Source organism: Rattus norvegicus, chromosome 17 (genome assembly GCF_036323735.1).
Source record: "Rattus norvegicus strain BN/NHsdMcwi chromosome 17, GRCr8, whole genome shotgun sequence".
Classification (NCBI taxonomy): domain Eukaryota; kingdom Metazoa; phylum Chordata; class Mammalia; order Rodentia; family Muridae; genus Rattus; species Rattus norvegicus.
In genome coordinates this window covers 47,469,245-47,541,333 of record NC_086035.1, presented here as the reverse complement: position 1 = coordinate 47,541,333, position 72,089 = coordinate 47,469,245, and the positions used below count along the sequence as shown (strand labels likewise).

Sequence of the window (72,089 nt, the reverse complement as noted above, 5' to 3'; positions counted from 1 at the left end):
TGTGTTTGACCACATGGATATACAGGTGTGTCACCAAGTGTGACCAATAATAAGTTCTATTAGAAATATGAGAACTCATTCCATGTTCTCTAAAATGCCGTCTGGAATAATGCTGTCATACCTTTGATTTCCATATCAGGAAAAAGACCTCTTTTTAACTTATCATTTAAAATTGTTTATTAACTTGTCTATGACATATCTCATATAAGAAAACTTTTGAAATATATACCTATATCCAATATATCTAGAATATCTTTTCTTTTATAGGTTTATTATCTCTAGATGAAATTATTTTTACCACTATTTTGTTTATAATTTATCTGCAAGACAGTATTTAGTTCAACCAGAATACAATGCATTTGTATTTTCATTTTTATGATGTTCAGGTTCATTTCAATTTATTTTTTAGACAGATAGATTTTAGAAGACATGTTTAAAATTATAAAAAAATATAATAAATAAAACCCTGCAACTTTAACAGATTTGGAGAGAAAAAATCCAATACATTACCACATTTAAAAGAAATATCAAACTGATGTAGAGTAGCCAGGTTTGCAAGTCCAAATAGTATAACAAAACTGATCCAAGATTGAATGAACGGCCATTCAGAGCCTGCCCCACATGTGGCCCATATATATACAGACACCAAAACTAGATAAGAATGGTGAATCTAAGAAGTACATGCTGACAGGAACCGGATATAGATCTCTCCTGAGAGACATAGCTAGAACATGTCAAATACAGAGGCTAATGCCAGCAGCAAACCACTGAACTGAGAACGGGACCCCCATTGCAGGAATTAGAGAAAAGACTAAAGAGCTGAAGGGGCTTGCAACCCCACAAGAACAACGCCAACCTACCAGAGCTCCCAGGGACTGAACCACTACCCAAAGACTATATATGGACTGACCCATGGCTTCGACTGTATGTGTAGCAGAGGATGGCCTTGTTGGGCACCAATGGAAGGAGAAGCCTTTGGTCCTGCCCAAGTTGGGCTCCCAGTGTAAGGGAATGCTGGTGGGGGTGGGGGGGGGTGGATGGGAGAGGGGAACACCCTTATAGAAGAAGGGGAGGGGGAGGTGATGGGGGCTTATGAACAAGAAACCGGGAGAAGTAATAACATTTGAAATGTAAATAAAGAAATATCCAATAAAAAATCAATTAAAAAAGAAAACTGATCCAATTATCAAGGAAATATATATTAAAATTGATAAAACTCTGTATTTTTATCAGTTTTTGAAAGGAGAAATTAGTTTTAAAGGTTCTTTCTAAAGAGACATAAGAAAATATTTCTTTTTGTTTTTCTCATTTTTATTAGTTCTTTGAGACTTTCATACAATGCATTTTGATCATATTTACCCTCTCCCCAACTCCCAGATCCATTTCCCCTTTCTATTTCACTCAACTCTGTCCTTTTATTTTATTTAAATCTATCAACTCCAATGTGTGCTTTCTATATTCTCTTGGATATGTGTCCTCCACTGGAGGATGGCCAACTAACAAGGGGCTGACTCTTCAAGAAAGCTGACTCACCTTCTTCAGACATTAGCAGTTTCCAATAGATCTTTAGATAGGGATGGGACTTAGTGCTCATCTTCCTTCCCTGTATTGGAATTTTGTTTATGTCTGCTGTCTCAAATGTCATGAATTCATATGTAAAACTCTTCAGCTCTGTGCACAAAACATCATTTCTCCTGGTTCTAATGATATTTCAACCCTCTCTTCATCAGTGATTCCTGAACCTTGAGCAGATGAAGTGTAATATAAATATTCCATTTAGGGCTGAGTGCCAAATTGGATTTCAACTCGTGAAACAGACCTGAAATCCAGTCAGTAAGTGGTTGGTTACTCACATGCTTGATTTCTCAGTGTTCTATGTGTCTTCATAAATTGGGTTTTAGTGTCAAATTTGAGTAACCGAGAGCATTGGCAATAGCCTATAATATTGAGGTATTTATAGGATCTTTGAGCTGTCCAACAAGTCAAAAAGAGGAAACCCACTATTGCCACTGTCCTGTCTAATAGGGACCTTGTTACCTTGTTATGGGCAACTCTATTTAAACTCCTTACACATGTGTATTTGTATATTTTAGAACGTTTCTTCGGGTTTCCATATGACTTTTTCAAAATGTCTTTAGTGTTAATTCTGCATATTCTATCCTCTATCTTGCCCTTTCACCTTGTTCTTAACCCTACCTGTGCCATTATTAGCCTCTAATCCCCTATGCCATTGCTTTCTCTCTCCCTTGAAATCCACCATCCCATGATTCCTTACTAATTTCATGACCTTTATGGATATTCCCAACTGTGCACACGTACCTGCAGATTGAAAGCTAACATTCATAAATGAAAGGACACTTCATTTATGTGTGTGTGTGTGTTTATCTTATTCAGACTGATTATTTCCAGCTGTATCATTTACCTGTGAAATTCATAATTTCCTAAGAGCTTAAGAATATTTTTTTTGTCTTTTTTTTTGTTGTTGTTCTTTTTTTTTTTCGGAGCTGGGGAAGAATATTTTTAAATATACCATTTTTCATTATTCCTTCATCATTGCTAGGTGTCTAGGCTGTTTCCATTTCCTAGCTCTTGTGACTAAAGCAGGATTGAACACAGGTGGGTAGGTATCTGTATAATAGTATGTCTCTGCCTATGGATCTTGTGGTTGATTTGTTTCTCAATTTTTGAGGAACCTCTGTCTTGAATGTCAGAGTGCTGCACCAGTTTGTACTACCACCAACAGGAAATTCATATTTTTCTCTTCCTATATCCAGTCATTAGGGAGGAAGGGGGTGGTCCTAGCTGTTCAATTGGATGAATTCTCAAAGCAGTTTTAATTTGCATTTCCTTGACAGCTAGGAATGTTGGACATTCAAAGCAAATGTTTCTTGTCCATTTGTATTCCATCTTTTGAAAACCCTCTGTTCCATAGCCAATTTTAAATTTGGCTTATATTCTTGACATTTAGTATGATCCTTTTGTAACTGTTATTCTTTGCATGTTATAAATACTAACCCTCTGTAAGATATTGGGAAAGTTATTATTCCATTCTGTAGGTTTCACCTTCACTTGAGTGATAGTGTCTCTTGCTGTATAGAAGCTTTTAGTTCAATGAGGTCTTATTTATTAATTTTTGGTCTTAACACCTATGTTAACAAGGTCCCATTCAGAAAGTCCTTTCCTATTTAATGACGTTCAAGCATATTCCCTACTGTCTCCTCTATCAGATTCAGGTTATCAGGTCTTATGCTGAAGTAAAGACCTAGTTTCATTCTTCTACATGTAGCTATCCAGTTAGATCAGCATCACTGTTGAAGTTTTTTTCTCCAATGTGTATTGTGAGCTTCTTTGTCAAAAATCATGTGACTATAGGACTATGGGTTTATGTGAGTCCTCAATTTTATTCTACTGATCAACATGTATGTTTTTATGATAGTTCTATGTTTTTCTTATTACCATAACTCTGTAATATAACTTGAAATCTGGGATGATATTCCTCTCAATAGCTCTTCTTGTAAAGGATTGTTTTTAGTGTCTTTTGGTTTTTCATGCAAAATTTAAGATTTTTAAAAAAATTTCTGTGAAAACTTGAATTGGAATTCTGATGGTGATTGCATCAAAATTGCTTTTGGTAGGATGGCCATTTTCTCATTGTTATCTCTATAAATCCATGAGCATGGGAGGCCTTTCCTTTCTAGTATCTTCTTCAGATTCCTTTGTAAAAGTCTTGAAGTTTTCATTTTACAAGTCTCTCATGTCCTCAGTTGTATTTATTTCATGTATTTTCATTTACTTTTATGTTATTGTGAATGGACTTGTTTTCCTGATGTCTTTCTCAGCATGCTTGCCATTTTTGATTAGTAACTACTGATTTGTGTGTTAATTTTGTATTCTACTACATTGCTATAGATTTGTGGTGATATATGGCATCATATCATCTGAAAATAAGGATGTTTTGAAGATTTTCCATAGAGACTTGAGTAGAGAGAATCTCTTGTGCACTGTAAAAAGATGATTAGCAAATGGCAGGAAGTAATAGGTGGGAGTTTCAGTAGAGAGAATAGAATCCTGGGAGAGAGTCAGAAGATGGAGGATTTACACTAGACTCTGAGGAAGACAGACACATGAAACTGAAGAAAGGTAACTAGCTTTATGGCAGACTTAGACTAGTTTAACAGAGATAATTGAGTTATGTGCTAGTGGGGATGAGCCAAAGCTTATGGCCTAAGCATCTGTTCATAACTAATTAAGCCACAGAGTTGTTATTTTGGAGACAGGGTATAGATAAAAAACCCTGAGCCTACAAGTTGGGTCTTACACAGATTTAATTTTTTAAATGGTGTTATTGCATCTCAGCTTAGATATGGTAGATGGAAGAAATACCTAGGGAGTTTGAAGATCTTAAGAACTTCCTATCTGAGATAATGAGTCCAAGTTATCATAGGGCAGACACTCAATAAAAGTTAAGGAAAGTTAGCCAGGGAAGAAAATTCAGCATACTTTTTTTTCCATTTTTATTCCAACCTATCTTTTTGTTCACACTTGGTGCATCCTCACCCATAAATCACTTCAAATACATTCAAGTTTAAAAGTTATAAAAGTATCATGGGTGTATAGCTCTCTTTTGAGTGGAATGATGTAATAGAACCCAAGTTCCTCAGTATTTCATGTTACAATATGACCTAATGCAGTATTAGTTTGACACCATACACTATCTCAGAAGAATAATAGTCATCATTTCCACAAATTTAAGAACACTGAAACACATTCTCTTCTACTACAATGTAGTCTAATTGTTTTCCTGGAGCTTTGGTAGAAGGGAAGAAGATATTGTCCATACTACTTTGGTCAAATGTATTCAGAGCATTTACAAGCACCCATTAATTCTGTGAACTTCATTTTCCCAAATGGCTCTGCATGGTTTTAGCCTCTGCAGTTTGTGAAGACAACACCATTTAAAGTAGCACATGTCTCTGGCATCATTTTCCCCCTCCTATTTATATTCACTAAGTTGCTAAATCTACCATGAATTTCAAAGCTCTGACAACTTCTTCTTTTCTGCTTTGTTTGTCCTAGACTACTACCCACCCCATTGGTATAAAGACATCTTCATCAAGAAACTAATTTTTCTTTAGTAAGCTTTAGGGACCGAGTCTACAGTCCATGCTTTCCTGTAACCCATGGCAATCCTGCCTCTGCAACTTAAGTGGTGGAATAATAATACAGAGATCATTAGAGAAAACCACAACCAACCAGAATGCAGAGTTATGGAGCCCAGTCCCAATGGACACATCTACAAAACATTCCTATACCTAACATTTAGGGATTACTGTGAAACAGAGGAAAGATAGATTGCAGGAGTCACAGGGACAGGGCGTTTGATGTGAGTGTGTATCTTCTAGTAATATCAGAAGCTACAGCCATAAAGTTTCACCAGCATGAGAGCCTAAACAATAGCTGAATAAGGATGGTAACAACACACTTGCTAATGTGGACAGGGAAAAGCCCAAGAGGCCTCAACCCTACACAAAGAATTACAGCCAACTAAGGAATTCTGAGAGTAGGAGAAATAATCTCCCCAGGGAAGAGCACAGTTGATTATCCAGTAGCACACTTTCAGTCCTCAAAACCCATGTATAAATAACATTATACTGACAGAGCAGGTAGTCCTTATGCATTTAGAAATATATATATTTATGTGTCTGTATGTGTATAACAACAATTAATGAAAAAAAGAGGTATGAAGTTGAAAGAATAAGGGAGGTATATGGGAGGGTTTGGAGGAAGTAAATTGACCTGGGGAATGATGTAATTATATTATAATTTCAAAATGAATTTTGCAAAACTGCTCTACATGGTATCATAATTTGGCAACACAGTCCATTATACACAGGGAGAAGAGAAGAAAAAATTTTGACAAACTTAACAAAATGAAAGAACCAAATGCTCATTGTGGTTGTTAAGTGAAGGAATGTGGGTGTAAGGATAGAGGATGTGGCAGAAAGAAAAGATTTGCCCTCAGAAGAACACATTTTGTGTGATGACATCATTTAAGGCCCATACAATCTGTTATTCAAACCCTTCTATGTAATAAAAGAAAACTACAATATGATAAGAAATCCAAAGTGCATATAATCAATAATCAAGATTTCTTTCAAAGATGCCCTATATAGAAACTATTGAACACTTAAGATGTGGTAAATAGTGAGAAAATGGTTGGTTGTAAATATTAACTTGTGAAAGGTATTTAGCAACGAAAGTAATGAGGTTGTGACAATTTTATTTGATACATTGAAATACTGAAAATGAAAGAGACTTCTAAAAATGAAAAGTAAAATAAAAAATTAAGAACTCTATCTGACTTATAAAAATAAAGACTGGGAGACCAATGAATAGAAATATGTTGGCAAGAAGAAAAATAAACACAGAGCACAGTGGTGGCACATACCTATAATGTCTACATGTGGGAGGCTCAGAAATTTGAGGTCACTCACCACTGTACATTGAGTTGGAGGTCAGCCTTAACTATATAAGACCATGACTCAACAACTTCCAAATTGAAAAAAAATATGAACATGCAAAATTTGCATAAAAACCGTGATGGTTAGCCTTCATTGTCAATTTCATTGAACTTTAAATTATCATAGGAATACATTCCAGAAACAGCCAAGAAGAACCACTGTAATATGAGCAATGCTATTGCATGGGCTGAGGTCAACTGACCTAAAATCAGTAAGTGAACTTAGCACCTGTCTCTCTGTCCCACCCTCCTCAGCACCTTCTGTGGATACAACATATCTTCAAACCCTGACTCGAAGTAAATCCTCCCTTCCCTAAGTTACTCTGGTCAGTTACCTGGTGACTGTAGCAAGCAAAGTAACTAATACAGAGACAAAGAACTGGTTACAGAAGGAGATTGGAGAATTTTGGCTGCTGTACATTCAATAGAGACTTTATAACCAGAGTGCATGAAGAACTCAAAAAGCAAACACAGAAAAAACAAGGAAATAAATGATCCAATTAAAAATGGGCTATATATCTAAAGAGAATTCTCTAAAGAAGAAATAAAAATGATCAAGAAGTACTTTTTAAATGTTCAACATCCTTAGCCATCAGAGAACTGTAAATTAAAACTGCTTTGAGATGTCACCATTCCCAAGTTAAGATCAAGAAAAAAGCCAACAGAAACGGGGACTTTAGAAAGGCAAACTAGTGTATTCGCAATAGAATCAGTGTGGAGAGTTCTCAAAGAGCTAAAAGTAGATCTAGCACATATAACCCATCCTTGGCATACACCCAAAGGACTCAGTTTCCTACTCCACAGGGCCTGGCCATGCTCTGTGCTGCTCTATTCATAATACCTAGGAGGTGGAAACAATCTTAATGTTCCTTATCTGGTGACTAGGTAATGAAAATGTAGCACATTTTGAATGTGGTACACTATGGATGTCTATTTAGTTTACAGAAAAATAAAGTTTTCAGGCAAATAGATGCAACTGAAAGGACTATATTATGCTGGTTAATTTTGTTTTTGTTTTGTCAAATTGACACAAACTAGATCCAGCTGGGAGAAGGAACTTCAATTGAGAAAATTCTTCCATTGGATTGTCCTATAGGCAAGTCTTTAGGACATTTTCTTAATTAGTGACTAATGTGAGAAGGTCCAGACAACTGTAAACAGTGCTACCCCTAAGCAGGTGATTCTTTCTGCCTTGTATTTAAAAAATGCTCAAGCTGTGAGGAATAAGCCAATTAGCAGCATTCCTCAAATATCTATGCTTCAGCTACCACTTCTAGATCTTGAGATCATGCACTGGAGTGCCTTGATAATGGACTCTAACCTAACTGGCAAGATATACTAACTCCTCTCCTCCCAATTTTGCCTTTGGTGATAGTGTTTATCACAGCAATAGAAAACAAACTAGGACATTTACTAACTAAGGTAACTAGATCCAGAAAGACAAATGCTGCATATTTGCTCATATTTGAGAATTCGAGCTCCAAATTTTTATATTTGAGTACATAGTCTGACATAACCACAGAACCTAGGAAAGTAAAACAGGATCATGTTGAACAGGGAAAAATAGGAGTACTAGAGAAGCAGAGAATGAATCACAAGTGCTGTGAAAAGGGAAAGGGGGGATATGGGAGGAGGGTACTTTAACTGGGAGCAGGGAGGAAGAATACACACACACACACACACACACACACACACACACACACACAAGCAGGAAAGGGAGTGTGGATAAATTATACTAAGTAAATTGAAAAGCTATGAGTGTGAGGGGGAGTTGGAAAGATGGCTCAGCAGTTAAGAACACTGACTGCTGTTCCAGAGGTTCTGAGTTCAATTCCCAGCAACGACATGGTGGCTCACAACCATCTGTAATGGAGATCTGATGCCCTCTTCTGGTGTGTCTGAAGACAGCTCAGTGTATTCATATACATAAAATAAATAAATGTTAAAAAAGAAAAGAAAAACTAAATTCTGTGGGGAAGCTGAACACCCAGGAGTGCAGACATCCTGAGACCACACAACAGACTGCCACTTCTGCACACCTCTGCCCACATCTCTGGTCCAAGAGGAAACTGCACAATGCCTCTGGACATGGGAATATAGGAACAGTCAGTCACTGGTACCCACGGTTCTGGTCTGTGCCCAGGACTGAACTGAACTGGCCAAGCAGCTCCTTGCACCCAAATCCTGTGGGGGAGAGAGCTGGACCCTCAGAAGTGTGGACAATCCTGAGAAGTCAGAGGAAACTATCCTTTGTCCACAGTCGAGACCCAAGAGAGAATAGCCCAGTGCCAACTGTGTCCCCTGGGTGTGGGGACCTGGGAGCAATCAGGAGCAGGACCTTTTGATTCCTGCCCATGCCTAGAGCTGGAAGACAGTCTCCAGGAGTGCCTCCACACCTGAGAGCAGAGGTAAGATCCACTTTTCTGCTATCAAGTGACCTGCCTGGTGGATTCAGGACACACAGAGGTAGAAATCCTCTGGGTCAGGGCACTTCCTGTTTCTGGCTCTGCCATTCCACTGACACTATTCAACAGTTACCTGCACCCAAATCCCATGGGGAAGAGAGCTGAACATCCAGGAGTGCAGACACCCTGAGACCACACGACAGACTGCCACTTCTGCACACCTCTGCCCACATCTCTGGTCCAAGGGGAAACGGAACAGTGCCTCTGGACACAGGAATGTAGTAACAGTCAGACTGTCCTGAAGACAGTCTCCAGGAGCACCTCCATACCTGAAATCAGAGCCCCTTTTCTCAGGAAAGGCTGAAAGAAAACAGGAAAATAGTTCTACAGGAGTGCTGACACAGAGGCGTGCAGCAGGGTCAAGTCACTCTCAGAAACAGCAAGACAAGCAAACACCAGAGACAACCCAATGGCTAGAGGAAAGCTCAGGAACCTAAGCAACAGAAACCAAGACTAGTTGGCAACATCAGAGCCCCATTCTCCCACCAAAGAAAATACTGTATATCCCAACACATCAGAAAATCAAATTTAGATTTAAAATCACATTTTTTGATGATGGAGGACTTTAAGAAGGACATAAAGAACTCCCTTAAAGAAATGCAGGAAAACGCAACTAAACAAGTAGAAGCCCTTAGAGAGGAAACACAAAAATCCCTGAAAGAATTACAGAAAAACACAACCAAACAGGTGAAGGAATTGAACAAAACCATTCAGGATTTAAAAATGGAAATATAAACAATAAAGAAAGCACAAAGGGAGACAACCCTGGATATAGAAAACCTAAAGAAGAAACAAGGAGTTCTAGATACAAGCATTACAAACAGAATACAAGAGACAGAAGAGAGAATCTCAGGGGCAGAAGATACCATAGAAAACACTGACACAATTGTCAAAGATAATGTAAAACTCAAAAAGCTCCTAGCCCCAAACATCCAGGAAATCCAGGACACAATGAGAAGATCAAACCTAAGGATAATAGGTATAGAAAAAAGTGAAGACTCCCAACTTAAGGGCCAGTAAATATATTCAACAAAATCATAGAAGAAAACTTCCCTAACCTAAAGAAAGAGATGCCCATAAACATACAAGAAGCCTACAGAAATCCAAATAGATTGTACCAGAAGAGAAATTCCTCCAGTCACATAATAGTCAAAACACCAAATGCAAAAAACAGAGAAAGAATATTAAAAGCAGTAAGGGAAAAATGTCAAGTAACATGTAAAGGGAGACCTATCAGAATCACACCAGACTTCTCACCAGCGACTATGAAAGCCAGAAGATCCTGGACAGATGTCATACAGACCCTAAGAGAACACAAATGCCAGCCCAGGTTACTGTATCCAGCAAAACTCTCAATTAACATAGATGGAGAAAATAAGATATTCCATGACAAAACCAAATTTACACAATGTCTTTCTACAAATCCAGCCCTACAAAGGATAATAGATGGAAAACTCCAACACAAGGAGAGAAATTACACTGTACAGAAAGCAAGAATGTAATTTCCTTGCAATGAAACCAAAAGAGAGACACACAAACATAATTCCACCTCTAACAACGAAAATAACAGGAAGCGACAATCACTATTACTTAATAGCTCCCTACATCAATGGACTCAATTCCCCAATAAAAAGACATAGACTAACACACTGGATATGTAAAGAGAACTCAGCATTTTGCTGCACGTAGGAAACACACCTCAGAGACAAAGACAGACACTACCTCAGATTAAGTGGTTGGAAAGCAACTTTCCAAGCAAATGACCCAAAGAAACAAGCTGGAGTTGCCATTCTAATATCAAATAAAATTGACTTTCAACCAAAAGTCATTAAAAAAGATAAGGAAGGACACTTCATATTCATCAAAGGAAAAATCCACCAAGATGAACTCTCAATCCTAAATATCTATGCTCCAAATGCAAGGGTACCTACATTCATAAAAGAAACCTTATTAAAGTTCAAAGCACACATTACACCTTACACAATAATAGTAGGAGATTTCAACACCCCCACCTCTCATCAATGGATGGATCATGGAAACAGAAATTAAACAGAGACACAAAGAAACTAACAGAAGTTATGAACCAAATGGATTTAACAGATATTTATAGAACATTCCATCCTAAAACAAAAGGATATACCTTCTTCTCAGCACCTCATGGTACCATCTCCAAAGTTGATCATATAATCTGTCACAAAACAGGCCTCAACAGATACAGGAAAATAGAAATAATCCCATGCATCCTACCAGATCACCATGGACTAAGTCTGGTCTTCAATAAAAACAATAATGACAAAAAGTCCACATATACATGGAAGTTGAACAATGCTCTACTCAATGACAACTTGGACAAGGAAAGAAATAAAGAAAGAAATTAAAGACTTCTTAGAATTTAATGAAAATGAAAACACAACATTCCCAAACATATGGGACACAATGAAAGCAGTGCTAAGAGGAAAGCTCATAGCTCTGAGTGCCTGCAAAAAGAAACAGGAAAGAGCATATGTCAGCAGCTTGACAGCACACCTAAAAGCTCTAGAACAAAAAGAAATAAATAAACCCAAGAGGAGTAGAAGGCAGGAAATAATCAAACTCAGGGTTGAAATCAACCAAGTAGAAACAAAAAAGACTATACAAAGAATCAACAAAAATCAGGATCTGGTTCTTTGAGAAAATCAACAAGACAGATAAACCCTTAGCCAGACTAACTAGAGGTCACGGAGAGTGTATCCAAATTAACAAAATCAGAAATGAAAAGAGGGACATAATAACAGAATCTGAAGAAAAAAATCATCAGATCTTACTACAAAAGCCTATATTCAACAAAACTAGAAAATCTGGAGGAAATGGACAATTTTCTAGACAGATACCAGGTATCAAAGTTAAATCAGGAACAAATAAACCATCTAAATGACCTTATAACTCCTAAAGAAATAGAAGCAGTTACTAAAAGTCTCCGAAACAAAAAGAGCCCAGGACCACATGGGTTTAGTGAAGAATTCTATCAGACCTTCATAGAAGTGCTCACAACAATACTGTCCAACACTTTGCTGAAGTTGTTTATCAGGTTAAGTAGTTCTCTGGTGAAACTTTTGGGGTCACTTAAGTATACTATCATATCATCTGCAAATAGTGATATTTTGATTTCTTCCCTTCCAATTTGTATCCCTTTGACTTCCTTTCATTGTCTGATTGCTCTGGCTAGGACTTTGAGTATTATATTGAATAAGTAGAGAGAGAGTGGGCAGCCTTGTCTAGTCCCTGATTTTAGTGGGATTGCTTCAAGTTTCTCTCCATTTAGTTTGATGTCAGCTACTGGTTTGCTATATATTGCTTTTACTATGTTTAAATATGGGCCTTGAATTCCTGATCTTTCCAGGACTTTTATCATGAGACTGTGTTGAATTTTGTCAAATGCTTTCTCAGCATCTAATGAAATGACCATGTAGTTCTTATACCTCTCCTGGGCATATACCCAAAAGATGCTCCAACATACAACAAAGACACATGCTCCACTATGTTCATAGTTGCCTTATTTATAATAGCCAGAAGCTAAAAAGAACCCAGATGTCCTTCAACAAAGGAATTAATTCAGAAAATGTGGTACATCTACACAATGGAGTACTACTCAGCTATCAGAAACAATGACTTCATGAAATTCATAGGCAAATGGAATGAACTAGAAAATATCATCCTGAGTGAAGTGACCCAATCACAGAAAAACACACTTGGTATGCACTCATTGATAAGTTGATATTAGCCCAAAAGCTCGAATTACCCAAGATGCAATCCACAGGAAGCTCAAGAAGAAGGAAGACCAAAATGTAGATGTTCCTAGTCCTTCCTAAAAGGGGGGAAAATATCCATAGGAGGGGATATGGAAGTAAAGTTTAGAACAGTGACTGAAGGAACAACCATTCAGAGCCTGCCCCACATGTGACCCATATATATACAGCCACAAAAACTAGCTAAGATTGATGAAAAAATTCATGCTGAAAGGGACCAGATGTAGAGCTTTCCTGGGAGACACATCCAGAGCATGTCCAATACAGAGGTCAATGCTAGCAGCAAACCACTGAACTGAGAACAGGACCCCCTTGGGGGGAATTAGAGGAAGGATTGAAAGAGTTGAAGGAGCTTGCAACCCCATAAGAACAACAATGCCAGCCAACCAGAGCTTCCAGGGACTAAACCACTAACGATAGACTATACATGGACTAACCCAGGGCTCCAACTGCATATGTAGCAGAGAATAGCCTTGTTGGGGCACCAGTGGAAGGGCAAGCCCTTGGTCCTGCCAAGTTTCGACCCCCAGTGCAGGGGAATATGGGGAGCAGTAAGGGGGATGGACAGAGGGAATACCCATATGGGGGAGGGGAAAGGGATGTGGGCTTATGGACAGGAAACCAGGAAAGGGAATAACATTTGAAATGTAAGTAAAGAAATATATCTAATTAAAAAATTAAAAAGAAAACGAAAAGCTATAGGGAAATGTAGCATGTTATACAGATGAAGGCAGGTACAAGATAGAATGAGGCCTGTCATTGGACAAGAAGGAAGGATAGACAGGAGAAAAGTTTGAGTGAAGAGGAGGAGACTGGAATGCAAGGAGACTGGAGAAGAAGCCACAGAGAGAACATGGAGGCTGATGTTAAGATTATACTCTGTGTATTTACAGGTTGTTATGAATATTCTTAAGGAATGAATGTGTACAAGGCTTTGTATGTTTACATGGGCAATTACATTTTATCAATGAATCAGAGGTTGTTATGTTGTGTGTTCTTTCTTGAGGTGAGTTAAGTTTAAGAAAGTATGTGGCAGCAGAGACACTAAGCTACCATAGAATTGGGATGTGTTTCTGGCAAGATATCTACCAGATATCTTGGAGTACTATGGTGCCAGACCTACAGGGGGAAAAAGACAGCCATTTTTTATTATTTTACAACAACAGGGAAACATTTTATAGGCTTACTTAAGAATACATATTTATATACATATATTTTAATGGAGTTATTGTAAAGGACGTGATAATGCTCTACCCAAGATTAACAGACGATCTGACAAAAGTCCTGGTGGGAAACCTCCCTTACAGTCATTAGTCTGGGGAGTCCACAAGACCCTGTAAACAAAAGAGACTACTGCATTTGCTTTGGTCACCTCCCAGAACTTGAAAGTATGACCCCACTCTTGAAGACAACACACAATTTGGACACAAGATTTGGAGGGATCAAGCTGGAACTAACTCCCACAGTATGGGAAGATGCTATGTAAGCTCCCAAGAAAGAGAAGCAAACACTAGTCCTACCCCATTGAAAACCCATGGACAGCAACAACTAGTCCAGTAATGTGTCCCCAACAGTGCAACAGTGGTACTTTTATCTTGGAGTTCAACCAACAACTGTCTAATTGGACTTAAGGCCCAATCAATAGGAGGTAATTTATGCCTGGTAAACCTCATCAACTATCAGTGCTGCTGGAATGTCATAGATCCTACAGTATAACCTACTACTGCCACTTTCCTAAACAGTACAATTTCTAAGTGCACCCCCAAATGCTTATCCTTATTCCTATAGATAAGCATAGCTCTTGTCCCTCATCAAAGAACCTATTTCTTCAGTAGACAGAAACACCTACAGAGGTCCATAATTGGTCAACTGAAGATAAGCGACTGGGGTGGGGGCATCCAACTACAATGGATATATCTACAATGTAACTCCATACCTAAGGCTTGGGGAACATCATAGCGTCAGGAGACCTGGATGCCAACTCTGAGATAAGGCATGGTTTAAGTTTCATGGGAAACCGCACCCATGAAATTTCAACAATAGGTGTGTTTTCATTTCAACTTGTTACAAATTAGAATCACCCAGATAGGAGCCTGACCCAAAGAATTGTCCTGATTGCCTTGACTGGAATGGGAAAACCGCCCCAGATGTGGATGGCATGCTCTGGCAGCAGCCCAGTAAAAAGCCAGGGTTAGCAGCAAGACTATTTGCCCTTGTTCAGTTGGCTTTCCCTCTTGCTACAGAGTGAATTCACTCTGTCACTGCTGCTGTTTTGTTTGCTGAGATTAGAAACACCACTTCCAGGTTTCCATCATTGGTTAAAGATCATTGTTATCAAGGAAACTTCCAGATTTTTGGTGCCAGATTGGCACTGCTGACGTATCTAGTCTCAAGGACAAAGAAAACGCTGGCTTCTTAGCCTCTCAAGCACAAGACAACTGTTCAATTTTGATTTAATAAATTTTTTACACTCACACAACTCACAAGCTTATTGGTTCTGTCCTTCTAGAGAACTATCTATCATCATCAGTACAATATGCTTTCCTAAGTAAGACTTCTGTCTTAGGGTTTCAATTGCAGTGAACAGACACCATGTCCAAGGCAACTCTTTTAAAGGACAACATTTAGTTGGGGTTGGCTTATAGGTTCTGGCATTCAGTCCATTTTCATCATGGCAGGAAGCATGACATCACGCAGGCTGGCATGGTGATAAAGAATCTGAGAGTTCTATATCTTTATCCAAAGAAAGCCGGGAGCAGACAGAGGAAGACTGGTTTCTAGGCAGCTAGGACAAGGGTCTTGAAGCCCACGCCTACAATGGCACTTTTTCTCCAACCAGGCCACACCTACTCTAACAAGCTCACACCTGCTACTAGTGCCACTCTGTGGGCCAAGTCTATCTAAACCAACACAACTAGATAATGACAAGAGCAGTCAACATGCCAACATGGATGAGGAATGGGATTTCACAAAATCCCATCTCTACAAGGGGAACTGCTATCTGCTCCAGGCTGGGCTACACTGTAATACTCTATTTTAAAACAAAACGAATCAAAACCACTCTACTCCTAGACCTCCTAGGCTCCCCCCAAAACCCAGCTGTAGAATATGAGGACAGGCTTGCAGACTATGTACCTCACTCTAAATTCTACCTGAATGTATAATGACATCTTAAAATATACAGGCTGGGGATATATCTCAGCCTAGAATGTGGAAAACTCTGGATTCCATCCCTAACAATACAAAAGGAAAAAGGAAAAATGGGTCAAAATACTATACAAAACATCAACTATTAACAGATTGAAGTGTTTAGAATTGGGAAATCTTGGCTCACACTTTCAATCTTAGCACTCGTGAGGCTAAGGAAGGAGGAGTAGCCATAGACTTGCAGCTAGTCTGTACTACATAGCTAGACCCTGTCTCAAGAACAGAAGAGTATTTATTTACCATATACCCATAATCCCAATAAACGGTCTTAATTTTTACCTCAACAAAATGAACACTGTCTCACACAAAACTCTACATACCTTTATTGTAGTTTTGCATGTGGTATTCAAATATAAAAATTACTTCAATGTTCTTCAGTAAACAAGAGGCTAAAAAGAAGTGCTGCTGCATTCATTGTATGAAATATAACCTGGTCATTTAAAATATTGACAGCAGCTACAGGAAGAATGCTGAGGGAATAAAACAGAGTAGGAAAGTTGACCTTAAGGTTACAGACTGCATGATTCTATATATAGCCATTCCCAAAATGGCACCCATAAGTGATGGCCAGGAGTCAGGGTCAGGGCGGTAAGAGGAAAGAACTGTGTTGGAGCTACAAGGGTGGAGCTTGGGAATAGCATGGTAATAGAACAATTGTGGATCTGGGTTGCAGTGGTGGGAGCACAAGTTTGCATAACACTAATACACATGTTTGTGAACCTAGGGTTCTAAGGTTGTCCATGTCTTAGTTAGGGTTACTACTAGTCTGATAAAACACCATTGCCTAAAGTAACTTGGGGAGGAAAGGGTTTATTTGGCTTATATTTCCATGTCACTGTTCATCACTGAAGGAAATCAGACAGGGCAGGAATCTGGAGTCAGGAGCTGATAGAAAGGCCATGGACAGGTGCTTTTACTGGCTTGTTCCACATGTTGACACTGGTTAGGGATCAGACATGCCTTTTACAACATTTATTTCCAGAGAACAAACTGTTGTTCCATGAGACATCAATTCCTTTGGCAGTTTGGTCATCTTGTAGCAGGCTTCACTTCTTTCATATCAAACACACATCAATAGTGCCAAACTTGGTGACACATTCCTTTAATTCCAGGACTTGGGAGGCAGAGGCAGATAGATCTCTGTGAGTTTGAGTCCAGCCCATGTGGTAGTTTTGCATGTGGAATTCCAGGACAGCCAGAAATTCATCGCAAGAGCCTGACTCAAACAAAACAAAACAAACCAAAACAAAACACAACAATCATCAGTATGGACACACGAGGAACCAGGCTTCCAACATAGGACTCTTTGAAGGAGACAAATCACACTTGAACCAAAGCAGTAATTATATGCATTAAAAAGCTGTTGGTACAGAAACAAGAAGCATAATATATACTAAGGGACATGTTTAATGCCTAAATCTTTTTTTCATCTTTATTAACAGGTATTTCTTATTTACATTTTGATTGTTATTCCCTTTCCCTGTTTCCAGGCCAACATCCCCCTATCTGGTTCCTGTCGGCCTGCATTTCTTTGCTTCATCCATCTTATCTAGTTTGGTGACTGTATATGTATGGACCACATGTGGGGCAGGCATGGAATGGGTGTTCCTTCTGCCTCTGCTCTAAACTTTGCCTCCCTATTCCCTGCCAAGGGTATTCTTGTTTCCCTTTTAAAGAAGGAATGAAGCATTCACATTTTGGTCATCCTTCTTGAATTTCATGTGTTCTGTTCATCTAGGGTAATTCGAACATTTGGGCTAATATCCACTTATCAATGAGTGCATACCATGTGTGTTTTTCTGTGATTGGGTTACCTCACTCAGGATGATGTTTTTCAGATCCACCCATTTGCCTATGAATTTCATAAAGTCATTGTTTTTGATAGCTGAGTAATATTCCATTGTGTAGATATACCACATTTTCTGTATCCATTCCTCTGTTGAAGGGCATCTGAGTTCTTTCCAGCTTCTGGCTATTATAAATAAGGCTGCTATGAACATAAGGAGCATGTGTCTTTGTTATATGTTGGGGCATCTTTTGGGTATACGCCCAAGAGAAATATAGCTGGGTCCTCAGGTAGTTCAATGTCCAATTTTCTGAGGAACCTCCAGACTGATTTCCAGAATGCTTGTACCAGTCTGCAATCCCACCAACAATGAAGGAGTGTTCCTCTTTTTCCACATCCTGGCCAGCATCTGCTGTCACCTGAGTTTTTGATCTTAGCCATTCTGTCTGGTGTGAAGTGAAATCTCAGGGTTGTTTTGATTTGCATTTCCCTTATGACTAAAGATAGTGAACACTTCTGTAGGTGTTTCTCAGTCATTTGGGATTCAGCTGTGAATTCTTTGTTTAGCTCTGAACCCCATTTTTTAATATTAAGGGTTATTTGTCTCCCTGCAGTCTACCTTCCTGAGTTCTTTGTATATTTCAGATATGAGCCCTCTATCAGTTGTAGGATTGGTAAAGATCTTTTCCCAATCTGTTGGTGGCCATTTTGTCCTAACTACAGTGTCCTTTGCCTTTCAGAAGCGTTGCAGTTTTATGAGATCCCATTTGTCGATTCTTGATCTTAGAGCATAAGCCATTGGTGTTTTGTCCAGGAAATTTTCTCCAGTGCCCATGTGTTCCAGATTCTTCACCACTATTTCTTCTATTAGTTTGAGTGTATCTGGTCTGATGTGGAGGTCCTTGATCCACTTGGACTTAAGCTTTGTACAGGGTGATAAGCATGGATCGATCTGCATTCTTCTACATGCTGACCTCCAGTTGAACCAGCACCATTTGCTGAAAATGCTATCTTTTTTCCATTGGATGGTTTTGGCTCCTTTGTCAAAAATCAAGTGACCATAGGTATGTGGGTTCATTTCTGGGTCTTCTATTCTATTCCACTGGTCTTTCTGTCTGTCTCTGTACCAATATCATGCAGTTTTTATCACTATTGCTCTGTAATACTGCTTGAGTTCAGGGATAGTGATTCCCCCAGACATACTTTTATTGTTGAGGATAGTTTTAGCTATCCTGGGATTTGTTATTCAAGATGAATTTGCAAATTGTTCTGTCTACCTCTCTGAAGAATTGGATTGGTATTTTGATGGGGATTGCATTGAATCTGTAGATTGCTTTTGGTAAAGTGGCCATTTTTACTATATTAATCCTGCCAATCCATGAGCTTGGATCTTTTCCATCTTCTGAGATTTTCTTCAATTTCTTTGTTCAGAGGCTTGAAGTTCTTATTGTACAGATCTTTCACTTGCTTGGTTAAAGTCACACCAAGGTATTTTATATTATTTGGGACTATTATGAAGGTCATCGTTTCCCTAATTTCTTTCTCAGCTTGTTTCCCTTTTGTGTAGAGGAAGGCTACTGATTTATTTGAGTTAATTTTGAACCCAGACACTTTGCAGAAGGTGTTTATCGGGTTTAGTAGTTCTCTGGTGGAACTTTTGGGATCACATAAATATACTATCATATCATCTGCAAAGAGTGATATTTTGACTTCTTCTTTTCCAATCTGTATCCCTTTGATCTCCTTTTGTTTTCTGATTGCTCTAGCTAGGACTTCAAGAATTATATTGAATAAGTAGGGAGAGAGTGGGCAGCCTTGTCTAGTCCCTGATTTTAGTGTGATTGCTTCAAGGTTCTCTTCATTTAGTTTAATGTTAGCTACTGGTTTGCTGTATATGGCTTTTACTATGTTTAGGTATGGGCCTTGAATTCCTATTCTTTCCAGGACTTTTATCATGAAGGGGTGTTGAATATTTCCAATGCTTTCTCAGCACCTAATGAAATGATCATGTTGTTTTATCTTTCAGTTTGTTGATATAGTGGATTACATTGATGGTTTTCCATATATTAAACCATCCCTGCATGCCTGGGATGAAGCCTACTTGATCATGATGGGTGATTGTTTTGATGTGTTCTTGGATTCGGTTTGCAAACATTTTATTGAGTATTTTTGTGTCACTATTCATAAGGGAAATTGGTCTGAAGTTCTCTTTCTTTGTTGGGTCTTTGTGTGTTTTAGGTATAAGAGTAATTGTGGCTTCATAGAAGGAATCCGGTAGCACTCCATCTGTTTCAATTTTCTGGAATAGTTTGGATAGTATTGGTAAGAGGTCTTCTATGAAGGTCTGATAGAATTCTGCACTGAACCTATCTGAACCTGGGCTCTTTTTAGTTGGGAGACAGTTAGTGACTGCTTCTATTTCTTTAGGAGTTATGGGGTTGTTTAAATGGTTTGTCTGTTCCTGCTTTAACTTTGGTACCTGGTATCTGTCTAGGAAACTGTTCATTTCCTGCAGATTTTCAAGTTTTGTTGAATATAGGCCTTTGTAGTAGGATCTGATGATTTTTTGAATTTCCTCTGATTCTGTAGTTATATCTCCCTTTTCATTTCTGATTTGTTAATTTGGACACACTCTCTGTGTCTTCTCGTTAGTCTGGCTAAGGGTTTATCTACCCTGTTGATTTTCTCAAAGAACCAACTTTTGGTTCTGTTCTTTCTTTGTATGGTCCTTTTTGTTTGTACTTGGTTGATTTCAGCTCTGAGTTTGATTATTTCCTGCCTTCTACTCCTCCTGGGTGTACTTGCTTCTTTTGGTTCTAGAGCCTTTAGGTGTGGTGTCAAGCTGTTGATATATGTTCTCTCCTGTTTCTTTCTGCAGGCACTTAGAGCTTTGAGTTTTCCTCTTAGCTCAGCTTTCATTGTGTCCCTTATGTTTGGGTATGTTGTACCTTCATTTTCATTAAATTCTAAAAAGTCTTTAATTTCTTTCTTTATTTCTTCCTTGACCAGGTTATCGTTGAGTAGAGCATTGTTCAACTTCCATGTATATGTGGGCATTCTTCCCTTATTGTTGTTGAAGACCATCTTTAGCCCATGGTGGTCTGGTAGGACACGTGGGGTTATTTCTATATTTCTGTATCTGTTGAGGCCTGTTTTATGATCAATTATATGGTCAATTTTGAAGAAAGTATGATGAGGTGGTGAGAAGAAGGTATATCCTTTTGTTTTAGGATTGAATTTTCTATAAATATCTGTTAAGTCCATTTGGTTTATGACTTCTCTTGAACTTCTCATGAGTCTGTCTCTGTCTCTGTTTAATTTCTGTTTCCATGATCTGTCCATTGATGAGAGTGGGGTGTTGAAATCTCCTATTATTATTGTGTGAGGTGCAATGTGTGCTTTGAGCTTTAGTAAGGTTTCTTTTATGTATGTAGGTGCTCTTGTATTCGGAGCATAGATATTTAGGATTAAGAGTTCATCTTGGTGGATATTTTCTTTAGTGAATATGAAGTGTCCTTACTTATCTTTTTTGATGACTTTTGGTTGAAAATCGATTTTATTTGATATGAGAACTCCAGCTTGCTTCTTCAGACCATTTGCTTGGAAAGTTGTTTTCCAGCCTTTCACTCTGAGGTAGTGTCTGTCTTTGTCTCTGAGACGTGTTTCCTGTAGGCAGCAGAATGCAGGGTCCTCCTTGCGTATCCAGTTTGTTAATCTATGTCTTTTTATTGGGGAGTTGAGTCCATTGATGTTAATATCCAGAGATATTAAGGAATAGTGATTGTTGCTTCCTGTTATATTCGTATTTGGATGTGAGATTATGTTTGTGTGCTTTTTTTCTCTTTGTTTTGTTACCAAGACAATTAGTTTCTTGCTTTTTCTAGGGTGTAGCTTGCCTCTTTATGTTGGGCTTTACCATTTATTACCCTTTGTAGTGCTGGATTTGTAGAAAGTTATTGTTCAAATTTGGTTTTGTCATAGAATATCTTGGTTTCTCCATCTATGTTAATTGAGAGTTTTGCTGGATACAGTAACCTGGGCTGGCATTTGTGTTCTTTTAGGGTCTGTATGACATCTGTCCAGGATCTTCTGGCTTTCATAGTCTCTGGTGAGAAGTCTGGTGTGATTCTGATAGGTCTCCCTTTACATGTTACTTGACATTTTTCCCTTACTGCTTTTAATATTCTTTCTCTGTTTTTTGCATTTGGTGTTTTGACTATTATGTGACTGGAGGAATTTCTCTTCTGGTACAATCTATTTGGATTTCTGTAGGCTTCTTGTATATTTATGGGCATCCCTTTCTTTATGTTAGGGAAGTTTTCTTCTATGATTTTGTTGAAGATATTTACTGGTCCTTTGAGCTGGGAGTGTTTGTTCTCTTCTATACCTATTATCCTTAGGTTTGATCTTCTCATTGTGTCCTGGATATCCTTTATGTTTTGGACCAATAGCTTTTTCCGTTTTACATTATCTTTGACAGTTGTGTCGATGATTTCTGTGGAATCTTCTGCTCCTGGGATTCTCTCTTCTATCTCTTGTATTCTGTTGGTGATGCTTGTATCTATGGCTCCTTGTCTCTTCCTTTGGTTTTCTATTACTCCAGGGTTGTCTCCTTTTGTGCTTTCTTTATTGCTTCTATTTCCATTTTTAATTCCTTCACCTGTTTGATTGTGTTTTCCTGTAATTCTTTCAGGATTTTTGTGATTCCTCTCTACAGGCTTCTACTTGTTTGTTTATGTTTTCCTGCATTTCTCTAAGGGAGTTCTTTTTGTCTTTCTTGAAGTCCTCCATCATGTTGATCAAATGTGATTTAAAATCAAGATTTTGCTTTTCTGGTGTTTGGATATTCAGTGTTTGCTTTGGTGGGAGAATTGGGCTCCGATGATACCATGTAGTCTTGGTTTCTGTTAGTTGGGTTCCTGCACTTGCCTCTCACCTTCAGCTTGTCTCTGGTGTTACCTTTTCCTGCTATTTCTGACAGTGGCTAGACCGACCTATAGGCCTGTGTGTCAGGAGTGCTGTAGACCTGTTTTTCTGTTTTCTTTCAGCCAGTTATGGGAACAGAGTGTTCTGCTTTCAGGCGTGTAGTCTTTCCTGTCTACTGCTCTTCAGCTGTTCCTGTGGGCCTGTGTCCTGAGTCCACCAGGCAGGTTGCTTGTTGCAGAAAAGTTGGTCTTACCTGTGGTTCCCAGGCTGAAGTTGCTCTTGCAGTGCTGCTTTTGAGCTCTCTGTGAGGGCGGCAACCAGGAGGGCCTGCGCTGCCTTTTCCCAGGGCCCCTGTGGACCTTGGTCCCAGATGGCTTAGGCTTTAGGTGTTTTCCTCTGGAGTCAGAAATATGGGCTGAGTGTAGTCTCTTCTGGCTTCCCAGGCATGTTTGCTCCTCTGAAGGTTTAGCTCTCCCTCCCACTGGATTTGGGTGCAGGGAGCTGTTGACTGGGTCACTTCAGGTCCGGGTGGTGTCTGGACCGCAGGGGACCTGCTGCTTGAGTGCCCCTATCTTCCATTTCCTAGAGGCCCTATACAGTTTCCTCTTGGGCCAGGGATGTGGGCAGGGGTGGGCAGTATTGGTGGTCTCTCCTGCTCTGCAGTCTTAGGATTGCCCACCTGTCCGGGCGGTGAGCTCTCTCTCCCAAGGGGTTTGGGAGCAGGGAGCTGTGGGCCAGGATCAGTGAGGTTCGGGATCAGTGAGGTTCGGGCTCCAGCTAAAAACGGGAAGTGTCGGGTCACAGAGGAGTTTTGCCTCTGTGTTACTGCCTAGATCTTAATTTCCAAATTTATTCTCCAGTAAACGGAGCCAAGAACCCAGAGAGAAACAGTGTATCGCAAGGCTGACTTGCAAAGGTTCCCTGGACAATGGCGATAGAACTTAGACATGCTCAAATAGTGAGCATCATACAAGGTCATGGGAACTGTCAGAGGCCAAACGAGAACAATCTTATATTAGTTAATTACAAATCAAGATAAGACAGGGGACAAACCTGGGCTGTGTTGTGGCCTCATGAATGTGTCCTTGAAGAGATGAGGACACTGTGAAAGGACAAAAGAGTAATGTTGAAAGAGCTTTCAAAGGACAAGTAGAGGACAGTTGCAGTGACAAACAGAATCAATAACCTGCAGTTTTTTGATACACTTTGTTCCTGTTAATTCCCTGAATGCAAAGTGTCTGAACTATCTTTGCAAATATTTAATTTAAATGTAACAAATGCCGATATATGTAACTATAATTTATACATAAGAAAATTGAGACTGTGAACCATAGTTTAAGGTGCATTCTTAATCTCTTTTTCAGTTGACCATTCTTTGACAAGGCATGGGTCTGTTACAGAACTCTGGTCATTTTTGCTGAAACCCTTCTGTCAGCATCTACACAGCCTCCACATAGCTTCCAGGCTATTTTCAGTGAGATAAAGCATCTCACCTATGCTTGGATGTGTGTGTGAGCCTTCTCTTGGCTTAAAGCCACATATGTATTGATCTATACCTAAGTAAACACAGTGCACCCAGATAAAGTATGTAACTTAAAACCAGCTTAAAACTTGCAAAAGATGCCCATTTCATTTGAAGCTTTCGCAAGCTGCTGCTTAGTAACAACATAAATCAACAGATCTGAAGACCAGAAATGCACTCCTTTTTTTTCCTACAAAACCCAGGATACCCTGGCAAGCAGCCAGGTCAGGTATTAAGGTAGGAAAACAAAAAAATCGTGTTAACAAGCAACAAACTTATCTTCACTGAGATAGTTTAAATATGAAGAAAAATGGCATTTTCTCTCAGTGGTCCTTTCCCCTATAGAAACACAGTTGGAAAATTTTAAGTACATCCAGATAGATGGTTTTAATGTATTATTAAGGAGAACTGATTCAAGGAATCCTGCTTTTCTTTGAACCCAGAGAGCCAGGGTGAAAGCAGGAAAGGCCAGGAGTTAGAGATGCACTGAATCTTAGTCACATACCTGGTTAGGCCCATGTCTCTATTGCAGACCTCCAGGAGGACATGATGTAAGCACAGTCTTATGATTCATAATGATGCTGGGTTAGGGATGTACTGCATATACAATCATGACCTCACCACATAACAACAGAGATGAACACTTTTTGTTACCTAATGAATGGCATTGTGGTTGTTTCAACTGTTAGAACAAGTCGCTACATCAGTGTTCGTTATGGAACTGTCGCAAACAAACCTGTGCTGCCAAGTGATATAGAAGGAGTTGTGTGTCACACACTGGTATACACACAATATGCAGTACTTGGTGGATGGCCATGCTACTAGCTTATATTGTTGTGTTTGAAATTGTGTTCTGTCTTCTTATCAGACATTTCCTGTAAAGCAACATGTTGGGTTATGCTGGCAGAAGCTTTGCAAGTCTTGAAATTACTGCATCTCTTGATTAATTTGTACAGATTATGTTCACAGAATGAAATCGAATAATGATGAATTGCTCAGAACATTTCTGCCTCATGCCTCATGTTCATACCTGTGAATAGAGCTGGCAGAGGGAAGATGGTAAGAAGGATTGAGCCCTTGACTATAACATGCACCAGAGAGCCTCCACAGTCCTGGTAGATTAAAGATAATCAAGGATGTTGTAGGCTAATGTGTACCATGGAACTTGAAAGCTGACATGTCTCTGAGGAAAATGGGCCCCTCCATGTCCTCTCTTCTCCTCCTTTTGGTATTCCAAAGTCACTGAAATGGCGTTTAAGAGTAGCCTCATTTGGACAGAAAGAAACAGATGCCTGCAATTCTAGCACTCAGCAAAGCAGGAGGATTGCGAATTTGAAGCCAACCTCTGCTAAATATTAGTGAGACCCTGTCTTAACCCAAATCAAAACAACAAAAGCATCCATAAAATAAGAATAACAGTCAAAGGCATGGGTCCTTTCCAGAATCAGCAGCTAAATCAATCCTTCCTTCCAGTAAAGTGCCAACTTCAAGGTCATTCGTGGTTATAATGGCTATAGACATTTAGACTATAAACATTTAGGCTACAGACAATGGTGGTAGGCATTTCAATCCATGGGATTATTTGTCTTACAAATTCCAAGCAGATGATGTGATTAGAGTGAATCACACCTTTGAAGTCTTTCATGGAAGCATTTTCCCGGAAGGAGATCTTGAATACTTGGTCAGCCATTAAGAGTGAAAGTTTGCAAAAGTCAAATGATACAGGTTGTCTTCATTTTATGGAGCCTCAAGGTATCCATAAATCTGATCTCTGACCATTTCCATGAGTCTGGATGTTCTCCTTGCCCTCTGGTGAGCAGATGGGAATCTGAGCTCCATATATATCCCTCAGGGCCTGAACAGAGGCAAGTCAGGTAGCCATGAGTCCTAGCTTGCTTTATACTTCTGTGATTACCACCATGACCTAAAGTAAGTTGGGGAGGAAATTATTTATTTATTTAATTAAATTATTTAAATTATTTATTTCATCTTAAAGCTTGCAGTTCATCATGAAGAGGACATCAGGATAGGAACTAGAGGCAGAAACTGAAGCAGAGAACATGGAGGAACATTGCTTATAGACTTGTTCTCCAAGCTTCTATTGAGCTACCCTTTTAAAACTTCCCAGGACTGTTTGCCCATGGTGGCATAACCCACAATAGGTTGGGCTCTCCCATATCAATCATTCATTCGAAAGAAATGTGTGTTCCTCTGAGTCCATCTGTTGTCATGAGGACTGAATTTTACTCCCCAGAAGTACAATACTTGGAAATGTGACTGTTTTTCATTTTTGTTTGTTTTTTATTTTGGTTTTGTTTTGTTGTTGTTATAAGTGTAACTTTTAAATTTTCTTCTCTGCTATATTTAAAGGCTTGTCATTGAGTCCTTACTTCATTTTAGTTACTTTAGCTTTATAAAAGTAACAACTTTCTCCACACCTCCTGCCCTTTTGCCAGCTGACTGTGATAGGACAGATTTCTGGAGCCATCTGCTGCTGGCTGGCACCCAGGACCAGCAAATTTCTCCAGGGAAAAAGAAATTTCAAGTCCACTTCAAAGCTGTTCACTCTATAGTATAGTAACTTTTTGTGTTTATTACTTCAATGGCTCTATGTTACTTATACAAATATTTTTGTTATTTATTCTGACTTTTTTAGTTCTTGAAGGGGTAGCATACTTTCTGAGATATTCTGTTGCCTACAAGCAGAATTCACGATCTAGAATTGAGCTAAGTTTGCAAAGGAAGACATAGATTTCACTACCATGGGTGACTTCACAGTCAGGGGCACAGATGTTCTTACTATGAAGCTGAGCTTAATTTCATAACCTGGCACTTGCACAGGCCTTTCTAAGTCTCTGGGAAGGGTCCTAGTGATGTATTCCTCTAAACACATTTCACCTACAATTCATGGTACATGCTCCCTTTTTAAAATTTTCATATTAATTGCTAATAAGGCAGGTACAAGAATTTTCATCATCTAGTTAAAAGAGTCACAGTCATTTGCATATACTGATGAGTGATTAGTAGCTTTTCTGGACTAGAAATAGTATACTTATGAACTACTGTGATTAAAATGACAGAAACAACTTGGTGAAGATTCAATCATCAAGGCTAGAAGGATATGGTAGCCATATAGCAATGAGTCAGAAAGGGTAGGGGACAGGGATTAAAGGAGAAAGAGAAAAGAGGAGGAAGGGGAAAAGGAAGGAGAAGGGGAGGAAAAGGCAGAAGAGGAAGAGACCAAGGGAATTGTAGACCAAAAATATATGTAACAGCAAAAGCAGTACTGAGAAAAAATTATACCCACCAGGATCCATATAAAAAGTAGAAGGATCACAGATAAACAACCAATTACAATGACTCAAGAAAATGTACTACACGACCAAACCAAACCCAAAATACTAGAAAGAAAATGAAGTTAAGAAAGATGAAAACCATAAATGAAACAGACTCCCTCAACCAAGAAGAGAAACAGGCAATTCTTTCTGTACTCATAAAATGGATCCCAGTTGTAATAAAAGAAAAACACTACTTGGGTATATGTAGTAATATGGATACATTTCAAAACAGTAAGCCTAGTTGAAGAATCTAACAAAAGTTTACAAACTACACACATAAAAGTTTTGGTATAAAGAGAAATGTGTGGAGCTCACACTAAGTATCCCACATCTGTGAAGCTGTCAGGACTTGATGAAATGCTGTGCGTCACAGATAAAGTGATTACTTGCAGAGGACTAACTGAAGAAGGCACCATGTTGAGGAGCCTGCTTTCTTCTAAAAGGATCTAGCAAACAAACAACACCAATTAAAATGTTTTGGAAAACTCTCTGGATAGATTATAAAAAGAAAACAAATCCATACTGAGGACAAAATTTACTTTCCATTTGAGAAGACCTTCCAAGCCATTCCTTTACTGTTAAAAAAAAAAAAAAAGTTGAGAATCCCATCCATCCCTAGAGGGAAGTCACTTCTGGAGCTAATCAGAGGAAAAGGCCATCATCTCTCGGCTCCCCTGCCTGTTCCCATAGGGTCAAGTCCTGGCTTTGCCATAAACAGAAGACTTTGGCTATGAAGGATTGAGATTCCCTCCACAGACCAAATGAAACACCAGTCTTTACAGAGAAAGTATTTTTCTATCCAGTTTTGCAATGCTCACAGAAAAAAAAATCTCTAAAAAATAACAGTAGATCCCCTAAACTATAAATGGCATGGCACCCACCCCATACATTCCAGTCCTGAGTGATATTTCCTCCTCACTGCCCAGTGAGCTGAGTTTGGGGATTTCAGAACATCTACCTAGCAGTGAAACTAAAGAACGTTAAGTCATTTTGCCAGAATGAGTGTACTAACTGGTGCAGGAAAGCGCCCGGGCATCTGCAGACTTTAAATCAACTCTACTTGTATTCAAGGATACTTGGATATCAAAAGAAAGTCATCATGCCAAATGCTTAAAGTGCTGGTAAGTAAATACATTTAAACAAACTGCTAAAACTCTCATTAGAATTTGAGAACTAGAAGAGGTTGGAATCTCTGTGAGACCATGGGCTTCACAGCAGGTCAGCTTTTCCTTCTGTTTGCTGCTCAAGCAGATCTGGGCTCTCAGGGAAGGGACCTAAGCTAGAGGAGCATGGAAACCCAAGCTTCTGCCTTCGGGGCTCAACTTTTCTAAACTAAGTTTTTTGAAGATTTTTTTCCTTACTAGCAGTATAGGGAAATGACTTCTATTATGTATGCTTATAATCCAGCAAAACAGGATGGTATGTCAAAGAGCCTTTCACTGAGGTATGAGGTCATTTCAGGAAACACAAATAAGTAGTTGTTGTACAGAGAGGAAAATATCACCTCTATCCCATCACAAAAAATAAAACCGAAATTCGAAGTGTGGAATTCACTCGTGCAGTTAACAGGCTTGGAGCTGACTCTGGCGTCTTTCTTGTCCCAATATCCTTTGCGGAAAGCTTAAAATGCTTTCTCAAGACCTCTCTCACTGTTTTGAGTAATCAAACTCAGACCCAGGGCAAGGAAATTCAAGGAGATGAGAAACACAAGGCCAGTCTATTACAGGCTAATAATAATAATGTTGTTGTTGTTGTTGTTGTTATTATTATTATTATTATTGTTATTATTCAAAGAAGTATCCTGAAGTTTAGATTAAAATACTCTCAGGTGATCACAAATGAAACCTGCAAAGACTCCTCAGCAACTTTCTGAAACACTTACCTACAAATGTCAGTTTTAGGCTTGCTGTTGTGCTCTCACATGATTCAAATGTTTTGTTTCACTGGCTGACAGAATGTGTGGTATTCCAAAGGAGAATAATATAACCCTAAAGTTCTGCAATGTAGGTTTGCTTTAAAGGAGAGAAGCCTATTTTGTGGCCTCAAAAGCCCCAGCTGTAACTATGAGCAAGTAGATTAGGCGCTAAGAGCAAGGATGAGGAAGAGCCTGGCCCCTGCTCTTTATTCATGCGGCTAAGGAAACCCTAACCTTTAGTCCTGAGTTCTCTTTATTAACAAACACTTTTTCGAAGGTTAATGATATAAGTCTGAGTTCAGTTCACTTAATAGACACAATGATAGCAATACCACCTAGAGTTGTGCTCTTAGGAGATCATAGATGTTTGAGGCTCTCACTTGTTGGAAGTTAGACACATTCAGAAAGCTGAATGAAGCACAGTGTAAGAATTGAATTCTCCCATTGCCTTCCCTGCTTCCTGCGTGTTTCTCTGCTGTTATTCTGTTCCAAAATTTCCTGCTAAATAGACAAATACTTTTGCTCTTTTTTGCGCCATGATTATGGAGTATGAGAGGATTTTACATATCACAGAACCACTAATATATTATGTTGTTTACAAAGGAGTTATAAATTATGGCTCTCAGAGTGAGGGGTACATTGATTGGAAGTGTATCAACTAATTTTCTTTCCTTTATTTATAATGAGGCTTCTTATAGAAGTTGCCTTTTGGTAATGTTTCTTAGGATAAATTTCAGAATCAAGGGCCCAGGTGGGTCATTGGTCATGTTGGAGCAGAAAACACAAGCACTGTCCTCACGGTGAGAAGTCCCCTTAGCAATAATACACAGCTCATTTCATACCTTAGCACTGCTTACAGAGACTTAACAGCTTATCCGAGAGGACCCAGTGTGAAAGTAAAAGGAATTCCATCAGTTTCTGTACCAGGACAGCAAGTCCTAGGTGAACTGAGACATAGAGTCACTCTAATTGTATGGACTTAGGGAAGATGTGATTTACTCTTGTAATGCAAAGACATATAAGTTGTATATTATGTTAATAAAGACCTATACCCAGCATATGGGAGGGTAAAACAGAAGGATAATGCCAACCTTAGCTAGACATCAAGTGTGAGGCTAGCCTCGACTACATAAGGCCCTATCTGAAAACAAAAATACAACAAAAATGAAATTGTGAAGTATGTGAAATTTATCTCTACCAATGCTTATCCTGCTCTCTCTACCTGGTTTCCACATTTTTTTGACAATGTGGATGTGAATTACTTTTGGCTAAGAGAATGAAGATGTGTTTCTGCCACCCATGCTTCAAATGTCCTCATAGATTTATACTGTATTTTAAGAAAGTACTAAGTTGAGTAGGTCAGAGAAGTCCCCACTTCTGTGCTTCCATATTAAATGAAGAGTTCCTTAGTACCTTTACAGAGATGAGAGATAAAAGCATCAATCTTTGAGCGTCAATATCTGTTGTGAGACAGCTGACTTATTCTGACACCTTGGTATGGGACTTATATAAAAATAATTATCTTTTGTAAATAATTTTTCAATAAATTGAGAAATTATCAAAAAAGAAATTGCTTTAAGAAATTATATTCCTTATGAAAATTTGAATCTGATAATGATCAAAGTCTTAACTAAAGGTACTTATTTTAAAACAAAACAGACAACTGGCAGATTAGTAGGCCAAGACTGGTTTCCTTTCTCTACACTGCTTGGCAGGGATATGAGTCTCTTCTGTATCTCTCATGGTTACTTCTAATTTGTATATTAATATTGAGATATTCTATGCTGTATATTCTTTAAATGGGTGGAATTATACTATACAACTCTTCAGTAACACACACACACACACACACACACACACACACACACACACACACTACTGTGAATCTAGCTAACTTTTGGTGAGTGCTTACCTACCTTGCCTGAAGGCTAGGGCTCTAACTTAGCACTGCTAACCAAGGAATTGTCATGCACATCTATCTATTCACTCCCAGGGCAGAAGGCAGGAGAAAGAGAGTTGAAAGTTGGTCTTCAGTTACCAGGAAATTTCAAACAAGTCCGGAAACTTGTCTAAGGGAAAAGCTTAAAACTTAATCTCTCTATATCTGACCATATATCTCAGATTTCTTAAAGGAGAGAGTAAGAGAATGATTCCTAGGGAGTAAATGTTGTGGAATGAGTAGAAAAACCCAGCAGCCTTGGCTAATATTTTGATGAACTGGACTAAAGCAGAAAAACATAATTTCAGATAGTGATTTAGAGTAACTTAGATTACAATTGAGAATTGTTTGGGATGCATACTTTCTTAACTGCCAGTCCTGTCATGAGTATCTGCAGAAAATATAGAGCTATGAATGGTTTCTCAAAGCAAACTGCACTCTGTCACAACTGCCAAACCTCTGTGCTCCCAGGAACCAGACACTACCAATTTACACAAAAGATTACAGCTACACTAAGATAACAGCCAAACCTAGGATGGATTCCCTTGGACCTGAGACTGAAGCTGACTGCTGGGATTGTCACACAACAACTTGTGCTGCTGACACCTAGCAAAGTGAACACTATAAAAGCTCCAAGTGAGTCTCCTGAGCTCCTCAGTTCTTTCCCTCACTCTGGCTGCTTAATTCACACTCCTCTGTTACTATTCAGTGTCAAGCTCAGCAAGGTACAATTGTGATTCTCCACAGTCCAGAAAAGTCATTCCTATCAGTACTGGCTGGTTTTGTGTCAACTTGACTAGAGTCATCAGAGAGGAAGGCGCCTTAGTTGAGTAACTGCCTCCCTGAGATCCAGCTGTAAGGCAGCCCTGGGCTGGTGGTTCAGAGTCCAAAAGCAAGAAGCTTGAGCAAGCTAGGGGAAAGAAGCCAGTAAGTATCACTCCTCCTTCGGCTCCAGCCTCCAGGTTCATGACCTGCTTGAGTTCCTGTCCTGATTTCCTTGGGTGATGAACAGCAATGTGGAAGTGTGAGCTGAATAAACCCTTTCCTCCCCATTTGTTTTTGGACATGGTGTGATTTCACCATAACTAAAGTAGTATTTTTATTAATGAGTATCTTACAAAAGAGGAACCTGAATGTCAGAGGACAAGAAGCATTCTCAGAGCAATGTAACTAGTTACAGAAGAGGTTTGGCAGTGCATGAGCCAGACCTGCTATTCTCAGATGTCACATGAGCAACAGTCCTGTGTAGATTCTCCAACATGAGAGTAATAGGATAAGTCCCTTGACATGGTGTCTGAAAGATTACTATAGAAGCTACAATATCTGAATTTCTTTGACAGCAGGGCAGGAATAGTAGAGAAATAAGATTTAAATAATTTTCACAAATGCCAGTGAACAGTGACTCTCACTTATTCTGGGGAGAAATTAAACTGGATTCAAATAACAGGGTCAAGAGCTGTGTCTCCCTGATAGCGATACCTGGTTAAAAAATAGACCAGAGAACCCATCCATAAAATAGCAAACACCCAAGGAGATGTCCTGTGACAATAGAAACTGATAAAGTACTGTAACCTTGAAATCACCTTGGTTAAGAATTATTAGGAATAGAAAACACCTCTGAAAGGTTTGACAGACACTTAAACTTCTGTCAATGTATTTTCACTATAACAGGATGACTTTGTGAATGCACAAACTCTCCAGCATCATCACTTCATAACTAATTGACACATCCAATAATCATGTCCGCCAACTTATAACCCTTGGTGTTCCAGGGACCTGGAGGCTGTATCATTTACCATGAGTGTGGCCAATGAGAGCATCTCACGGGAGTTCATTCTCTTAGGGTTTTCAGATCGGCCATGGCTGGAGCTGCCACTCTTTGTGGTGTTTCTAGTGTCCTATATTCTGACCATCTTTGGAAATATGATGATAATTCTTGTGTCCCGCCTGGATTCCAAACTCCACACCCCCATGTACTTTTTCCTCACCAACCTGTCCCTGCTGGACCTGTGCTACACGACAAGCACAGTCCCACAGATGCTCATCAACATATGCAGCACCAGGAAGGTGATCAGCTACGGTGGCTGTGTAGTTCAGCTCTTCATTTTCCTGTCCTTGGGTTCCACTGAATGCTTTCTTCTGGGAGTCATGTCCCTTGACAGGTTTTTAGCCATCTGTCGGCCTCTCCACTACTCAGTCATCATGCATCAAAGGCGCTGCCTCCACTTGGCGGCTGCGTGTTGGATCAGTGGCTTCAGCAATTCAGTATTACAGTCCACATGGACCCTTCAGATGCCACTGTGTGGTCACAAGGAAGTAGACCATTTCTTCTGCGAAGTCCCTGCTCTGCTCAAATTGTCCTGTGTGGATACGACAGCTAATGAAGCGGAGCTGTTCTTCATCAGCGTGCTGTTCCTTTTAATACCTGTGACTCTCATCCTCATATCATATGCTTTTATTGTCCAAGCAGTGTTGAAAATAAGATCAGCTGAATGTCGGCGCAAGGCATTTGGGACATGTGGCTCCCACCTCATTGTGGTGGTACTTTTTTATGGCACTGCCATCTACATGTATCTGCAGCCACCATCCCCTTCTTCCAAGGACCGGGGGAAAATGGTGTCCCTCTTTTATGGGATCATCACACCCATGCTGAACCCCCTCATCTACACACTCAGGAACGAAGAGGTAAAGGGAGCCTTCAAGAGGTTGATGAAAAGAATCATCTTGATTGGAAAATAAGGGGTGCCTGAATAATAGCCCTATTAATATAAGTATATTTTTATAGCCTGATAAATTATATTGTTTTCTTCTATGCTGAACTATTGTGATGATTTCCATCAAATAAAGTCTTGCTGATAGAGGACTATATAGTGTTCACCTGCCTGGATATATTCATTCACAAGCACTGAGAATGACTCTTTATGATTCTTCCAAACCACTATCCCTACAAACCGCATTTTTCCAGTTTTATACTATCTGCATGTTTGGTGAGGATTCCTAAACATCTCAGGGTCTAAAGTAAAAAGATTCTTAGGAATATTTTCTATGAAAACAATACACGCAGATACCCTGTCAATGCAGATAAACATTCATCCCACATTGAAATATGTACAGAAGCTCTAACAGTAGTCTGTAACACTAGCTCTCATCTTGAGCCCTGGGTAAAAATTTAGCATTATCTCTATAGCAGCACAATTTAAAATCCACAAAGAACTGATCTCCACGGATTATTTAAAAATTTTCATGATTATCTTTCTACAGTCTCTACTTCTATTTAATTGAGGTCATGTCCTATTTTATCTACCAAAAAAAGGAATAATGATAAAGCAATACTTTAACCTTGAGTCAAACCACTTTTGACATTTTAACAATTTTCCCTATATACATATCATCTCTTCTTATTAACCTCTAAAAAATCCATAGTTCAATTCATTTTAAAAAGCAGCTTACAATGATGCACACTCCAGTTTACTGTATCTCTCTTCTTGTTAAGGTTTATTTCATGTGTATTGTATGTGTCTCTATGTGGTGGTGTTGGATCCCCTGGAACTGGAATTCGAGGGAATTGTGAGAAGCCACATGGGTACTGAGAATTGAACCAAGGTCTTTGAGGAGCTGGATGTTGTGGCTCTCCAAGACAGGATGCCCAGGAGAAAGCCACTGAACACTATGATCCATCCTGGTGTTCTGAGGTATCACTGGTATTTCCTAGGGATCATCTGGGATCAGACCCAGCCTTCAGAATTCGGGTGAGGCCCTAATAGGCTGTATGCTGGCATCTTGATCAAAGCCAGAGGTGGGTTTGGAGGAATTAGCAAAAGGGAGGAAATTGAATTTATGTTTTAAAACATGAGCAATTTAATTGATTCAACATAATGTACACTGGTAAATTTAAAGGAATTTATATCTAAATTCTATAAATATTTTCCTATTAGTCGATGTATATATGTACATATGATATGTATTTCGTGACCTCTGCCGGCCTTTCTCATTATACTTTTTGTACAATGTGGAGCACCAGTGACTAAGGAGATAGAATAAGTCTATGTGCTCTTATCTGTCTTAAAACCCCTCCTAAAAACTGACTAGTAAAATGCTACTACTTTTGAAAGAATTCACCGTTGCTATAGGGTTTAAATGTTTTACTATACTAATTGACACTTGTCAATCAATAGCCTTTCTGAATTTAAAAATAACAAGAGTGATAACTGTAAAAGGATGGGTCAAATAAGAGAAAATAATTCTGAAGATGTGAGAAATATGACTTAAAACCAACAGATAGGTGGTTGGCATTTAACAAAAATCAGTATACATATGTCACCTTCATTTTCTACTCTAAAAGGTATTGAAATATGAAATACATTCCATATAATCCTTACCTGGAAGAATGTGCTAATAAATTATTGGTTGTAGCTCTGGGGTTTGCATCTTAATCAATCTATTTTAATCAATCTGTTTTACCTTCATAGAATAGGGAATAAGTAAAGAATTGAGCAATCAGAATACCAAATCTCTTGAAGACTTTTTAAGGAAGGCATGGATTCATTCAGCAAGGAGTAGGAAGCATTTTATCCTGATGTCATTGACATCAGCATTGGAAGAGTGCTCATGAAATGTAGTTTCTTTAATTCCTACCAGTGAATAAAAATTGAGAAGTTGATTTTAGTATAATGGGAGAAAGAACTCATAAAAATATTGACACTCTACAATGCTGATAGAGTTGACCATTTGACAATCTTGAAAAATAAAGGTTATAAAACAAGGGTAAATTAAAAATCTTCTCTCACTTCTGGCTGCTTTCACATTTCTTTCTCCACATAGTGAACCTCAATAGAATCTCTCTCAACCTATCTTACTCATGATGCCATTTGGGTGCCATCTAAATAATCTAGAATAAGCACCTCTACTTAAGACTCTCAATCACACCTTTTGCTAATAAAGAAATGTGAAATGAAAGAAAGAGTTGTCATTTTTGATGACAGAAGAATATTTTGGCAGATACAGGAGCAGCTCCTGATGCTGCTTTTTCGTAAGGATCTGGCATTGTCAACAGATGGGGGTCAGAAACATAAAGAAATTTACATGAATTACTGCACCTCCATCAGAAAAGTGACTATGGACAACTTTCATCAACCAAGACACTCAGTAGCTCAGGATGCTGTGGTAGCTACTGTCATCCAGTTACCACCAGACTGAATGCCAGTCGTGGAGGCCAGGAGAAAAGATACTGCTGTGTAAAGTGTTGACTCATGAAAGCTGTTGGAGTGGCTTTTCTGATATAGGTGGGACAAAGCAGATATGGGTAGGGTGGGCTGGGTGACTGACCGGGGAGTATTGGAGACAGGGAGAAGTGGAGTGGTGAATTTGTTCAAAGACAAATGTTCAGAAGATGGCCATAACTGTGTGTTCCTAGGATAGAGTTTTAGCTACCAGATATAAAACTGTCATCCATGTGTAGGCAAGGGTTGCTGGTTTTCTTATTGAAGTTTTTGGGTAAAAGTGTGACCATGAGACTCAACTAACAAGAAGGGAAGTGGAGAAAGGTAGAGAAAGATAGATATAAATAACCTGTCTTTGGTGTTTAGACATGAGCTTTATTTGGGTTTAAGGAGAGGAAGGGTTTGAGCAGAGGAAAGACAAGTACAGTGATGCAGGGTCTGCTCAGAGTGGGCTGGATGATTAACCCATGTGTCTGTTCTACCAGGTTTGGGGACATTGTTATCACTCTGGGGTGGGGTGGTAGAATTGGGGGTTGGGTATGAGCTGACTATGGCAATGTTTGTCTCTCATCTTCTCCTGTTCTTTTTCCTGTTCTCCTACAGCTCCAAGCCCAAGGCAGGCCACAGAAATTAGAAACCTTTTCCTCCCAAAGAGTTATAAACCCCAGGAATATTATTTCAGACTTCCCCATCTATTCTATGTAGTGGCTGGCTAAGAAGAAATGTTATGAGTGACCTGACCCGATGGGAAAGACATTTCAGGAAGGTCTTATTCTAAAGGATGAGGAGCTAGTGCTGCAAGAGCAAGCCTGTAGCCAGGTCATCTTACGCTCCCATTCAGTCCACTTCTGTTTGTACAAGCACATTTTTACTGTTCACTGCTGCCTATACTTCAGCAAATGTAATCCTAAAGATAGGTGATTCTCCCTGGGTCTTTAAATGGTCCACCTCTAGGCTCCCACAACATGTCAAACTTGAATCAAATCTATTTGTTATGATTTTTTGCTTATTAACTTCTTTCCTTAATAGAGGTGTTATTTCTGGCCTTTATGATGGACAGAAAAGGAATCATCTCCTTTGATGTGATTACACCTGAAAAAGCCAGCTGTGAGGAATTTAGATGAAAGGGTAGCACAATCATATCATATAATGCTTTATTCAGGGCATAGCTCATCGTGTTACCTGGCTCACGCTTAAAGGGGCTAAAGGTTAGTCAGTGAGCATGTTGTCCTGACCAATAACGAGGGTGAGCAATTTAGCTCATCATATGTAGGACAAATAATGAGAATCTAGCTTTGTCGTAAGCGAGCAAGAGGGGTGCTTGGGCTGGAGAGATGGCACTTACTACTCATATTTGATCACCTGAGTTCAATCCCAAGATCCTAGGGGAGAAGGAGAGAGTCAGCTTCTACATGCAGGTCATGGTAGACACACACACGATGATGATGATGATGATGATGATGGTGGTGGTGGAGGAGGAGGAGGAGTAAAACTGCCAAAAAGAAAAGTGACACATGAGTCCTAAATGACAGGACAAGGGGACATAGAAGGAGGAGGACATGGAAGCTTTGAGGCCTCCACTTGGTGGTTTTTTCACTTGAGCCTCCAACCTAACTTTACTCCTTTTTACATTGGGGGAATCCTTTCTGTGCAGATCTTACAGTCACAGTATTCTATGGCAGAGAGCCCTTTCCTCTTTTGCAGGAGTCCTTTTTGCTCTTTGCAATAGCGATTTGCATTAAAGTTTCTCCTGAATGTGGAGAGACTTTTTGGACATCTTAGCTCCGGAAACCCTAACAAACCTTCTGGGCAAAGATATGTTGCCTTGGTTTCTCTTCCCAGTGTTGCTTCCAGAGTCTCTCACTCCTCAGTGTCTATGGGTTTTGTTGTTTGCTTAACAACGTATAAATAAACATATGAAGAAACCCTTTATCAGGTATGCTACACATATTTTCTTCCTGTCTGTGGCTTGTTTTTAAATGTCTCCACAGTGCCTTTTGCTGAACAAGTTTTACATTTTGATTCCATGCTGAATGTTCTTTCTCCTCTATTACTTAACTTGGGATTTTGAGACTACATAGCTAAGGGGTTAGTTTGTTGGTTTTTGTTCGGTTTGTTTTTTAAATTTTCTTTCTCTCCCCTCTTCTCTCTGCTCCTCTTTACTGTTAAGGGAACGAGAAGGAGAGTTCAAGGAAAGGAACTCCTCCCTCAGCTTCTATCCCAACATTATTTGGAATCCTAAAGGTTTTTGGAAAGAATTTCAACACCTTTTCTACTTCTCCAGAAGTTTCGGGAAGGCTGCCTGTTCATATTTCCCCCGGGAGGTGCCTGGAAAGAGGCCCCAGGCAAAACCAGATTTAGTATGCTCAAAGGAAATTGAAGTTATGGTCTTGTTCACACATTCCTTTCGACATTCCTGATCGCTTATAGAAAGCTTCTATTTTTTATATTTTTTTTGTTGATTAGGTTACAGCAATCGCATCTTGAATTTATTATACAAGATCATTTAACACGAGTTCATTTTTCTGTTTTTATGGAAGTCATGACTGTGCCTTTGGGGAGAAGTTGGCCTTTAATGGGATCGCTATACTGGATTTTCCTAAAGGACATTTCAGAGCTACTTCTGAAATCAATACATTGGCCAAAGCTCCAAAGGCCGAATCCTCATTTCCAACAGCCGCCCCTCCCGCCTTCCGATCTTCCGACCAATAGAGAGCAGCACTGATCCCATACACCAGTGAGCGCCTTGGAGTTCCTCTGTTTCCTTTGCTCTGCTCTTTTGCACCCTTTCGTTGGACTCTTCTCCTTCTCGTTCCCTTAACATTTCTTCACTGTCCCGCTCACGTTCCTTCTGGGTCCACACAGATTCTTAAGCGATTTCTGAGAGTTGCCTTCATTAAGGTGATATTCACGGCATCCGCAGGTGCCCGCCTCCTGACTGCCCTCCCTGTGTCACAATACTCCGGATCTCCCATACCACACAAGCCTGCCAATCTTTCTACCTCCGAAGGGAGACTTCCGGCCTGCAAGCTGGTGACTTGCAAGTGCCTATGATACCCAGTAATTGCAGTAAATTGGAAAGGAACATTACCAAGCATTATCGATAAGAGTGTAAAATGATATTACAAATAGGTATATTTTTAAGGAAGTGATATTTTAATACTGAGTTTTTCATATGGGTAATGTAACCACCTATAAGATTAAGTATCCTGGTCAAGGCATTGGTGGTTCAGTGGTAGAATTCTCGCCTGCCACGCGGGAGGCCCGGGTTCGATTCCCGGCCAATGCAGATATACCACTTTTGTTTTTCTCTAAAAACACATCTTCAAGATACAATTTGTATTATAATCATACGTTTTTCCTACTTATATTTTCGATTGCTCGTATATACTAATCATATTTTAAATAAAATCGCTCTTTCAAATGAAGGGGACTAGTAGATTAGCGACAAACTATTTTCTTAAAGAAACACTGAATTTCATTTATCTGATGTTATTTGAAATAAAATCTTGCTGAGCTCATTTTGCTAGATCTAAGTCATTAATTAAACCAGTATAACTTGTAAAAGACTATGGAAACACAGTGTTTACATAAGCCTATAAAGATGTGATTTCAAAGCCTAGCCTGCTAGCTCTAGCAGAGTGGCGCAGCGGAAGCGTGCTGGGCCCATAACCCAGAGGTCGATGGATCGAAACCATCCTCTGCTAAGAAGCAATTTCCTTTTTTTCCCTCGCCACAAAACCAAAGTTTCATTAACTTTCTACTATTTGCTTGCAGAAAAAGAGAAAAATAACTAATTAAAACACGTTGCACTCAATATACCTTCAAGATGAAAGGGCGCACTTTCAATTAACTGTGGAATAACAGACTCAGTGGTGGTAAGAAAGCCAGCCACAGAGTTCTCATGTCTGTGTGCCACTGAACTGCCTACTACAAATGAAACTACAAAATGCCTACTTCAAAGAAACTGCTTATAGCCAGCTTGATTTTAGAGTGTCTGTGAAAGTTACATGGATTAGCCTTTTCATCCTGCTCTGTTTTCCTGCTTGGCGCTTATTACCACCAACTCAGTGAAATGTGTTTTATTCCTTTATTTCTTCAGAGCTCTGGACGTTGCCTATGGAGATTTTTTTCTAGACCAGAGTAGAAAGTCTGTGTAGGGCAATAGTCGTTTGGCCGAGAACTGACTGTCGTCCCTGGTGAGGTATGGAGAAAGACCACACATCAGCCCTACCTTCCTTTCCACAGTCAACATTTGGAAAAAACTGGCATCTTATCCGTTATAGTCACACTCCTGATACATCAAAGACAGCAAAAGATCTCCATTCCTGTTAGGTTATTCCGAGAGGATACGCTGGAATTTTCTTTGTCCACCTCCAAGTCTTTCGCAGTTTGTTTTGACAACTCTTACCTCTTTTGTTAATAATCTTTGATAATGCTCCAAGCCAAGTTTCCTGTGTCAGACTTCGGTATATTTATCTCCCAGTATCAGGCCTTGAAAGCACCAGCCCCCTTCTAAGTCTTGCAGGCAGAGAAACGGTGGGGTCGCTGAGCATCATAAAATGAACCTACTGATACTCTAATGAAGTATTTCACAGAGCAAAATTCAGAGATTATGACACAATAGTAAGAGTTAAAATTTTAAAGTTTTGGTTTTATATAATCCCAGATGCTCAGTCTAATGATGGAGGGTGACTTAAACCAATAAATTGCCGGGAAACATATGAACATATTCTTTCAGAGGAAAAATATAAATAAAATGATATTTAAGCCCAGTACTGATATTTTTCCTCTTAAAATGTATGCTGCCTTCTGAAATGCAAACCAGCACCCTTTTCCTTTTCCTTTCTTTTTTCTTTTCTTTTCTTTTCCTCTTCTTTTTTTTTTCTACTTAAAATCATAATTGTTGAAATATGAAAGCCAGAAGGAAACAGTTCTGTTTAATTCTCAATCATGAGCGGAGAGATAAAGAAAAAGGGCTACTGATTTGTTAGACAACTATTTTAAATAGAATTCGAGATTCTTGCTTCATCTAAAATAGACTGGAGGCAACAATGAGAGAAAGGGAAATAAGAAAAACTTAGGCAGTTCATTTGTTGTTGCCTCTACCCTCTTCCCTTTCATGTCTTGTAAGACAGAAGAGGAGGGAAAAACCACTAGAGAAAAGAGAGGGAATTTTAGAGACAGGACGGAGAAAAACAGGTAGAAGAGATTGTATCACAGGACACAGGTAAACAGGTGACTGGTCCAGTAATTCCCTCTATTTAATACTCAGCATTGTATACAGATATCAAAATATTATGCTGTGCCCAACTAATGTATAAAACTTTCCCTTGCCAGTTAAGAATATCATTTAAAACAAAACAAAGGTCAGCTAAGCAGAAAAGAATGCTTGTTTTGCTTTTTTAACTTAGATAATTATTCAATCAACAATAAACAACTTTTGAGAGGTTAGGAAACAACACAGAGGTAGAGTGTTTGCTCAGTAAATACGATGACTGACCTGAGTCAGAGTTCAAGATTAAAACAAACAAACCCAAAACAACAATAAACAACTCTGGATATTTCCTACTCCTTCACTCTCACCTCACTATTGTTAGAAAGTCAAGACTGTTCCCTCTGGTTTACTTTTTTTCTTAACTAGCTTTTGAGTATCTGTTATGTGAGACTCTGCTCTGCCAAGAAGGGACAATCGAGGAATGACTTCTTAGTTGAAAATCATGTGGGAAAGTCTGGGCCTTTGAGTCAGACCGTGGTGCAGGAGACATCATGAAGAGTTTGTCCTGGGTCCAGAAATCTTTTTTCATATCCAGATTTCCAACTTTGAGATTAGAAAACAATAGACAACTTTGTTTGTTTGGCCTGGGTCATATTCTAAATGTTTGTTAAGTGCCAATACAAAAGATCTAGACTGTTTCACATTGAAATGCATATCTTCTTCAAAACTGGAAGACTCAGCCAGTAAAACTGTGTTGTGCAGGAACATGCTGAGCATTTCCACTCCCCAGCTCCTGTCAGTTTCCACCAGTTTTATGAACATGTATGTGCTGTAATTATTCTTACAACAGAGCTAAGACACTACTGAAATGTGTTTTGGTCTTTATTGAAAGATGAATGTTAAAATAATGGACGCTAAAGAATTAAGATTTCCTCCAGGAGGACTAGAGAGATGGCTCGGCCATCAAACGACTAGGCTCATAACTAAAAATATAAGATGTTCTCCAGGAATTTCAAGATGTGGAAGGGAAAGGCTAACATCCGGACCCCAGAAGTTTTCAGAGCATGACAACCTAACTTGCCAAGAACTCAACATCTTTTGTCCTGTGTTTCTCTCTATGGTTTCTATAAAATTGTAGCATGGCCATAGGAAAAGTAGAGAGTGCACAGGAACTTTTAGCTCTTCAGTTCTCTCCTGTTAGTCTACTTTCCTTTACTCATTTCTAATTTCTTTCAAAATTTGGGGAAACTAGAGTGGTAGGACTAGGTGCCTAAGTATCTCAAAACACTATCAAAAAATTAAAAAAGAATACAATGCAGAAGGACTTCAAGAAAATGAGTAGAAATGAGACATGGTTTCACATGTCCAATAACCCTCGGACCCCTGTGAGCAACTGACATAAACTGTCTTAGAAAATCTTCGGTTGTCGTTTTTCCTATAATTTTAACAAAATGCAGACTTTTAAAATGAGAATGTGAAATAATAGCAGGTTGAAATAAAATATGGTGTTAAGTGTGGTGACAGATTAAAGTGTTCTCAGTGTTCTCCCCACTTGGAGAGCACATGGTCAGGTCTTCTCTGCGATATGATTGTATTTGGAGACAGGATCTTCAAGGAGCTAATTCACAGGCTGGAGCTGCAGGTCAGTGACTGCCCACTTGCCTAGTAACTTGCCTTCAGTCCACTTCCATTAAGAAAGGTCCTAAGAGTGAAGCCCTTACTAGAGAGACACAGAGCTGAATAGGTAGGGCACAACATGAAGGCAGACACCTGCCAAGTCTGAGAGAGAGACCTCAGGAGAAGCCATATCATGTCTACCTGCTCATGACTTCAAGAAAATATCTATTGCCTATGTTATGTTTCCTATGCAACCCTGTCACTCTAATGTTTTAATAATACATTTGGGTATGATGAAACACTGGAAAATGTCAAAGAAGAAATTATTGACAGAAATCGAAAACTATAAATCATGTCTCTAATATTTTCAATTATTTTATAATGTCTTAATTTGATTTTGTGTAGTTTTCTGACTAGACTCTCCCTCTATGTTCACAGGTCTCATCTGTCTTGCCTCGGCTCCTTCAGTCATGGTCCGGTGACTCTTGAGAAGTTAATGTAACTCTTATAACGTTACCAGGAAAAAAAAAAAACACTAACACTATTGAAACTCACTGGTCACAGGATAATGAAGCATTTCTAGACTGGATTTAAAAAAAACAAGGCCATGGGTTTGTGATTCTGTTGTTGCCACAAGATGGCAGAAAAGAGCGGCACATTTCAGAACACTGCAAAATTAGGCTAATCCTTAGATATCCCTCACCTGTCCTGTTTTAATTGCACGCTGGAAGTCTTCATGCAGGGGCACTGCGGTCATCTACAAAACATGACTTACTGGACAAAGTAGATGAGGTAACGGAGAACATTAACATCATGAATCAAAAATGAATTTTGGGGCTGTCGGGATTGTGGAGTTGCACTACCTGGGTGGTGCATGGAAGCCCCACAAATATTGGGAGCTAACCGGCGCTTTTAATTCACCTCCAACTCCAAACTCAGGTGAATTAAAATGCAGTTTTCCTTCCTGCTGCTCAAAGACCCAGATCCTCCAAACTCACTTCCTTTGTTACCCTACAAGGCTAAAGAACTGCCTTAAATAACACGTGCTGCAGTTATCCCTTAGGAAATTTGTGGGTGGCCTTTGGGTTTGTTGTGAGCGCCCGCGCTCACTTGTAGCTGGTCTACTTGGTGACGGCCTTGGTGCCCTCGGACACCGCCTGCTTGGCCAGCTCCCCGAGTAGTAGCAGGCGCACGGCCGTCTGGACCTCCCGGGACGTGATGGTCGAGCGCTTGTTGTAATGAGGCAGGCGCGACGCCTCGCCCGCGATGGCTCGAAGATGTCGTTCACGAACGAGTTCATAAATGCCCATGGCCTTAGAAGAGATGCCAGTGTCCGGGTGCACTTGCTTAAGCACCTTGTACACGTACACCGAGTAGCTCTCCTTGGGGCTGCGCTTGCGCTTCTAGCCGTCCTTCTTCAGCGCCTTGGTCACGGCCTTCTTGGAGCCCTTCTCTTCGGGCCGGGGGAGGACTTCGCGGGTTCAGGAATGGCGAAAAAAAACAACCAACCAAAAGGAAATAGAACCGAACAACTGTACTGTCTCTGCACAGGCTGATTTTAAAGAAACTTGTGGCTTTGGTTAGCGCGAACTAGCAATCGTCATCCACTAAATACCCAATCATAGCAAGGGTTTGTCAAACCAACTGTGTTATTGGTCTAGGTGAATAGTTCCATGTAACCAATGAAATTGCTACTTTTTCACGCCCTGCGTTGAGTATAAATGGCAAAGCATAGCTGTGTCATCTCTCACTGAGTATCCTTCAGTGGATTCTACCTTCCAGCTCTCTACAATGACTGGACGTGGTAAACAAGGTGGTAAGGCTCGTGCCAAGGCCAAGACCCGCTCCTCCCGGGCCGGCCTACAGTTCCCCGTGGGTCGTGTGCACCGTCTGCTCCGCAAGGGCAACTACTCGGAACGGGTGGGCGCCGGCGCCCCGGTGTACCTGGCGGCCGTGCTGGAGTACCTGACGGCCGAGATCTTGGAGCTGGCGGGCAACGCGGCGAGGGACAACAAGAAGACGCGTATCATCCCGCGCCACCTGCAGCTGGCCATCCGCAACGACGAGGAGCTCAACAAGCTGCTGGGCCGCGTGACCATCGCACAGGGCGGTGTCCTGCCCAACATCCAGGCGGTGCTGCTGCCCAAGAAGACCGAGAGCCACCACAAAGCTAAGGGAAAGTGAGACCCTTTATACAAAGCACTATCACCAAAGGCTCTTTTCAGAGCCACTCACTTTCTCCAAAAAGAATTGGACGCTGCCAAAAATGTTGAATTGTAGGAATTTTTGTGTTTTGCCCCGTCATTAATTTTTGAAAACAATTTTACCTCGGTTGTATCAAGGGTTTCTTTTCCCCATACATATAAGCTAAATATTCTTTGTGTAGTTCCTAGGGCTCCTGGAAGAATTCTCTGGCCCAGTAGTACACAAAAGCAGACCCACCCTTTAGTTCGAGGTCTCTACTCTGCAGGGTGAATCCCAAGACAGGACTACACAACGAATTGTCTCGAGAAGTGTTCCTTTTACACTTGGAAGAGCACACACTAGAAAACAACTAATCACTGTACAATTCTCACCTTAATACTGCTTACGTGCATGATTGACAAGTCCTTATTGCCATTTGACAAGTACAAGATCAGCTAAGGGTGTTAAATCATTTGGTTACCATCACAGCTAATAACGTTTCCACTAGACCTCCCCACCTCGCTCTGCAAATCCCAAGGGGTCAATACCTATCTTGTAGGTATCTTACTACACATCTTTCCATATAATCTAAAACAGGAAAAAATGTAGGAAAAGTGCTTTTAATAAACAATACATTGATCTCCACGATTATTCAGCGGGATTTCCTTTTCAATGAGGAAATTGCACACTTGCTTAAACACAAACCCTCATCAGACTCAGAAAACAAAAGAACTCACCAGCCAATTATGTTGTTCCTGCAGCTATTTTGACCAATCAGAATCCAGCCGCCTGTATAAATGTGGCCGTGAAGCTTTTTCTTTTCTCCTTTCACTTTCCTTTGGGAGGTCAAGACATACTATGGCTCGTACTAAGCAGACCGCTCGCAAGTCCACCGGTGGCAAGGCCCCGCGCAAGCAACTGGCTACCAAGGCCGCCCGCAAGAGCGCTCCAGCCACCGGCGGCGTTAAGAAGCCCCACCGCTACCGTCCTGGCACCGTGGCTCTGCGCGAGATCAGGCGCTACCAAAAGTCGACCGAGTTGCTGATCCGCAAGCTCCCATTCCAGCGCTTGGTACGTGAAATCGCTCAGGACTTCAAGACTGACCTGCGTTTCCAGAGCTCGGCGGTCATGGCCCTGCAGGAGGCCTGTGAGGCCTACCTTGTGGGTCTGTTTGAGGACACCAACCTGTGCGCCATCCACGCCAAGCGTGTGACCATCATGCCCAAGGATATCCAGCTTGCCCGCCGCATTCGAGGGGAGAGAGCATAAGTTGTCTCGTGTTTTTCCAAAGGCTCTTTTCAGAGCCACCTATACGTACACAAAAGAGTTATTTTACTTTTACACGAATTGGAGTTCTTCCCTTGGTACAAAGCCAATTTGTAACCAAAGTTTTTCTTAGTTTTGCTAAAGAAAACCGGTCACATGGTATTACAAATACAGCAAATTCCAATAGGATACTAAGGCCTACTCCTACTCTTCACAATCTCTCAAGTATTTAGAGAATGGTGCCTACCCTCAAAGTTGCTCCTAATCCCCCAAATGCACTAGGTTTTTTTGCCTAAATCCACGGATTGTGTTTTGTAATTAGCATGGCAGCCGTTTTAAGGTGCATGGAGTCCAAAATCCCAGGCATGGGCAAACCTTTAAGGTCTTAATATAACTAAATTCATGATCTCCACATTCCTTTAGGTCCTACACGTTACCCAGCAATGACTCGCCTGCTTATGGGTGTTCTATGCATGACTGCACCACGTGTATACCTGATGCTCTGAGAGGCCAGAATAAGGGGTTAGGTCCTCTGTCCCTGGCATTCTAGAGGGCTGTGAGCTACAAAATGGGTGTATGGAAATCTGAGGTTTTACAGAATTGCTGCAAACATTGTAACATGCAGTCCCAACAATAGACTTCTGGTGTTCAGAATCCACTTAGATAAAAGGTTTGAATGGGTGGAGAAACAGTAAGAAAACCCATAACAACCCAAGTGCTACAACCAGCTTTCTGTGGCCTGTGAGGGCTATCTTTAAATGTCCACAATTCTAACATCCCATTTTCTTATCAAAGCATTCATCTTTTTGTGGCCCAGTGACCTATGTACCATAACTGCTGCTGTGCTAGAGTGAAACTTCTAGTCCCTAGCGATCATGTGTCTTTCTATAACGACAGCACAACAGAGGCTGAGATAGATTCAGAGACAAATAGCTAACTTTAGAGTCCCTTGGCTCAGGATTGGAATCGGAGACTTCAACTGAAGGTATAAGGTGGAAAATGGTGAGGCCTATGTCGACCTCTAGCCACACATACACAAACTGTATCATAGGCCCACACATTAGCACAGTCACCACACACAAGGGCAAAGTAAAAATTCTAGGTAGAATAATATAGTGCTTTCTATTGGAATTAATCCCTAAAATAAAGAATCTTTCAGGGGAGGTAACCTTCTGGAAAGGAAGGTGAAAATTTTGGAAGAAAGGCCCATGTGTCTACTGCAGATGTAGAGTCTGTCTTTGGATTCAGGCTAAGACCATCTGTTGACAGACTGACAGGAGTACATTCTTTCCTTCCACAGAGACACTAGTACTCACTCCAGAAGGACTCACACAGATTTTGTTTAGCTTTTGTTTTTCAGGTTTGTACTGACCACTCCTCAGTATCGGCCATCTCACAGGTTTAAGCTTTCAGTTAGAATTACATAAAACATTTTTCACAGTCAGTGGGCAGGTATAGCTATACGCTCATTTGTACATGAATATTCTGTTTCTGACAGTATTCCATGTGACGGGACTGTCACAATTGTGTGGTCATCTTCTAAATAAACTTTATAAACCTTAGCACACCTTATCTCCTATGTAAGAACTGAGCTTTTGCTTTAGTAACAACATATAAAAATTGCTACTCGGTGATGGATGCCACACTCTCAGCCTATCCTAATGGGTACCCAGTAAGTAATGTTATTTAAGACAAGAATCAGTAAGAAGTTGAATTGCTCAGTGATGAATCTAGTATATTTGGAGTTTTGTTTCTACAGGAAATCTGGAAGTTAAAAGAACCATCACATAAAGGGACTAAGTCTCATACAAACAAAGATCTGGAATTCAACAGTATATCAGAAATATTTAAAACTAAGGGAAGGGGCTATCTCTTATAATTTTTCCTTACTGTCAGTATCAAATTTCCTACTTTGCTTTGTTCATCTTAGTCATGAATCTACACTTACAGGCGTTCTCTGCTGGATCCCCATACTATCCTGTAATAACAATTCCCTTTAAGTCTCAGAGCAGATGCTCCTTTCATAGATTTTATTCTCTTAAACCACCATGCTCCCTGCTCCCCTAAGTCCATATACTTTCTCATTCTGTGTTATTTGCCCACTTGTGTACTCTTCACTAGGTTTTTTCTTTAGCTTGGATGCTCTACTTATGGCATCTAAATGTGAAATTAATTTTCTGAACGAATAGTTAGAATTTAAGGGGATAAAGTAACAGAAATTGTGCTTGAACTTCCCGAGACAGCAAAACCATGAGGTGTTACAGATTCCTTTCCAAAACCCAGGTTTCATATACACTCATTTGGGCAACAACAAGGGTACTTTACATACACACATACACACACACACACACACACACACACACATTCTCCAATGGCCTTTGGCTTTTCAGAAGAAATTGAACTGTTTCAGAACATGGACTGTCCACTTAGTACTCTTAGGATTGGGATGACAGCATTCAATATCGCTGTTATTATTGCAGTCTTGTCTAGCGCACACCTCTGTATTCATAGCTGCTCAGGGATTCCTTTTTTTCTTTTCTCTTTGAGATGGAGTTCTCACTGTACAGCCCCCACTGGCCTGGAATTAAGAGATCTGCCTAATTTTGTGTCCTAACCACTGGGATTAGAGATGTAGGGCAGGCATGCGCAGCAATGTTATTAACCATTTATGAGTCACTAACTTAACAGCAAGGTACAACAACTAACTACAAGTATTCATAAAAGGAAAATAAAGCTAGAAACACAGTTTTCAAGATTTTTATGAAAGTATATACCCACACGAAACAAGAATCCTTTCACAGACTAGATATTTCAAACTCAGCAATCCCACTGCCTCAAACAGCAGTGATGGTATTTACAGGTATGAATTACCTAGAGCAACACTATCGTATGTAGGCATACTGTGTACACAAAATGTAAGCTGTTTCTCAGGGTTAGGGTTAGTCATCACCCTTCCCCTGCTTTTTAGTTCCAGTTCCATTTTATTTCCATGATGAGTCATAAACAGAGAAAGAGCTAATTAGAAGTAGTCAAAAACAGACCTAGGCTAATATTGCTTTCTTTATAAAAAATCTTTTATCATTCCCACCTATTGTGAGGGTAGGGTACACTTGTATGAAAGCCAGAGGACAACTTGTGGGACCAATTCTCTCCATGTGGGCTCAGGCTTTAACTCAAGTGTTCAGGATAACTGTTTTAATGCCTCCGGGCTCCGTACTAGGCCACTAGCTGAATTTTAATAAAACACCTAATGAAGACTTCAGAAAACCGTTTAGTTAGCAATGCTCCAGAAACAAACGGCAGCAAAGTACAAAATAGTACTGAGGCCACCTTCGGCAAGACTCAACCTTGCAGAAACTACACTGGTACCACACAGAGGGCTGACGAGGCATTCTAATCAGTGTTCCATTTGGCATAGCTTGTGGCCTAAGTAAGGTACTTGTCCTGCAAGCCTATAAACTGAAACCGAACAGAGACTGGGGTAGCGCCAAGAACTACGCTTCTGACTTCTAGAAAAGCTCGGTAATTCAATAAAACTGTTGTAGTCTTGTACTCACAAATCCAAGTGTCACTTTTTTTATTAGGATACAAAATGTGGCTCAAAAAGAGCCATTTTTCAAGATCAAAAACTCAGGTGACAACAAATGCTGGCAAGGATGTGGAGAAAGAGGAACACTCCTCCATTGTTGGTGGGATTGCAGACTGGTACAACCATTCTGGAAATCAGTCTGGAGGTTCCTCAGAAAATTGGACACTGAACTACCTGAGGTTCCAGCTATGCCTCTCTTGGGCATATACCCAAAAGATGCCCCAACATATAAAAAAGACACATGCTCCACTATGTTCATAGCAGCCTTATTTGTAATAGCCAGAAGCTGGAAAGAACCCAGATGCCCTTCAACAGAGGAATGGATAAAGAAAATACGGTACATCTACACAATGGAATATTACTCAGCTATCAAAAACAATGACTTTATGAAATTCATAGACAAATGGTTGGAACTGGAAAATATCATCCTGAGTGAGATAACCCAATCACAGAAAAACACACATGGTATGCACTCATTGATAAGTGGCTATTAGCCCAAATGCTTGAATTACCCTAGATGCATAGAACACATGAAACTCAAGACAGATGATCAAAATGTGAATGCTTCACTCCTTCATTAAAAGGGGAACAAGAATACCCTTAGTAGGGAATAAAGAGGCAAAGATTAAAACAGACACAGAAGGAACACCTATTCAGAGACTGCCCCACATGTGCCCCATACATATACAGCCACCCAATTAGACAAGATGGATGAAGCAAAGAAGTGCAGGCCGACAGGAGCCGGATGTAGATCTCTCCTGAGAGACACAGTCAGAATACAGCAAATACAGAGGCGAATGCCAGCATCAAACCACTGAACTGAGAATAGGACCCCCGTTGAAGGAATCAGAGAAAGAACTGGAAGAGCTTGAATGGGCTCGAGACCCCTTATGAACAACAATGCCAAGCAACCAGAGCTTCCAGGGACTAAGCCACGACCTAAAGACTATACATGGACTGACCCTGGACTCTAACCTCATAGGTAGCAATGAATATCCTAGTAAGATCACCAGTGGAAGGGGAAGCCCTTGGTCCTGCTAAGACTGAACCCCCAGTGAATGTGATTGTTGTGGGGAGGAGGGCAATTGGGGGAGGATGGGGAGGGGAACACCCATAAAAAAGGGGAGGGGGAGGGATTAGGGGGATGTTTGCCCTGAAACCGGGAAAGGGAATAACACTCGAAATGTAAATAAGAAATACTGAAGTTACTAAAAAATAGGGGTTGGGGATTTAGCTCAGTGGTAGAGCGCTTGCCTAGCAAGCGCAAGGCCCTGGGTTCGGTGCCCAGCTCTGAAAAAAAAAAAAAAAAGAAAAAAAAAAGAAAGAAAAAAAATAAAAATAAAAATAAAGAGAGCCATTTTTCCTAAGAACTTTCTGAAAACATGCTGTTCATATGGCCTCGTGGTGGCTCTCGGTCTTCTTGGGCAGCAGCACCGCCTGGATATTGGGCAGGACGCTGTCCTAAGCGATGGTCACGCGGCCCAGCAGCTTGTGGAGCGCCTCGTCGTTGCGGATTGCCAGGGGCAAGTGGCGCGGGATGATGTGCATCTTCTTGTCCCTTGCTGCGTTGCCCACCAGCTCCAGGATCTCGGCCCTCAGGAATTCCAGCACGGCCGCGGTCTTGGCTCAGCGTCTAGTATCATGTAACCAATAGAAGCACAAGTTTGGCGTATCTGCATTCTGATTGGATAAAGATAATTTTAAACTTACCAATAAGCAGGCGTCCTCCTTTCCACTGGATTTGCATAAGAGCGTGTCTATAAGGCCTTCACTTACTTCCCGTCCTACAGTCAGACTTATTTTGTTATCACTAGGTACCGGAATATAACATGCCTGAGCCTACGAAGTCCGTCCCCGCCCCGAAGAAGGGCTCCAAGAAGGCCGTGACCAAGGCGCAGAAGAAGGACGGCAAGAAGCGCAAGCGCAGCCGCAAGGAGAGCTACTCGGTGTACGTGTACAAGGTGCTGAAGCAAGTGCACCCGGACACCGGCATCTCTTCCAAGGCCATGGGCATCATGAACTCGTTCGTGAACGACATCTTCGAGCGCATCGCGGGCGAGGCGTCGCGCCTGGCTCATTACAACAAGCGCTCCACTATCACGTCCCGGGAGATCCAGACGGCGGTGCGTCTGTTGCTGCCGGGGGAGCTGGCCAAGCACGCCGTGTCCGAGGGCACCAAGGCGGTCACCAAGTACACCAGCTCCAAGTGAGCGCGCAGATTTCTCTCCCAACCCAAAGGCTCTTTTCAGAGCCACTAAATAGTTCTTTTAAAAGGGCTCGTACTGTATGTTCCACAAGTAAAAGAGAAACTTCCAGAACATCTCCGGCCTCATTAGCATTTTAAGTCTACTTTTTGCTGCTCATATTTCTAGAAATAATATACTTGTCTGTTTTGGGGCTATTTTAATATTCTCAAACTGGAAGATCACAATAATGTATTTGTAGAAGTGACATGAGTGTCATGTCACAAGGCAACCATACCTTTTTTAGCTTACTCTTGGCCTTTTAGTTTTCTTGGCACCAGCTCTCTTTTGCTGCCTAGTGTGGAATTACCAAAAAACAACCTCAAAAGGTTTTAATGTCATTGCCAAATTTATTATAATTTTGTGATTCTACCTACAAGTAGTGTTTTGTTTCTTAATCATACTAGGTAAAGGTATGTTCATTCAAGCATAGTAGAAATGTCAAGAAAATGAAAATTATCTCTAATACCCATCAGGATAGTAAATGGAACAGAGTGGCAATAAAATAGTCACAGAAAGATAAGTAATTTAATATTGTTGTCCTATTTTGCTTTGTATTGCTGTTGTAAACACTGACGAAAAGCAACTTGAGGAGGAAAAAGTTCATTTGGCTTACAAACCCTTTCTGATTTAGTTCATCACTGAAGAAAGGGCAGGAATCAAGCAGGAGCAGAGGCCGAAAACCAACTCAAGTTCATATGGTCTTCTTCCAACTGCCAGGACAACCCTACGCTGGGGATCCACGTAAGTTTGGCTTAACCTCATCAACCATTATTTGAAAAAATGCCACATACAATTATCTACAGGTCAATCTAATAAATATGTTTTCTCAATTGAGGGTCCCTCCCTCTTCTATCTGAAGAGTTTAGCTTCTGTCAATTAGAGAAACACTAACCAGCACAAATATCAATAAAATATTAGTACACAGCTGTTCAAAATGAATTTAAGCTATTGTAGAGTAAGATCTTAATATGCTTTTCTAACCATTTTCTTTGATTATTATCTCTGATTTTTATAGTATCTCGTGGAACAAATTCTATTGTCTTCCCTCTTTTAAAGTTGAGGAAATTAAATGAGAATGAACTGCACTGAAGTCACAACTTATATATCCAGTCTTGTGTGAATGCAGAGACCCAGCTATGAACTATTTTCCAAAATTATTACATAAACCTTGAAAAGAAGATATGTAATACATTATAAAATGAAAATTTTCATATTCCATCAAATTGCAATAAAATTTCTTTCATTAATTTTACTTTCTATTTTAAGAGTGACAGTTTGCTTTGTACCCAGACTTGCTTGGAATTCACAAGAGTCCTCCTTCCTCAGCCTGCTACATGCTATCATAGGCACTCCTCATAACAGGTTTGAAAGAGTCAGTTTATTAAGTATATAGCAAATCAAAAGCAAAAAGAAAATAGTGACAGAAGAAGCAGACAGACAGTAAAACCTCATCACACAGGATCTCAGAACATCCAGCAGAAATCAACTAAGGAAGGATTGTTGAGTCAATCAGCTGGATTTTGTGGAATCCCTAGCAGAACAGTGTCTCTTCCTGGAAGACTTTAAAGTAAAAAACAGATAGCAACTTACATCAAATCAGTTGCTTACCACATAAAGCAGGAAACAAATGGGGAAGGGGCAGTCAGCTGGAGTTTCCTGTTGAGCTTTCTCTCTGTGGCTGAGTTTCCCACAGCTGGAGTGCTTCTCCTTCTCTCTCTCTCTCTCCCTCTCTCTCTCTCTCTCTCTCTCTCTCTCTCTCTCTCTCTCTTCTTAATGGCACTTTTTTTTTTTTTAAATCATGGGATAAGCAAATGTTCTTATTCTTGGGCTGTATTCTGTTCCATTCCTTCCATGCAACATTAGGAGAGCCAACTAATCCTTACACAAAGGGCCTTGTAAGAGACTGATTCTTTTTCTTTTTTTCTTTTTTTTGGGGGGAGAGGGGCTGGGGCTGGGGGTGGAGGTTGGAAGGTGGAGGGTGTTCAAGACAGGGTTTCTCTGTGTAGTCCTGTCTTTCTTAGAACTCACTATGTAGATCAGGTCAGCCTGGAGTTCAGAGATCTGATTGCCTCTGCCTCCCAAGTGGTGGGATTAAAGGAGTGTGTTTGCCACCACCCCACCTATAAGAGACTTTGAGACTATCATACTTGGGTCGGAACTGGTTAGGGAGTAGTACAACAATCCTGACACTCAGATAAAGCTTTTTGGTGAATTCAAACATGGCAATTTACCTATATAATGCACAGAATACTCTCGTCGTTCAATGATTACGTCAATGACATGAACTAATGATAGATTGACAAGAGAAAGTGTTTACATTCATTACATGAAGGAAAAATGAAGGCCATTAACTTCAGAGAGATCTGGAAATTTATACTCCTCAGTGGAGGAGGGAGACAGGCACACAATGGAGGATGAATTAGATGTTTGTAGTGCTCTCAGGATACTCATGATGCAGTTGCTTCTGGGTGGTTTGTCTTTGGAAACTGAAGGGAAATTCAGATCAAATACCTCCATGAATTTGTTCTTTCCAAAACACCTTCAGTTTTCAGATATTAAATATATAAAAATGTGGTTATTTCCACTGGTGAGAGAGAAACAGTAAAGGATTCACCAATAAACTTCCTCAGAAATGCTGAGTCGCCCTCTATCCTGCCTCATGAGGAAGCTCTTTGGTGTAGGGAGCAAAGGAAGTCCCTGAATGAGGGCAGTTGTGAGTGCATGCCCATGTCAAGGAAGGGCATTAGACTCTCAGACTCATGAAAGAACGGCAGAGCTCTTCACCTCTAGGGTGAGGTTCAGAGGCACAGCAAAACCTGCTTGTCTGGTTCATGTATGGATGTCAATAGTGTGTGTTGAACATGTCCACATTAACTCTCCTCCCCCTGTATCACTTCCTGAAGTTTGCTCTCCTATCTCCTATGAGTGAAACCTATTTTCTTGATTGAGCTGTATGCCATAATCCCTGCCTCCTTGTTCATGTATGTAGAGATGCTTATAATAACCCCACCTCCTTGTCCAGATGTATGAAACATCCTGCCTCTCATTCAACTCTACATAAGAAACAAGCTGAGCATGTAGGTGTGGTGTCTGCAGCCTGGAGACCAATCCATGCAGTCTCAGCTTTCTAGCCTTGAGGCTTTTACTTCCTCACATGTCCAATCACCACCAAGTCCTTGGAGGCCATGTTATAGCCTTTGGACTTTGCTTTGTAGGTATTTTTCAGTTTGTATAATTTTCCTAATTTGTTGGCCTAATTTGTGTGTTTGTGTGTGTGTGTGTGTGTGTATGTGTGTGTGTGTGTGTGTGTGTGTGTGTCCTTGTAACTACTAATGCCAAAAGCTACATTAAAGTTTAATTCTAGGGTAAGTCACCTGGAAACAGGGAGGAACTCAAATATAGACACATGGCCTTCAACAAGACAGACTTTCCATCAGGTGATTTGCAAGTGGGTTTCCTAAACCACTCTCATTTCTCCTGAATATCCAGTGCCACATTCAGAGGTTCACAATTTCTCAGGCTTAATTTCTCAATTGACTCAGGAAATCCAGGAAAATTGATGGACTTTTTAATTATACTTTATACATCATAAAGTATTCTGGCTACTGTTTTAAACATTACCTGTCCTTTCCAGGTTTGGAAGAGAGGTGTCCTGAGATTGGAGGTCAGGTGCCCTTTAATAACTTTCACAGCACAGGAAGTAGGATACAGTAGGGATCAAGCAGCAGCTGGAAGAACAAAGAGAAAAGCTTACATTTATAGCTTTTAGATGAGAAGAGTCTCTGAGCATAGCAGATTATTAAAGTCTTAAGTAAAATATATATGTTACCATAATTTAGAAAGCTCTGTTGTGGCATATCCACCAGAGAAGACTGTTCTGACACAGGTTTAATCCAATAGAAAGTTTGGATTAGCCAGAAAGCCTTTATTAGCCAGCTGGCAACTACACAGGGTATTCAGGATCCAGGTGCAGCACTGAGCCTTTCTCAGCATAAACTTTTAATCACCAAAGCATATCCTAAGTTGACATAGTTCAGTTAGCAAGAGCAGTTAGCCAGAGGCAGAAGTATGGAAGACAAAAGGCAACATTAATATATTTAAAGACTTTCCCAAGACTACATATCTTGATGGATTATTGTCACAGACCACCACAGTCAGATATGGGGGGTCCCTGGAATGAGAGTCCTTGAAGTAAAAATTCGGCGGTGATGAACAAAAACAAACACAGAGGCAGTTTGAATCTGAGTGTATTCTGTAGCTCTCAAGCAAGGATTTTTATATAATGAAACAGGTGTTAAAATTCTTAGACGATGTGTTTAGTGAAGCAATCACAGCTAGGACAGATAACATCATTGTCGTTTGACACAGTAAAGTGCAAAAATCATCCAAGACTAATGGCATATTTCAAAGAACAGGTTAATAAATTTTTATGGCCAGTTATTGTTAAACCTAATACCTAATTTTTGTGAATCTTCAAGGTTTAAATTTAAACTATTTCAATTCTTTTTTATTCAAGGCTTTCTTTACCATACACCAAAGCCCACCTTCGATGACAAACATATACCCATATGAAATTTTATTGTTGGGAATGTTTTTATCATAATACTATTCTGTAACTTTGTAAATGATTTGTGAAGTAAAGCATTGGTTTTCCTGGAGATAAGGTCATGGCTATAAGGTCCCCATCTCAAGGGATGGTTTCTTATCCATTTTTCTCGCTTAAAATCTCAGCCTAGGCCATCAGGAACATCTTGCCAATATGGAAAGGAAATAGAAGATAGAACAGATAAATTGCCATGAGAACTACAGCCCAATATTTTGTTCTGGCCAAGTGTTACACAACCGGCTCCAGGATTCCTTCTTCCTTTGAAGTTTCTGCCCCAGTCTGTGGAACTTGTCACACAGAGTCTACTGGGATTGGTGTGACAGATTATGTCTTTCATTTTCATTTTACCAAGTTCTGCTGTCTATGTGATGAGTTTTATGGCCTGAATGGTACTTCTGTCATGGAGTCAGCTACGTTAAGGTCTAAGGTCCTACTAAAGTCTGTTGTAGCTCATCCTATTGCACCACCCTACCTTGGGGCTACTAATTGCCAGGAATTTAGCAACTTAGAGAAGAAACTAGATAGAATATTATGAAGATTAATCACATTAGTGATTAACTCTGAGTCACCATTAATGCAAAGGACATGAAATAAAAACAATTCCTGGTTGTAATATTTAATCTCAGTCAGGAGTTCCTATCCTGCCTTGATCATTTAGTTCCCAGATAAAAGATACACAACTTTTTAGTTATAATAAGCCTTTAATACACTAGAACTGGACATATTTCTATCCTCTAAACTATTAGTGCCTACTTTCCCATCAATAACCCCGAGGTATAACTTGCTGCGTTCTGGGCAGCTCTTAACTCCAGTTGGCCAGCCCTCATGGCCATCCTTCCATGACTCACCTAACTCATGCCATCCTCTCCTCTCTCCACCTTCTCTTCCTCCTCTTAGTCCTGCCTCAGGCCCAGAGCCTGGAAACCAAAACTCGACCTATGTCTCTTCTGCCCAGCTGTAGTCTGTTGGCATCTATGTTCAACCCATATTTTAAATTAAGGAGCAAGGTCACATAGCATCACTTTGTGCACATGAGGATTCTTTCCTCCCTGAGACAACCACAGCCAGTATTTAGCACTGCAATACATAAAGACAGACCAAACCTCAAACTTCCCCCCTTGGAGTCAACTAAACCAAGGACAAGTACAAATTTGAATTCTCTATCTACTTTATGCTCCCTGTGTCTTCTCTCTGTTCTGTCTTAATGTCAATGTGAATGGTAATGAGTCTGAATCTGTGCCTGACTGAAATGAAGGCTATCTTGTTACTACTGTCCCTCTGTCTTTTGTCTCTGTGTGTCTTGTTGTGTGAGCTGTGGGGGGTGGGGGGGGAGAGACAGAGACAGAGACAGAGAGACAGAGAGAGAGAGAGCAAGGATGATGTTTGTCTCTGACAAAGGACTTCTCTCTGCATTTATTAAACACAACAGAAAATATTATATGGCCTTTAAAGCAGCAGTTCTCTACCTATGGATTGTAACCCCCTGGGGGATTGAATATCAGATATCCTTCATATGATATATTTTAATTATAATTCATAACAGTAGAAAAATTACAGTTATGAAGTAGCAATGAAATAATGTTATGATTGGGGATCACCACAACATGAGGAACTGTATTAAAGGACCACAGCATTAAGCAGATTGAGAACCACTGGTTTAGAGACATCTTTGACAGAGTTTTACAGGGAATTATGTCACAGGATCCAACTGATACCAACTGAACCAGACAACAAACATTATTGTTTATAAACTAATATCCATAAATGTTACTGTCAATTTGGACGGTAGATTTTAGAAAGTTGCTTCCAAACTTCTGTGTTTGCTGCTTCCAGCAAATGATTAACATGCATTATTTGGGCCAGGAGCATGGAAGACAGGTTGTAAAAGTTGATTACATGAGAAACTCAAGACAGGTTTGAATGTTATAGTGTTCTTTTAAATGCAAGTTAAATAAACAGTCTAGGTTAACAGTCTCAAAAGGGATCTCAAGGAGTATTGTTAACTCTGGCTTTGAGATCCAACATCAGAACCAGTCTCTTAGGATGTAAGAGATAGTTTCAGAATATTATATGACCACAGAATAGAAGAGGTGGTTATTTTGGGATTTGCTTAACAACACAGACTCGCTGTTTAGCTGCTTTTTCTAGTCTGCAGCTCGCATCCTGAATCATCTCATTTCGCTGCAAATTTAGATGGGACAGAATGGGGTCAGGAAAAACAGACAGCTTTGCTATTTAACAAAACTAAAAAATATATTAAGGTACCTTGTATAGAGTTTATCTGCTACATATCATTAAGAGCAGGAAGTGATGGGAAATGTGATAGGGCAAAGAATGTATACTATTGATGCCGCACAGGTCTGCTTCCTGCAGCCTCGTGGACTCAATGAATCAAGGGGCAGAATAAGAAAGAAAAGGGTGTTGTTAACAGGAAGTCAAAGTGTTTGAAGGTGACAGGATATGGCCTTTTAAAAATTATCTTTTGTTATGGGTTTTTGGCTACCTGTGTGTCTGAAGGCATACCACATGTATGCCTTTCGCCCAGATAGGCCAAAAAATAGCATCAAATCCCCTGAAACTATAGCTACAGACACTTGTGAACTGCCACATGGGTGTTGCATGTAGAAAAAATGAAGCAGGTAAGCAAGAGACTGTCTCAACACAATGAGAGTGCTTTATTAGAATAGTGAACAATATATATATATATATACACATACACACACATATATATGTATATATATGTATATATATATATATATATATATATATATATATATATATATATATATATATGTTATGTGTTATGTTTCTTTAGAAAGCCCTGACTATACAAGTGCCTAGCTGATTGCAGTTCAGATCAATTTATAAAGAAAGAATTCTGGGGGCAGCTAACCCTGAAGGCACAGGATGAGCAATAAGGAGGATGTGCTGCTCAAAGTTTGTTCTCAGTGTGGAGTAGTGGTGCTGCTCTTTGACATGTCAGTTCTCATCTGTCAACAAAGGGAGCAGATCTATCTCGATGAATAAAAGAGATGATTTATTGTAGCTGCAAAACTTGGCTTTTTAGAGATTTTCTTCAAATTCAGCTAACTGTGTGTGTGGCATTTTCACTTTTTGAGAACATAAAGGAAATGGAGCTTTAGAAGCAGTCAATTGTTAACCTCCTGCCCCATCCCCACTCCTACCTCCAGGGACTTCTGATCTTTTTCTATCCCAAGGTAGTCCATACAAGTAAGAACACCTCATATAAGACAGAAAAAAAGACTGCCTCTCTACCACACAGTCTTGAAAACAAACTTACTGCTCTAGCATCCTTTCTGGGAAATAAGTGGCTAGAAAGACCGGCTTGTCTGATAAGAGATCATTAGACTCTGCTCCCAGAGAAGTCCTGTCTTATGCCTAGAGAAAGGAAACTCCATACTGAGAAGCAGAAGTCTGAACTGAAAGCCCAGGCTGGGTTTCCCATTAGTCCATACTCATATCATCCGTGTCTAACTCCATTACTGTTGGATTGCCATTACTCAAAATTCAGAGGGAAAAAAAAAGATCGTTTTTGTCTTTGTCTTTGAATGTTTGCTATGGAAGGCTGTATGTCGCATATAAGTTTAATACAATTGCCCTAGAGCTGCATCCCAAGTCTTTTTTTAAATTGTTTTATTAATGAGAACAAGAAACTTGATAGGAAACCTTAGCTTCCCAGTAATAGGCCCGGGGAAAGCCAAAGCTAAACACATTAGCAAGAAGGCCTATATGAAACAACACCTTGCACATGGCAGGGCAGCTGAACAAACTGACTTTCTCTGAGCTCTCCTCTATGCTAAAATTGGAAGTGTGCTGTTTCAGAAATAATTTGCCTTCCTGTGAAAAATCACTCTAGACACTGAGGATTAATAAAAGTAAAGGCTCTTTAAGGCTAATTCTCAATGCTGAGCTGGCCTTGAGAAGATTTCATTAACTTATAATGAATTTCACAAGTGCTGCCATTCTAAAATCTCTTCGGGTCCCAACCCCAGGTTACATGTTGAGCAATTTAAATGAAGACAAGTCTGCATTTCTGGTCCCTTAGGCTGATGCCAGATATATACAGCAAAGATACTATGAGAATTATTTTAAGTACACCACTGTTGGTCCCACTCCCGCCCCCCAACAGTTGTTACCTGGGGTCATCTTGCCCACCTGGCAGAATTATGCTTTTCTCTAGAAGTGAACATGGCTTTGTGGAAGACCAGGACTTAATGGAGGTTGTGACTCTGCCCGGGCCCCCTGGAGCTGCCTCTTACGGGCCTGTTCTTTGGTATGGAAATGGTCCCAAAGGCTGTTGTAAATCACTGGTGTCTCTGTTGTTATGGAAACAGAGCCTAAGGGACAGTCAATCCTGGTGAAGAGTTACCTCCTAGCTTCCTAATTTTTGCTTATTTTGTGTCCTAGTTAGTACACTACCTTTTGGGGGCGTATTTGGGAGGCAATGCTCCCTTAGTTAAATTAACTACCTTGAGTGACTTAACGTCTCCTAAACAAATCTCTTATTAACAGATCCTTTCTAACACCATTTCTATTCCTTCGAATCTCTTCTACATCAGTATAGCAACCATAAGATCAAAAGAGAACAGCTCAAAGATATTCACTGAGAGCCAACACTTAAGCTATACATGCAGAAGAATCAGCACATGGTGAAAGGTCCTTCCCAAGCAGGAGACTCTTACTCAAGTACCGGGATGACGAGAACCCAAGAACTCACTAGCAGCCGGTCTTGATGCAATCAGGCAAGGGAAACCAGAGCTCTGGGGATGACACTTATCTCACAAAGGACACAGAGGAGTCGACCCCAACTCAATTTCGGAGCTCATTTTATAGAGAAAATCACTCAGGCAGGAAGCAGTAGGCACATAACAATTTTATTGCCTTGCTCAAATTGGCACACTCTATCTAAACACAAGTTTAGTCAACTTATCTAAGTAAACCATTTTCCTGTTCTTGTCTTTCTCAGAATTACTGAACCAGCCCTAATCCGGGCCAGATGGATTTGTGGTTAGCCATGTACCAGGAGTAGGTCTCTGAGTGCTTGTAGTGGAGTTAACTAAAAATTTTTATTCTTACAATGGCTACCTCAAGGACAGCTGGCAGTGTTTTGACCTTGGTGATTGAGAGATAGAGTTTTAAATTAGCCCAAAACTCAACAACAGGACCAGACTCAGGAAGAAAGATTGTTAAAAATGCAAGAGAACTACTTTGCTTATCACCCGGTGTGAGTAACTGTTCTTTGTTCTGCCCCAGTGATGTTTATTTAAGCCCATCCTGTCCCTTCCAGCCATAGCGTCCTGCAGAGAGCATTCCTTGAAACCTGCGGCCCAGGCCGAAGCAGAGGTGTTTCAAATGCAGATGCTTCATCAATTCTGACAAACTTTTAAAAATAATGAGGACCTGAAGACCCGACCCTTCTCCTGATTTAGTAGCTCTGTTCCCGGAACCAGGAGGCCATAAAATCTTTTGGCGTCCCCTTATCTCCTAGAGCCATAAAACAATCCTGTAACTTGTGGTACATTCCCCTTTGACATCCCCCCCCCCATCCCCTGGGGCTCACAGACTCTGCCTTTAAATACTCTTTCTCCCAGCCTCTCGGGGTCGAACTCCACTACCCCTTCGCGGGATATGAGTCTAGACCCCAGTGCACTGGTTCCTATCGATAAACCACATGTGATTACAGCAAGGATGGTCTGAAAGGAAAATTATACAAATTTAAGGTTTAAAAATATAAAATTAAAAGAGTAAGCCCCTACTTGTGCTTTTCAGCCATTGTGTCCTACAGAGAGCACCCCAGGAAACCGGCAGCCCAAGCCTAACCAGAGGTGTTTCAAATACAGATGCTTTATCAGTTTTGACAAACTTTTAAAAATAATGAGGACCTGAAGACCCTACCCTTCTCCTGATTTAGTAGCTCTGTTCCAGGAACCAGGGGGCCATAAAACCTTCTGGGTCCCCTTATCTCCTGGAGCCATAAAACAATCCTGTAACTTGTGGTGCCTTCCCCTTTGACATCCCCCATCCCCTGGGCTCACAGCCTCTGCCTTTAAATGCTCTTTCTCCCAGCCTCTCGGGGTCAACACCTCTGTCTCCTGCGTGGGATATGTGTCGGCCCAGAGATCTCTGTAATAGGTCTCTGTAATAAACCTCGCCTTTGCTTATTACATCCAAAATGGTCTCTCTGTGTCTGGGGTCCGAGATTTCCCAAGACTTGAGTGAGGGTCTCCCTGCTCTGGGGATCTTTCAGTGATGACAATTTGTTTTGACAAACAGTAAATAAAGATATAGCCATTTTGTCTCAAAGAAAACCCATCAGTAAATCCTTTCTAACATCAGTCCTAGCCAAGCTCTGCCTCAGCACTGTCTGTTTCTGCAGGAACTGTGTAGCTTTGAATAATCATCAGTATTGGCTGTGACATTTAAGAGGAGGGAAGATACCAATGATTTCTTGCCATCTCCGTACTGGAAATCTCTGATTAATTAATGAAATAATACTATATGATTTTTAAAAATGATTTTAGATTTTTAAAAAACTTACCAGAAATCACAGTGCTTAAAACATTTTTTGTTTTTTGGTGAAGGGATGATTCAGCAATCAAAAACACTTGTTCTTTCAGAGGACTAGGGTTCAGTTTCCAGTATCTTTATGTGGCTCACGACCATCCATTCATTACTCCAGGATCAGATAATCTAACATCCTCTTCTGACCTGTTTGAAAAATATAATAGGTACTTGTGACACTGAGGGAGCCTGGGGGCCAATGAAGGACCCTAGTTCTTACTATAGTGTAAAACCTATTAAGAGGTCTGGCCTGCTAGAAAGTAGGTAGGTTATGGACTTCCTGTGAAGGACCCTAAGGGCTTTCACGAGCCTTACACCCACCGCCTCAGGTCAAGATTAGGCCAAGTACCAGCTTCCTGCCTTGGGTCAAGGCTAGGCCAAGTTCCATTCTCCACCCATAGTTCTTGGGAGGAGCAGGGACATACTTGAAAAACTGCAGAATGTACTGACTTGATAGTCACCTGACCCTCTGGTCCTAGATAGAGTTCGAATGCATGTCATATGCTTGCTAGTCAATAGATTCAAAGGTCAATACGCTCAGCCAGTAAGTTTAAACTGTAACCTTGCAGATGTAACCTGTAGCCCTAAAATGTATAAAAACCAACTAGTTATAGCCATTCAGGGTCACCTTCTAGTCACTTGCCACGAGGGACTGATTGAAGGTCGACCCCAGCATGCCGGAAAATAACTCCATTCTCATGTCTCACTTGGGGGGTCTCTGGGTAGTTAAGACTCACTTTGAGCCTTACACCAGCATGAGCTTTAATATGGTTAGCCATAGGTAACCATAGATCCTGTTAGCATTCTGTCTAAGCTCTGCCCCACAGTTATCCGGCAATAGCCAGATGTGCCTGACTCACTATAAAAGGGGCTGCCTGTCCCCCACCCCCAGCTCTCTTCCTGTCTTACCAGCTTCCCCCTTTGTCCCTTCTCTCCCCATTATTTCTCTATTTTTCTATTTCTCTCCTCTCCTCTCCTCTTCTTCCTCTTCCTCTTCCTCTTCCTCCTCCTCCTCCTCCTCCTCCTCCTCCTCCTCTTCCTCCTCTTCTTCTTCTTCTTCTTCTTCTTCTTCTTCTTCTTCTTCTTCTTCTTCTTCTTCTTCTTCCTCTCCCTCTCTCTCTCTCTCTCTTTCTCTCTCTCTCTCTCTCTCTCTCTCTCTCTCTCTCTCTCTCTCTCTCCCCCTTCCTCTGCCTCTACTATCCTTCTAACTCCCCTCCTCTCCAGGCCCTGAATAAACTCTATTCTATACTATAGAGTATAGTATAGTGGCTGATCCCTTCCCCTATATCTCGCTACACCTCCATAGAACATATCCCTCCCTCTCTTTATCTTTTTAGAAACACATCAGGTCCCTTCTGCCAAAGGTAAGAAAAATGACTCCTTTTGGCCTTGGGAGCCAGTTTGACAAGTTCCTGAGAAATGTTGGTTTTTATCTAACCAATAAAATCCTCTTTAGGTTGGGCTCATTATGAGGTATGTGGACAAGCTATTGGAATTTTAAGTAATGGAGATTTTTTGAACCTGACAATGATTTCATATATACACTAATATATTTTTAAGTGCCTTGAGTTATAATTTTCTTAGTTCTGTTACTATAAAAAAAATTCAAGAAATAGCTACTTCATTGAATGTGGAATTTGGAGCAGCTAAAGCTACATTTTGGGAGTCACAGTCATTCATATTTGGCTCCATAATAAAGAATCTCTTCCCCACTGTGATGAAAAGTTGTTTTTTGGTCAAAAATACCAATTCTCCCAGTTAAAATATTTAAATTTGAGAGTATGGTCAGAAATACTTTATACTAGGAAAAGATTTCATTAACATGTTTTGATTAAATGTATGAGCTTTCTCAAAATATATCTTAAATAGTTGAGATGGAATATTAAGTGCACATCATCACTTTTTAATTTTTTTCCACACCAGTTTAAACTGTTTCACTGTAGGGTCCCTCTGCCAAGAAATATTGATTAAAGAATAGAATTTTCCTCGGTGTGACTGGTGATACTCAGCCTAGGACTGTCAAGAGAACTAAAATAAATTTTTTTAAATTTAAGTTGTTAATAATAGGTTTTCTGCAAATGCAATATGGGCCAGACTAGATGGAACTAAAAAATAAAGACAGGTTTATTAAACATAGTTCCCAAGCAGGTTCACAGAATCCAAGGAAGAGGGCCAGGGAAATCATGCACCCAGGCCAAGGCATGACTTATAGGTCTTAGGTGAGGGATGATGACTGTCAGCTGGAACTGCTATTGTGCCCTTATTTGATCCAAAGCTGAGCCCCAACACAGGCATACTTGAGTAGGTGACAGTTTAGCTCTAAGTCTTCTCCCTGCACGCAGGACTGAGGGAAAGAAAGCAGAAAACACAAGCAGGCTTCCCTACCAAACATCTTTGGTTATAGGGACGTTGATTCAGATGAGCTACTTCCTGTTGAAGAGAGATGGCCTGGAGTGGGAGAGTCAGGAGTCAGTGGACCCATGCTCAATCAGTTCCTGAAAAAAAAAGTGATGATGCAAAATGCTAGGAGAAAAAATAGAAGATCACTACCAGCCCTATGAGCAGGGCTAGCCATGTGAAGACTGACAGAAGGAGTGGAGCAGGATGTGCCTTGCCTGTATTTGCTTCAGACAACTTGTGGAGCTCAATATAGTTTCTAACAGACCATCTACGCTGATAGAGTAACAGCAATCTTCTCCCAAGTACATGCAGGTGCTCCTTTGTCTGCTGTGGCAAGGTCCAATGCCCTCACATTTTACATGAGCACCTGGACCCCGAAAGTGATCTGACACTGGAGGGAGACCAATGACACCACTGAGTTGTCGATGACCCTTGAGAAACAGTCAGACACCCCTTTGATCCCAACCACCGAATATCCCATGGTGCCTGCTTCTGAGAAAGAATAAGGCCATCATCCATCTTTTCCCTTTGCCAAAGAATTTGTTTCTTTCCTCCATCTGGTACTGAGGTTTGTAGGAGGATATCAGAAAGAGGATGTGACTCCATGGGTCTGGAGGAACTGGCACCTGAATCAGTCCCGGAATTAGCCAGAGCCACTGGGTCCGTTGAGGTGCCCCTGGCATTGGATTATGTCCACTTCTGCTGGGAGATGGTGGACCTCTAAGACCCTGGCTGTAAGGACACCAGGGCACAACAGGAGTGCCCTTGTGGGTGAGGAAACCCATTTCCTTCCATAGGACAGAGTGGCTATGACCTATTATTAGAAAAGCATACTTCAAATCAGTGTAGATGTTACCGTGTCATTCTTTGGCAATATGGAACACCCTGGGTAGAGTCTTTTGTGAAGAGGTTGCCATTGGGAGGAAGTTTGCCTCAACCAGTTCAGCTGAGGTGACATAAGTTAACTGGGGTGTTCCTGAATTATCTAAGAGAGAACTTCCACAAAAAGAATGAGTTGTGAGTTTGTGAGAGGGTCTAGGAGGCCAGATCAGGGTGAATGTAGGGGCTCCATTCTTCTAGGAGTAAGAAGTGGAATTGGAAGAGAAGGGAACAGGAAGGGTGACCAGGTTTAAAGCAGGTCTATAGGCCAGGGTGACCTGGGAGTTTTCAGGGGATCAGAGAGGTGTTGGGGGGAGTATAAAGTAATAGGCTGGAGAAGTGTGATCTTGAGGGCCTCATGGGAGAATCAGCTATCACTGCTAGGGCCCGCAGAAATGGTTGCCACCTGGACACAGTAGGGTCCAATTGCTTACATGGAAAAGCAATAGCTCAATGGGAGGACATGACAGGTTGGGCCAGGACACCAATTGCTACCCCCTCCCCCAGACTCTCATCTACAAAGAGGTAGTAGGACCAAGAAGACTCTGAAAGAACTATATAGGTACATGAGTGAGAGTCCCTTTGGGGGTTTCCTTGGCCACTTGGTATAGTGGCTTAGCCATAATAGCAAAGTTGGGGATTCAATGTTTGAAGAACCCCACGATGAAAGAATCTAATCCACCATAGTTGGGGGCTGTGGGTCCCTTGGAGGCCCCACACAGTTGGAGATGAAGGTCTTAGAGTCCTGGCTAAGTTGAATGCCCAAGAATATTACTGCAGGAGAGCATAATTGAGCTTTAAAAGGAGATGCATTGTCTTAGGTTTTCTGCTCCTGTAAGCAAACAGGGTGACTGAAACACAAATTGAGGAGGAGAGGGTTTATTTGGTTTACACATCAAGATCATAATCAATCATTGGAGGAAGTCAAGATAGGAACTCAAGCAGGGCTGAGAGCAGGAGCTGATGTCGAGGCCATGGAGGGATGCTGCTTACTGGCTTGCTTCTCATGGGTTGCTCAGCCTGCTTTCTATAGAACCCAGGACCACCAGCCCGGAGATGACACCACCCACAATGAGCTGGGCCCTCCCCTACTGATCATTGAGAAAATGCCTTACAGCTAGATCTTATGGGGGCATTTTCTCAACTGAAGTCCCTTCCTCTCTGATGACTCTCACTTATGTCAAGTTAACACACCAAACCAGGTAATACAACTGCTCCTTGTCAACTTGACTCATAAACACACTATTAATCCAGAACTGTGGCTGAATCAAGGAGTGGGTATATTGGATCATAGTTCTCTTGCAATATAGAAAAATGGTGAAATTTTCTTCAGCTTGCTACATAATTTCACAGGATTTATCAAAGTTTGAGACCATTTCTGCTGTGTCATCCACAGGAACTATAATAGTTTTAACATGCTTGGACCAGGGAGTGGCACTATTTAGAGGTGTGGCCTTGTTGGAGTAGGTGTGTCACTGTGGGCATGGGCTTAAGACCCTTATCCTAGCTGCCTGGAAGTCACTATTCTGCTCCCAGCCTTCAGATGAAGATGTAGAACTCTCAGCAACCCCTGCACCATTCCTATCCGGATGCTGCCATGCTCCCGCCTTGATGATAATAGACTGAGCCTCTGAACCTAAAAGCCAGCCCCAATTAAATGTCGTCCTTATAAGACTTCCCTTGGCCATGGTGTCTGTTCACAGCAGTAAAAGCCTAAGACAGGGGGCATATCGTCTACTAAGAGAGTCTGGACTACGTACTGCCTGGCTGGTGCATGAACGCATCCAAGCTGTGTGAGGGTGAGAGTGGAGGCCTGGATGGCATAAAGGTCGTGCCATGTTAATGACAGGCAAATGGACCAGAATGCCTTAACATCGGCGGGTGGGTTAGCAGAGAAGAAGCCTATTGATTTTCCAGTCTGGGAGAGGTCTTAACTCCTCGAACAACACCCTCACTCTGACTGCTTCCTGGAGAAGGCAGAAGGGAGCATAGGTTTGTTGGGACCCTGTATGAGAGGCTGCAGGGGAGTATCCAGTATCCAGGAGTAGTAGGCCAGTGTGTGGAAGGGGCCAGGATGTGGATTGCAGCATTGCAGAAGAGGCTAGAGGCAAAGGCAAGGACGGTGGAGGCGGATAAAGGGTTTACCATTAGGTGGAGCCTGTAAGAATAAGGAGGGGCAGGAGGAGAGGGGAAGAAAAAGACTGGTAAGGGGAGGAGGCTGACTGCTCATGGCCTTTGTCACAGAGGGGAAGACCGAAGGCGTTGGTATAGGGAAGACTTTTCAGTAAGCGGAGCATGTAATAAGGTGGATTTTGGGGAGGGAGAGGAGAGTTAGTTGGAAAAGGAGGAAGGCTTGGGTACTAAACAAAGCTCGCAGCGTTGTAGGAGGGGGAGAGATAGACAAGGCTTGGAGGAGCGGTGGGGGACCCAGTGGTTCAAGCGGCTCAGTAAAGGATGATGGTGGCTCGAGGTCTGAGACCCTGTATGTCTGGAGGTGCTGCAACCTTGGCCAATGAGACCTGAGCCATCGAGTGCTGGCTATAGAGAGACAGGAATTCAATTCCCCAAAAACGTGGACAAAAGGGAGTTCAGACCATTTGTTCCTACAGCAGCAGTAGTTTTCAGGATCACGAAAGATGTTATAGTCAGGTGTGTCCTCTAGTGACCATCCAGACTAGTACGCGTGTACTGAGGCCAGGCCAAAGAACAAAGGAAAGTCAGGCATTTTGGATTTGAAAATCGGAGACTGCCCCACTTTGGGTACATTTTGCAGCAGGAACCCCAAGAGCGACTGAGGACAAAGCCTGTGTTGGTTACCAGAAACTTGGGCGAGGGTTAGCCAGGAATTTTCTCCAAGCATATGAGGTTGAGGAAAAGGAGGGTAGACTGGGTTTCCCAGCTTGTGTGGTGCTAACAGGGTTCCAACCTGTGAAGTCGACTTTAAAGTTTCTATGAACTCTTATGAACATTAAACTGGCCTCGTGAAAGTTTTAGCTAATGGAAATTATTTGAAATGTAATCACTGTAGAAAACGAGGTAATTCATAGCACGTTTTACATGTTAGGAAATGCACTGACGACCAACGCGCCTCAGCAGCCGCCTGCAGCGTCCACTGGAAGGAATAGGATAATGGGTTCTTAGGAGACCGCTTGGCGTTTTCTATCTTATACAACGTCAGTGTATTGTGCGCTCGATTATCCAAACTCTTAAATCATGGTGAGGAGCTAGTTCCCTTAGAAAGCACATAAAGGAAAACAAGAGGCGCATTTATTTTTTTTTAAGTCTTCCCTTCCCCCATGGCGGCGGGCGCAAATTCCCGCCTCCTCCTTGCAGGTTCTCATTTCGGTCCGCCCCCTGCCGTATAAAAGCGGGCGCCCAGGCTCGGTGTTAGCATAGCTGCTCTGGGCTCTTCAGAGTGCAGTCATGTCTGGCCGAGGCAAGGGCGGGAAGGGTCTGGGCAAAGGCGGCGCTAAGCGCCACCGCAAAGTCCTGCGCGACAACATCCAGGGCATCACCAAGCCCGCCATCCGCCGCCTGGCCCGGCGGGGAGGAGTGAAGCGCATCTCCGGCCTCATCTACGAGGAGACCCGCGGTGTGCTGAAGGTGTTCCTGGAAAACGTGATCCGCGACGCCGTCACCTACACGGAGCACGCCAAGCGCAAGACCGTCACCGCCATGGACGTGGTCTACGCGCTCAAGCGCCAGGGCCGTACCCTCTATGGCTTCGGTGGCTAAGGTGCTCAGAAGCAAACATCCCTAAAGGTCCTTTTCAGGACCACTACATGTTTTACTAAGGAGGTAACACTTGCGCAAACGTTGATCATCAAAAGTAAAGATTTAACTTCAGAGCCATTCGTAGGAATGACAGTGCCTAGTAAGTTGTCCAATGAGGGCGAACCTATGTATGCACTTAATTTGCAAGTGGGTTTTTTGAGTCAGGAAAGCTGCACAGTCTTGCAAACTATTGAGTTCACTTTTTGTTCAGATGTTCTCATGGTTTTCTTTTTCTAGGCTGTTCTTAGGCACTTCTATTTGCTTACATTTACATTATAGTAGTTACCCCCTCACCCAAATTTATCCAGTCACCTTCCCGCAGCATCTTAGGGTGCTTCCCTATCCTCCCAAGTCATTTCATACCTTGCCACACAGACCACTTATTAACACTCGGAATTTGTAAGTTCAGCTATGTAGAAGAGGTTCTGGCTTTGTAAACTACATTGCTACCTCAGATGCAGTAAAAGTTCTGAATGACACTCTGCCACGTTTTGGGAACGAATTTGTGAATTGGGTTTTTTAATAAGCTATAAATAAAACTTCAAATTAAAAATTCACATAACACGCCCAAGAGTTATGTGAAGATACACTGTTAGAATATACACTCAGAAGGATTACTTTTTACACTTCGATAGGAATATCAATAGACAATTAGTTTAACTTGTGCAGTGCCTGCATTGAGTCTATTCTACCATTTTCTTATCTACATCTTTACATATTTACATTGGTTACATTCCACCCACATGTGGGGATTTTTTTTAATTTCTGAGATTGTGTATTTTGCTTAATATACATTTTAATTTCATGGATTTTTCTGCATGTTTTATTGCTTCATTTTTCTTCAGATCTGAGTAATATTCAAATATGTTTGTTTACAAATTTTTCATTATCCATTTCTCTGTAAATGGGTAACCAGGTTGGTTCCGATTCTTTGTTATTGTGAATAAAGCAGTAATTAACACTGAGGTAAAAAAATACCTTAACAGTATGTATGGAGTTCTTTGAGTATATGCTCCGGTATAAATTAGCTTTGCCATATTGGAGTTCTATTTTTAATTTTTTAAGCAATCTCCAAACTTTTCCACAGTATCTGTATTGATTTGTAC

At 40.7% G+C, this 72,089-nt stretch overlaps 4 protein-coding genes, 2 non-coding genes and 1 pseudogene across 6 annotated transcripts; 6 read left to right on the top strand and 1 right to left on the bottom strand.

Annotated features, from left to right (window-relative positions):
• The first annotated feature begins 33,200 nt into the window (after positions 1-33,200).
• Or2b2 (olfactory receptor family 2 subfamily B member 2) lies at positions 33,201-34,142 on the top strand. Its single transcript, NM_021860.1, has one exon. It carries the CDS (start codon positions 33,201-33,203, stop codon positions 34,140-34,142), a length of 942 nt encoding a protein of 313 aa, NP_068632.1.
• A 5,698-nt stretch (positions 34,143-39,840) lies between these two features.
• On the top strand, positions 39,841-39,911 carry Trnag-gcc8 (transfer RNA glycine (anticodon GCC) 8). The gene has a single exon. It is a non-coding gene; the product is annotated as a tRNA-Gly (tRNA).
• Positions 39,912-40,257: 346 nt separating this feature from the next.
• On the top strand, positions 40,258-40,329 carry Trnam-cau10 (transfer RNA methionine (anticodon CAU) 10). Its single transcript has one exon. It is a non-coding gene; the product is annotated as a tRNA-Met (tRNA).
• Positions 40,330-44,524: 4,195 nt separating this feature from the next.
• H2bc12l-ps1 (H2B clustered histone 12 like, pseudogene 1) lies at positions 44,525-45,190 on the bottom strand (annotated as a pseudogene).
• A 16-nt stretch (positions 45,191-45,206) lies between these two features.
• H2ac4 (H2A clustered histone 4) lies at positions 45,207-45,710 on the top strand. Its single transcript, NM_001109423.2, has one exon. The coding sequence runs from the start codon at positions 45,249-45,251 to the stop codon at positions 45,639-45,641; it is 393 nt and encodes a 130-aa protein (NP_001102893.1). The 5' UTR covers positions 45,207-45,248; the 3' UTR covers positions 45,642-45,710.
• A 735-nt stretch (positions 45,711-46,445) lies between these two features.
• On the top strand, positions 46,446-70,990 carry H4cl3 (histone H4C like 3). Its single transcript, XM_008771773.4, has 3 exons — positions 46,446-46,828; positions 68,017-68,030; positions 70,631-70,990. The coding sequence occupies exons 1-3, from the start codon at positions 46,500-46,502 to the stop codon at positions 70,942-70,944; spliced, it is 657 nt and encodes a 218-aa protein (XP_008769995.2). The 5' UTR covers positions 46,446-46,499; the 3' UTR covers positions 70,945-70,990.
• Hist1h2bd (histone cluster 1 H2B family member D) lies at positions 52,326-52,707 on the top strand. The gene has a single exon (NM_001108414.1). The coding sequence runs from the start codon at positions 52,326-52,328 to the stop codon at positions 52,704-52,706; it is 381 nt and encodes a 126-aa protein (NP_001101884.1). The 3' UTR covers position 52,707.
• Positions 70,991-72,089: the final 1,099 nt, after the last annotated feature.

Coding starts and splice junctions, on each gene's coding strand:
- H2ac4 (NM_001109423.2), top strand. CDS start 45,249: ATGACTGGACGTGGTAAACAAGGTGGTAAGGCTCGTGCCAAGGCCAAG.
- Or2b2 (NM_021860.1), top strand. CDS start 33,201: ATGAGTGTGGCCAATGAGAGCATCTCACGGGAGTTCATTCTCTTAGGG.
- H4cl3 (XM_008771773.4), top strand. CDS start 46,500: ATGGCTCGTACTAAGCAGACCGCTCGCAAGTCCACCGGTGGCAAGGCC.
- Hist1h2bd (NM_001108414.1), top strand. CDS start 52,326: ATGCCTGAGCCTACGAAGTCCGTCCCCGCCCCGAAGAAGGGCTCCAAG.